Source organism: Macaca nemestrina, unplaced genomic scaffold (assembly GCF_043159975.1).
Source record: "Macaca nemestrina isolate mMacNem1 unplaced genomic scaffold, mMacNem.hap1 Scaffold_101, whole genome shotgun sequence".
NCBI lineage: Eukaryota > Metazoa > Chordata > Mammalia > Primates > Cercopithecidae > Macaca > Macaca nemestrina.
Genome location: NW_027257584.1, coordinates 100,668 through 172,756, shown reverse-complemented (window position 1 = coordinate 172,756; position 72,089 = coordinate 100,668). Strand labels below are relative to the sequence as shown.

At 41.1% G+C, this 72,089-nt stretch overlaps 1 long non-coding RNA gene and 1 pseudogene across 5 annotated transcripts; both read left to right on the top strand.

Annotated features, from left to right (window-relative positions):
- The first annotated feature begins 13,258 nt into the window (after window positions 1-13,258).
- On the top strand, window positions 13,259-29,250 carry LOC139361205 (zinc finger protein 705A-like; annotated as a pseudogene).
- A 7,313-nt stretch (window positions 29,251-36,563) lies between these two features.
- LOC139361202 (uncharacterized) lies at window positions 36,564-71,436 on the top strand. 5 transcript variants are annotated; one of them, XR_011618767.1, is made up of 5 exons: window positions 38,856-38,921; window positions 52,012-52,110; window positions 52,265-52,330; window positions 58,134-58,367; window positions 71,230-71,436. It is a non-coding gene; the product is annotated as an uncharacterized lncRNA (long non-coding RNA). The 5 variants fall into 5 exon arrangements; XR_011618770.1 differs by having other exon boundaries at window positions 71,135-71,436; XR_011618771.1 differs by lacking the exons at window positions 38,856-38,921; window positions 52,012-52,110 and adding an exon at window positions 36,564-38,465.
- The last annotated feature ends 653 nt before the right edge of the window (window positions 71,437-72,089 follow it).

The window sequence follows — 72,089 nt, the reverse complement described above, 5'->3', positions numbered from 1 at the left end:
TGGTGGACACTGCCGGTTGGAGGACCCAGCTGGCCCTCCCAGCTGCCTTCTCCCTAGTCAGGTTCCATTATAGAGAACAGAATAGTTTCTTGCCTTTCTGGAGTCCCTCTTAGTGGGGATTGGCCAAGTGACATTGTCCTGCCCCAGGACACATAAGTGGAAGTTGGCTGAAAGGTTTCTAGCCATGGTGTGCTGGGGCGATTTGAACCAGGACATGAGAGCTGACCATCCATTGTTCGAGAATTCTGCAAGTTGGTTGTTCAACACATTCAATACTTCAAAATATCAAATAATATAAACTCGCAAATTAAAAAATGCATTAGACCAGATGCAGTGGCCCACATCTAACATATTGGAAGCCTGAGGCAGGAAGATCACTTGAGCTCAGGAGTTCAAGACCAGCTTAGGCAAAAAAGGAAGACCCTGTCTCCACAAAAAATTTTAAAATTAGCTACGCATGGTGGTGTGTGCATGCAATCCTAGCCACTCAGGAGGCTGAGGTGGGAGGATCTCTTGAGCCATCTGTTCAAGGCTCCAATGAGCTATGATAGTGCCACTGCACTCCAGCCTGGGTGACAGAGCCAGACACTATCTCAGAAATAAACATATTTCATATATCAATAAATTTATAATAAATGTATATTTTTATATACATTTATGTATTACAATAGACGTAAATATATATTTCTTGTTTTATTTATTCATTTATTTTGAGACGGAGTTTAACCCTTGTCACCCAGGCTGGAGTGCAATGACGCAATCTGGGCTCACCACAACCTCCACCTTCCGGGTTCAAGTGATTTTCCTGCCTCAGTCTCCTGACTAGCTGGGATTACAGGCACACACCACCATGCCTGGGTAATTTTTGTATCTTTAGTAGAGATGGGGTTTCTCCATGTTGGTCAGGCTAGTCTCGAACTCCTGACCTCAAGTGATCTGCCCACCTCGGCCTCCCAAATTGCTGGGATTACAGGTGTAAGCCACTGTGCCCAGCCTATATGATATATTTATATATTATAATTATGTATATTAATTTTATATAATTATATATAAATATAAATATAAAAACTTTCCTTGCCTTCTCTTGTTTCTACCTACAGTCAGTCCCATAACTTCAAATACTATCTACATGTAATACTTTTAAATGTATATTTATATATATATATATATATATATATTTTTTTTTTTTTGAGACGGAGTCTCGCCCTGTAGCCAGGCTGGAGTGCAATGACGCAGTCTCAGATCACTGCAACCTCTAACTCCCGGGTTCAAGCGATTCTCCTGCCTCAGCTTCCCAAGTAGCTGGGCTTATAGGCTTCCACCACCACGTCCAACTAATTTTTGTATTTTTAGTAGAGACAGGGTTTTGCCATGTTGGCTAGGTGGGTTTCGAACTCCTGACTTTAATTTATCTCCCACCTCGGCCTCACAAAGTGCTGGGAATACAGGCACGAACCACCTTGGTCAAAATATTTTTCTGTTTCCAAGCACTTTACAGGAGAGGAAAGCGGAGAATAAATCATCTGACACTCTGCTGTAGAAAAAAAATCTTTGTGCCTCTCTTCTTTTCATCTTTCCTAAGTGTACATATTACCAAAATGTCTTTAGGTTGAGGTCCCCCTGTGAAAACTTTACAGGGGGCTGTGTTCTCAGCCACCCTCCTGTCTTTTCCTAGTCCTGGAATTTTAGAACTGTCTGGGGATGACCCAGGATACCCACAGTGGCCATGTCTATTGGAGGGTCTAGTGAGTATCAGCCCTGGGGTCATCTCATCGCCAAGGACAGCCTGAGGTAGGGGGTAGAGTCTCTCAGGGGAGTAGCTGGATGCTCTTGGCCTTAGAGGAATCTCCTGGTATAATTTCATCTAAAATGGTGACCCCTTAGGGTTATTAAAATTTTAGGACATTAAAATTAATGGACAATACAACGTAATGTCATTAAAGCTAGGTCATTAAAACTGTTCCTCCAGCCAGAGTTTTTATTCCTTGGAGACACATTGATGGTCTGCCAGTGGGATGCTGATATTGAGAGGAAAAGGCAGAAATGATTTCTGCTCTCTAGATTGTCTCAGACTTGTGAAGAGAGAAAAACTGTCCCAAAGGACAAGGAAAACCCACAACAGAGAGGATGTGCAACAACCTGAACATGAAAATGCACTGAAGGCACACAGGAGGACAAAGAGCAGTGCCAGTGCCTCCTAGGTGGTCACTGAGTACTTTACTGAACAGGATGGGTGTCCCGAGGGATAGAATGGCTGCCGTGACACTTACAAAGGTCTGTGTTGGAGTCAGCACTGCCTCTCCCTGAATTTGTTACCTTGAAAAGGCTTGTCCACTGATTTGAGTTTCAGTTTTTCATTGACTGTAAGATACATTTTACTTGTACAGTTTGAAAGATAAACATACTATTTCCAAAGAGGCAAAGTAAAATGATGCATTTTATTTGCTAAAAATTCGTATTTATTTCTTCCCCGGAGTGAGTGTAGTAAGTTTTAAAGGTCTGTTCTTTTCAAGGGTGATTTCAAATGGAATTGTAGGGCTTAGCTCTGTCAATGCTACCAGTGAAATAAAAGTGTGATAGATAAATTGATGATTTACAAAGATTCACCAAAATGTCAGTTTCCCTCTTGTAGTATGGTGAAGAATTAATGACAGTGGACACATCTGTATCCTCTTCTCTGGATATCTGAGGGTTTTTTTTTTTTTTTTTTTTTTTTTTTTTTTTTTTTTTTTTTTTTTTGGAGACACTGTCTTGCTCTGTAGCCCAACTGGAGTGCAACGGCGCCATCTCTGCTTACTGCAACCTCCGCCTCCCAGGTTCAAGTGATTCTCCTGTGTCAGCCTCCCGATTAACTGGGATTTTAGGCACCCACCACCACACCCAGCTAATTTTTGTATTTTTAGTAAACACGGGGTATTAGGCCTGGCACAGTGGCTCAGGTCTGTAATCCCAGCACTTTGGGAGGCCAAGGTGGGCCGATCATGAGGTCAGGAGTTCCACAGCAGCCTGACCAACATGATGAAACCCTGTCTCTATTAAAAATACAAAAAAATTAGCTGAACCTGGTGGCAGGCACCTGTAATCCCAGCTACTCGGGAGGCTGAGGCAAGAGAATTGCTTGAACCCGGGAGGTGGAGGTTGCAGTGAGCCAAGATGTTGCCACTGCACCCCAGCCCAAGCGACAATGTGAGACTCCGTCTCAAAAAACAAACAAACGAACAAACAACAAAATGACAGGGTTTTGATATGTTGGTCAGGCTGGTCTCAAACTCCTGACCGCAGGTGATCGCCCTCCTCAGCCTCCCAAGCTGCTGGGATTACAGGGGTGAGCCACAATGCCCTGCCCACTCTATTTTCTTTTTATTCCCTAAATTTTAATATGTTTAAGTTTGTCTGTTCCTTTATCACTGTTTTCTTACATAAAAGAAATTCTGCCTAATCCTTCGTAAAAAAAAAAAAATCTTCCTGTGACTTCTGAAAGTGTTCTGGTTTTATCTTTCATATTTGAATATATAATAAGTTGATTATGGTTCATGGAATAGAGAAGAATGCAACGCATTTTCCCAAGTAGATGCCAGCCTGGTTTGTCTCATATTTTAAAACGCATGTGATTTCTTTTTCTCTTCTATAGTGCCCACTCTATCATTCATCAACTTTCCATATGAATGCTGGGTCATTAACACTTTTTTTTCCCTTTGATCTGCTTGTTCATCTCTCTGCTAATACTGTGCTGTCCTGAATATTTTCGTTTGAAAATCTTAGAAGTATGTTAGACAAGCCATCACTCTTTTTTTAGATGACTAAAAATCATTAGACATTTGTCATTTTTACTACGTAAGAAAAAGTAGTTTTTCTTGCCTAAAAACAACCTGAGTTGGGAATTTATGTGATTTCATAGGAATAACATCTGGAAGTGGTGATATAAATGTCATTTTAAAAAACATGTGTCACATTTCCTCTTATTCTTTTCTACCTTGATATTGTGCAATGGAAATTTTTAAAATTGTGGCATTAGTATTACCAAATATCAATTATTGGTTTAATTTACTACTCAGTTAAATTTAGTGAGCCTACTCTGTCTTGGTGTAATCACATGGAATGGGCTCAATTCCTCAGTTAACAAGTGACAGCACGTGTAAAATATTGTCTACCAGGGAAACTCATTGAACACTTAGTGTTCAGACTGTGTTTTGGTGTCTGGTTCCCTAAGCACCACTGCAGTGACACAATATAATGGACCTTCAGCAGAAAAAGTTTTGGCAAATATATTGCATAAGCCATTTAGATGCAGTGAGTCATTCTTATTACTTGGGTTGGTGGAATCCCTTTCAAAATGTAAGTTACTAATACAAACAAAGATGAAACTTTGTGAGCAGGCGTTTTTAAGAATAAGTAGTCTCAGGACTGATAATATTAACTCCGTTATGCACATCAGGTAGGACTTTATTATGACAGATACTAGAAATGTACAAAGGGAAGTTAAAAGGTAACTCCCAGCAGCACATCTTACTCCCTGGATTCTCTAATAAGATGGGTGTTTCTACTTTGCTGTTGCCTTTTTGAATAGTTAGATTCTAGCATTAGTACTGCTGTGTGGGAGGGAGTATGTGTGAACAGAGTAAGAGTTGTGACAATCAAGTCACAGAATAAATGCTTGGAAATTTTAGAATCATGTAAACAGCTTATGGACTGACTATAGATTCCCAGTGCTGTCAGTCCCACCCATCCTTCTATCCACATGTGTGGGATGTTCTAGGACTCCGTGGCTTTTGAGGATGTGGCTGTGAACTTTACCCAGGAGGAATGGGCTTTGCTAGATTCTTCTCAGAAGATTCTCTGCAGAGAAGTGATGCAGGAAACTTGCAGGAACCTGGTTTCTGTAGGTGAGAATGACAACACATTTCACTTAATTACAGAATTATTTCCCTATCATCAGTGCTATTTGTGATTTGGAATGTGGCAAGGGAATGATTTGGTGAAGAAATCAGGCATGGGCACTATGTACAATGAACATTAAATCTAGTAATGTTTCTATAGTTTGTAATAATTTGTGATAATTTTGTGGGTCTGTATTTTAGGAAGCAAATGGAAAGGCCAGAATATTGAAGATCACTTTGAAAAATCTGGGAAAGAGATAAGATAATTTGCACTGAGAAGAGGAAATAAAGTCCTCTGAAGGAATCTTAGCTTGTCATGAACTTAAAAACAAGCGATCAAAGCAAATAAGAGTCACTTGAAATTTATTTCTTTTTAGAAAAATTTCACCCAAAATGTAATGTACTTCAGCGTAGCAGTCAGTGTTTGGAAAACAGTTTACTTGAAAATAGTACTACAAAATTGTGTACATGAATGTTACTAATTTGGTCATAGCCATGCAGGTGGTAGCTGTGTTTTCAGTAGTAACCCATTTACTTTCAAATAATTCAGTCATGGCAACAACAAAAAAAAAGCATTTTCCTTGGTATTGGTAGCAGTGTAAGTCAAAGACCTATTAATAAATAGAAAGTTATTAAACCAAGCAATAATAATGTGCTTGTCATTTTTTTTTACAGAAATCATATGATACAGAGACTGTGTGAAAGCAAAGACGGTAGTCAGTATGGACAGTTGTCAGCCAAATTCCAATGCTTGATCTGAATGAGAGCATTTCTGCTGGATTAAAACAATGTGAATGAAGTATTTGTGGAAAAGTCTTTGTGCGTCATTCCCTCCTTAATAGGCACATCCCAGCTCACTCCGGATACAAACCATATGGAGAGAAGCAATATAAATGTGAACAGTGTGGCAAATTCTTGGTTTCTGTTCCAGGTGTTAGAAGACACATGATAACGGACAGTGGAAATCCAGTTATACATGTATGATATGTGGAAAAGCTTTTTATTTTCTCAATTCATTTGAAAGACATCAGAGAACTCACACAGGAGAAAAACCCTATAAATGTAAACAATGTGGTAAAGCGTTCACTGTTTCCGGTTGTTGTCTAATACATGAACGAACTCACACTAGAGAGAAACCCCACGAATGTAAGGAATGTAGAAAAACATTCGGATTTTCTTGTTCCTTTAAGACGCATGAAAGGACTCACACTGGAGAAAGACCCTATACATGTACCAAATGTGATAAAGCCTTCAGCTGTTCCACTTCCCTTCGTGACCATGGAAGCATTCATACTGGAGAGATACCCTATGAATGTAAACAACGTGGCAAAGCCTTTAGTCCTTTGAGTTCCCTTTGTAACCATGGAAGTACTCATACTGGAGAGAAAGCCTATGAATGTAAATCATGTGACCAAGCCTTCAGTCGCCTCAGTTCCCTTCACCTCCATGAAATAATTCATACTGAAGAAAAACTCTATGAATGTCAGAGATGCGGTAAAGCCTACATTCGTTCCAGTCACCTTACTCGCCATGACAGAAGTCATGATATAGAGGCTGGGTGTAGTGACTCAGCCTATAATCCCAGCACTTTGGGAGGCCAAGGAGTGTGTATTGCTTGAGTCCAGGAGTTTATAACCAGCTTGGATTAAAACAATGTGAAACAACCTGAGCATCATGGTGAAACCCTGTCTCTACAAAAAATAAAATAATGCCAGGCGCGGTGGCTCACGCCAGCTACTCGAGAGGCTGAGGCAGGAGAATGGCGTAAACCCAGGAGGCGGAGCTTGCAGTGAGCCGAGATCGCACCAGTGCACTCCAGCCTGGGCGACACAGCGAGACTCTGTCTCAAAACAAATAAATAAATAAATAAATAAATAAATAAAAATAATTAGCTGGGCATGGTGGCACATTTCAGTGGTCTTAGTTCTTTTTCAAGGACATAAAAAGCAACAGGGGGTTGGGGGAAAGCCCTGTGCATGCGGATCACCAGGTCAGGAGATCGAGACCATCCTGGCCAACATGGTGAAACCTCGTCTCTACTAAAAATACAAAAAGTAGCTGGGGGTGGTAGCATATGGTTGTAATCCCAGCTACTCAGGAGGCTGAGGCAGGAGAATCACTTGAACCCAGGAGGCGGAGGTTTCACTGAGCCGAGACTGTGCCACTGCACTCCAGCCTGGTGACAGAGTGAGACTCCATCTCTAAATAAATAAATCAATAAACAAACAAATAAATAAATAAAGCCCCTTGAATGTAAGAAATGTGGTAAAACATTTACTCTTTCCCATTCTCTCATAAACATGAAAAGGCTCACACTGCAGAGAAACCTTAAGAATGTAGGAAATGTGGTCAAGCCTTCAGATTTTCCTGTTTTTGAAGATTTGGGAGGACTCAGAGTGGAGAAAAGCCTTTTGAATTTAAATTTGTGGTAAGGCCTTCAGTTGTGTTAGTTCCATTTGAAGACATCAGCTCATTCCTGAGAAAAACCCTATGAATGTCCAGAATGTGGGAATGTTTCATTTCTCTCATCCCCACTCAAGGACATATGAAAATGCACACTGTAGCTGGCTGGACCTTGTAAATACAGGAACGTACACAGGATTAAAACTCTAATAGTTTAGAAACTGTAAGAATATTTTCAGTTTTCACATTTACTTGAAAAGTCATGTGAAAACTCCCATGGGAAAGAAGCTCTATAAGTGAAGCTTTTCTAATTTGGAAAGCCTGATGCAAATTAATTATCGTGCAGTGTTTGAAAAAAGTATATGAAATGTTACACAAGTTACAAGTATATTGTTTTTATCAGTGACTCATTCTTAAAGATTCTTGAGTATGCATTTCACGTTGTTTTGCAGGGAAACCTTGAGGTGAGAGTTCTGTAGATGCTCTTTAAGCAGTAGTACTTGAGTTTCATAGATAATGATATTAAGTTTGTTGGTAGAATTTTTGTCTATTCATTTGATAATTTGCTGGATTCATGGTTGAAGTTTGATGTTTTTCTAATATGTAGGTAAGTTCAATTTTTTTATTTCATTATTATCTTTTTTTGAGATGGAGTCTCACTCTGTTGCCCAGGCTGGAGTGCAGTGGTGCAATCTCGGCTCACTGCAACCTCTACCTCCTAGGTTTAAGCGATTCTCCTGCCTCAGCCTCCTGAGTACTTGAGACTACAAGCGCCCGCCACTACATCCAGCTAATTCTCTGTCTTTTTAGTAGAGACAGGGTGTCGCCATGTTAGCTAGGCTGGTCTTGAACTCCTGACCTCATGATTTGCCTGCCTCGGCCTCCTAATGTGCTGGGATTACAGACATGAGCCACCGTGCCCGGCCAGGTAAGTTTCATTTGTATGTATTGCCCTGTGATTAATGGACCAGTGAATAATGATTATGAATTGTTAAGATAGTCTTACTAGCCTCATTTGGTAAACTTTGATTATACCTTGTTCATTATACACATTCCACCTTTCTTTATTAAAGGAAAAATTACTCTAGATGTAAAGATGTTTATTTTTTGCTAATACTGAGTTGGTATTAATTCCTAAGTACATAAAGTTTATCATGGAGTATCATCTCGTGAGTTCTTTGCATCTGTTGCCCTTTATTCTTTATTATTTCTGTCTGTTATTTGGATCGTTCACTTTGAATGAAGGAGAGAGGACTGTCATAGGACGATACGTTGTAACCAATCTGAGGGAGGAAGCATTCAGTCTCTCAGTCACATATGATAGCGTTGGGCTTTTCATCGATGTCTTTGGTATTGTAGTGGATCGTATTACACCATTATGGTATGGTAGTTTATATATTGTATTTTAGAGTATTACAGTCTTACCAGTCAGTGTCACATGATTCAGTTCCCTACCAACCAACAGACAAACCAATCACGTACTCCTGTAGGAACAAAGGAACATCCTCGGCCGGGCACAGTGACTCACGCCTGTAATCCCACCACTTAGGGAGGTCGAGGCGGGCGGATCACGAGGTCAGGAGATTGAGACCATCCTGGCTAACACGGTGAAACCCCGTCTCTACTAAAACTACAAAAAATCAGCCACGCATGGTGGTGGGCACCTGTAGTCCCAGCTTCTAGGGAGGCTGAGGCAGGAGAATGGCATGAACATGGGAGACGGAGCTTGCAGTGAGCCGAGATCACACCACTGCACCCCAGCAAGAGTGATAGAGCGAGATTCTGTCTCAAAAAAAAGGAAAAAAAAAAAAGGAACATCCTCACTTTTTTAATGTGATACCACTCCCTGCTCCCAAGTTAATCCCTGTTTGGGCCTGTGGGAGCTTATGCCATCTTTCTGTATGTAATTAATAACTGATGTCTGGCTTGTCTGTTTAGTAATAGATATTATGTGTTTAACGGTGCCAGTAAACTTAGGGTGTCATTCCTTCCTCACCAGTGGGGTTCATGAGACGCTATTGAAACAATTGGCAATGCAACACGAGTGGAATGGACCAGCCCTCATGCAGGACACCTGCTCAACTTGACCTACCTGCTGTCGGCTGATGGTTCCGTAACACATCAGCAGTCACCTGAGTCAGAACCATGAGCTGACGATGGGCCTTCCCTTTGTTCTGCACAGTGTTTTGTGGTCTTCAGGTGTTGTCATCTTCTCCCACACTAAAATGCTCTCATCTCCTAGACATGAATGTTTAATTGTACCCCAGCATGACATTTGGCCTGTGCTTAACAGGCAGTTTTGAGGCCCTGGATTATTAATGCACAGAAGCACAGCACATAAACCGACACTTAAGTCCTAATTAGCAAAAATCAGGCTGTATCTCTGTAGTCCCTGCATCTACTCTGGTCACCATCTCTGTATGCTTAGGGCAGCCATGTGAACATTATTAACTACTGTACACTCCAAGACAATAGTAATAATGTAGGCAGAAGTAGTGGCCTTGTTTGTTTCTTGTGCTGCTGCTCCCCTTGCCGCTGTCCCCTACACCCTCCTGATGAGGTGTACATCCATGGTGCCTCATGGTTCAAGAGAGCTAGTAGATGGCTCACAAGAACACTCTGTCGCTACTGTCTGTGCCTCTGTCACAACAAATATCCTGATCCTTCAGTTTGAAGGGTGCAGGGCCATTTTCCTCCCTTTCTTACTGGTAGTTCTCAAGATAACTGTATGATATGCTGGGAAGGCAATATCCTGATAATCTGGTGACATTGGTCAGAACAGCCCAGGCTCTGTTAGAGTCCCTGCTCAAAACAGAGTGGCCTTTAACGTTTGTGTCCAGCAAACCACATCGTGGGAGAAAACCCAAGGTGGGCTGCTTTCTGGGGTCCCTCAGTTGTAGTGCAAGTGAAGCATTTACAGTCAAAACTCCATCCATCTGCTCTGGATAGCCTTCCTGATCTTGTGGTAGCGGTTCATATTGAATCCTAGGCTTCTGTTGTCTTTTGTTTGCTATTTGTAAGTAATAAATTCACTTTATGGAATTTATGTATGAATGTGTTTGGTCTCATTGTACTCAGAAAAGTTGGTAGCCATTACACAGTGAACTCGCTTCATAATTGGTGAAAACACCTATCGCCCCCCTTGTGCCACAGCAAGGAGGTTAATTCAGCCAAACATAAACTTCATGTTCGTAAAACCCTGTAGCACAATTATTACCATGTGGGAGGCCTTTAACAATGGTGATGCTGATTTGAAGAACTCTGAAGGAAGAAATTTACACAAATGGGTTGGGTACACAGGAGTCCCTCCTAACTTAAAGCAAACCTTACTCCTCTCTGCCTAAAAAGAGTGGAGAGGGCAGGCACGGTGGCTCAGGCCTGTAATCCGAGCACTTTGGGAGGCCGAGGTGGGCAGATCACAAGATCCGGGGTTCAAGACCAGCCTGACCAACATGAGGAAGCCACATCTCTACTAAAAATACAAAAATTAGCCGGGCGTGGTGGTGGGCACCTGTAATCCCAGCTACTTGGGAGGCTGAGGCAGGAGAATTGCTTGAACCTGGGAGGTGGAGGTTGAAGTGAGTCAAGACCATGACACTGCACTCCAGTCTGGGTGAGAGGGCAAGACTCCGTCTCAGGGAAAAAAAAAAAAAAGTGGATAAGAACTGAAACAGGTTTAAAATTTCACCTAATTGGAAATGCAAAGTTTACAAAAATAATATTTCAAATAAAATGCTAAATGAGTGCTCATTGAATTTTATGCCTCCACAAAGTAGATTGTGAATTAACTTCCACATCTGTTGAAAGCCACAAAAGTTGGGAAGCCTGCATGTCTGAAATTCACATGTGGCTCAAATAAGAATTATACCTGGGGATACCCCAAAGTTTAAATATGGTATCCCCTGTGATATTATGAGGAATTATTGTACATAAAACAAGTTGCCTTCCTTTAACTCTGAAAATCATATTATCTTGCCTAAATTCTCCAAAACGCATCGCTCTGCAGTATCCTATAGTGGACATAGGTTTCCTGACCAATGAGCAGTAAAAGTAAGTGTGTGCGACTCACCTATGTTCTTATCAAAATGGAAATCCCCGAATCCCACCAGTTAGAACAACATGACAGAATGTCAGGATTTTGGAATATATAGGTTTTCTGTAAGGTTATTAGGTATTGATTCCATTTTTAAAGTAGAAATCAATATTTTTAGATTACCTATTTCTCCTATATTTTAGTATTAATAGATTGTGCCTTTTAATTCATCCAGTTGGTCTAATTTACCAAGTTTGTGGGTTATGGAGATTGTAATATTCTTTATTATTTTATCATCCATGGGCTCTCTAATATAAAGGCCTCTTTTAATTCTTCTATTATTAGGTTGGTGCCAAAGTAATTGTGGTTTTGGACCGTGAATTTTAAATTTTTATAACTAGGCTGCAACACATGTTTATTAATCAAAATAGAACCCATTACAATGGACTGGGCACAGTGGCTTACACCTGTAATCCCAGCACTTTGGGAGACTGCGTCAGGTGAATCAGGAGGTCAGGAGTTTGAGACCAGCCTGACCAACGTGGTGAAATCCCGTCTCTACTAAAAATACAAAAAGTAGCCAGTGTGGGCCGGGCGCGGTGGCTCAAGCCTGTAATCCCAGCACTTTGGGAGGCCGAGACGGGTGGATCATGAAGTCAGGAGATCGAGACCATCCTGGCTAATACGGCGAAACCTCGTCTCTACTAAAAAATACAAAAAACTAGCCGGGCGAAGTGGCGGGTGCCTGTAGTCCCAGCTACTCGGGAGGCTGAGGCAGGAGAATGGCGTGAACCCGAGAGGAGGAGCTTGCAGTGAGCTGAGATCCAGCCACTGCACTCCAGCCTGGGTGACAGAGCCAGACTCCGTCTCAAAAAAAAAAAAAAAAAAAAAAAGTAGCCAGTGTGGTGGCAAGTGCCTGTAATCCCAGCTACTCAAGAGGCTGAGGCAGGAGAATCTCTTGAACCCAGGAGGCAAATGTTGCAGTGAGCCAAGATTGCACCTTTGCACTCTGGCCTGGGCGACAGAGTGAGACTAGGTCTTAAAAAAAAAAAAGAAACCATTACATTGAACACATTTTTGCCAATGAGAAATAAACTTGTTTATTCCGTGCTTTCAGGGTTCGATGAACTCTTGGAAAGCATTTTCTGCACCCTGCTGGTTGTGTAAGTGTTTTCCCTGCAAAAAGTTGTCAAGATGCTTAAAGAAGTGGTAGTTGGTTGGCGAGGGTTCAGGTGAATATGGCAGATGAGACAAAACTTCATAGCCCAGTTTATTCAACTTTTGAAGTCCTGGTTGTATGACAGGTGGTCACGCATTGTGGAGAACTGGGCCCTTCATGTTGACCAGTGCCAGCTCCAGGTGCTGCAGTTTTCCATGCATCTCATCGATTAACTTGGCATACTTCTCAGATGTAATGATTTCACCAGGATTCAAAAAGTGTAGTGGATCAGAAGACCGGCAGCTGACCACCAAACCGTGACCATGACCTTTTTTTGGTACAAGTTTGACTTTGGGAAGTGGTTTGGAGCTTCTTCTCAGTCCAACCAGTGAGCTGGCTGTTGGATGAAATCCACTTTTCATGGCATGTCACAATCTGATCAAGAAATGGTTCATTGTTGTTTCATAGAATAAGAGAAGATGACAGTTCAAAAGGATGATTTTTAAAATATTTGATCAGCTCATGAGGCACCCACTTATCAAGATTTTTCAGCTTTCCAATTGGTTTCAAATGCTGGATGACCATAGAATGGTCGACATTCAGTTTTTCGCCAACTTCTTGTGTATCTGCAAGAGGATTGAATTCAGTGGTTGCTCTCAATTGGTCGTTATCAACTTGTGACCCAGAGCCTGGAGCTGAGGCTGCCATGACCACCCTGTTCTCTTCCTTCTGGGGTCCCCAGGAAGCTCCCAGGCCTGAATGATCCCCACAAATACAGTGGCCAGGATGGGAGGGCTGGAAGTCAACTACCCCTCACCCCTGCCACCACAACCAAGAGGCCCCCATGGAGGTTGGCCCCGAGATGTGGGTCCCTGTGGGATGCAGGCTCCCACGGATACTTCAGGGGATGAGCACGGGTCCTCCTGGCTGACAGGACCTGGTGGGCACTGGGTGTGCGGGGCCTGTACAGGTGGGTTGGACAGAATTGGGCCTAACCAGGGAGCCGGAGACTGGTGTGTCTTCCAGATTTCCTATGAGATCCCCTATCTGGTCATAGATGATGGTGATTGCTCTGAATCCCCGTAAGGTGTTAGGTGCTCCATTCTTACCAAGTTTATTTTGTTACCTGGTAGAACTTGGCTCATAAAGAAGAAAATGGTGAAGAGGAGGACAGGAATCCTCATGGCTGAAGAAAGAAGAAAGTTTGGCTTCATTTCCAGGAGGCAGAGAAAACTTCCGTCCATGGCTCTCTAGCACCAGTGGAATGTCTCTGTTTGGACAAGAAGAGCCTTTCTGTACCTCATTGGGGATATTCATAGATAGAGGTGTTCTATGCATGCAAAATTGCTTTGATGGGAGGACTGATGTGGATGCACAATTTTGGCCAGAAAACCTTGTTAAATGGGAACATAAGCTACAAACATTTTGGCAAAAGATGAAAGTTTATGAACAAACAACCATTTATATTGTTACAATAAATTAGACTGTGTTGAGAAACCAGTTGCTTTCGTTAATGACCAGACATTTTGTTAGTGAACACTTCCCAGACTTTTCTAGCCCTGCTAAGAATTAATCACCCCACTTGCTCCTGATCTGAAACCCCAAAGTGCTTTGTTGATGTTACAGTGCTTACTGCCTTGTATGTTAGATTAGTGAATGTATATTTGCCTCTTCCACTACTGTATGAGCTTCTTGCTTGCTAGGACAAGGCTATATTCCTCAGAGCAGAGGAGGGAGTTGAATCATGTGGCCATTTATTCTCAAATCCTCTTCACCAAGTGGAACAAAACAGAACAGCGAAAGACCACTGCACATGGAAGCAGGAGGTCTGGATTTGGGTTCTAGATCTCTAGATCTATTACTAACTGGAGGTATGGATATAGTCAGGAAAATTGTCTTCCTTAGGTGCTTCCTTGATAGCACCTATAAAGGTTGAGATATGTTGGATCTAGATCAGGGGATTCTCAATCATTATTATGCATAAAATCAACTGGGACACTTGCTTTGTAATACAGATGCTTAGTTCCATCTCATGATATTTTTACTGTTTTTTAAAATTGATCTAGTATTTTTCATTAAATAATGTAAACTTTCTTAGTCTACATCAAATAAAACTCCCACCGGCATACAAATACATTGAATGATATTAGCAGCAGAATATTTAAATAAAGTAACCATATACAACTATTAAGCCACTTTTTTTCATTACTTATTATTTCATGCTGTTTGTCATCATTGTCATCATAATCAGCATCATCCTACATTGCGGAATACCCATTACGAACCATATGGCATAAACATTTTTCCTACTCATAAGGAGCATATATTCTCTATATGCATATGAAATTAATGTCTGAACAAAGTGGCTTAAACAAGGCAGAAGTTTATTTCTTTCTCACTTAAATCTATAGTTACACCTATCACGGCTGGTACAGATGCTTGCCAAATTCATTAGGGACGCAGGCCCCTTCCAGCTGTCTGCTCTGCTGTACTTTAGAAGAGGCTCCAGTTTGGCTGCTAAATGCCCACCTATCATTTTTTAATTCCAGGCACCAGGAAAGAAAATAGCCAAGAGAGAAAAACAAGGGAACATCTACTCCTCCTTTTAAATTTTTTAACCAACCCCCTCTTTTTATTTTTTTAACCCAATTTGTTGAGCTATGATTACATTTAAAAAGCTGTACATGTTTAAGGTATGCATCTCAGTGAGTCTGGGGTAAGTATACATCATGAACACCACTACCCTTAAGATTATAGACATATCCTTCACCTCCTAAAGCCCCCCCCCATTATTATTATTATTACTGGTAAGAAATTTTGGTAAGAACACAGAATCCACCCTTTTAGCAAATTTTAAGTGTGCAATACAGTATTCTTAGCTCTAAGCACTATGCTGTAAATGAGACCTCCAGAACTTACTTCTATGGTATATCTGAAACTTTGTGCTCTAACCACATCTACCCATTTCCCCTGCACCAGGGCCCCTGGCAACCACCATTCTCCTCTCTGCTTTTGTGAGTTTGTCTATTTTAGATTTCAAATGCAAGTGAAATCATATAGTAATTGTCATTCTGTGGCTGGCCTATTTCATATAACATAATGCCCTTGAAGTCCACCCATGTTGTCACAAATGACATGATTTCATTATTATGTAACACTGAATAATATTCCAATGCATATATGTATTACCCATTTATCCTGATACTCTCCCTCCACCTGCCTCCCAACAGGCCCCAATGTGTGTTGTTCCCCTCTCAGTATTCATATGTTCTCATTGTTCTGCTTCCACTTGTAAGTGAGAACATGCAGTGTTTGATTTTCTGTTCCCGGGTTAGTTTGCTGAGGATAATGGCTTCCAGCTCCATCTATGTCCCTGCAAAGGACATGATCTCATTCCCTTTTATGGCTGCATAGTATTTCATGGTGTATATGTACCACATTTTCTTTATCCAGTCTATCATTGATGGACCTTTGGGTTGATTTCATGTCTTTGCTATTGTGACTAGTGCTGCAGTGAATATGTGTGTACACGTATCTTTATAACAGAATGATTTATATTCCTTTGGGTTGATACACAGTAATGAGATTGCTGGGTCAAGTGATATTTCTGGTTCTAGGTCTTTCAGGAATCACCATACTGTCTTCCACAATGGTTGAACTAATTTACATTCCACCAACAGTGTAAAAGTGTTCCTATATCTCAACAGCCTCATCAGCAGGTAGTTTTATTTAAAAATTTTTTGAGAAACCTTCATACTATTATCCAAAATGGCCATAGTAGTTTGCATTTCCACCACAAGTATACAAGGGTTATCTTTTGTCCACATCCTCACTAATACTTGCTATTTATCTTTTCGATAACAGCTATTCTAAGAGGTGTCAGGTGACATTTCATGGTGGTTTTTGTATGCATCCCCCTGACAATTAGAGATGGTAAGAATTTTGTCATATATTTGTTGGCCATTTGTATCTCTTCTTCTGGGAAACGTCTATTCAGATCTTCACCTATTTAAAAAAAATTTCAACTATTATTTTAGATTCAGTGAATGCATGTGCAGGGTTTTACATTGGCACATTGTGTGATGCTGAGGCTTGGAGTATGAATGATCTTGTAACCCAGGTAGAAAACATAGTATTTCATGGTGTATATGTTTTTCAGGTCTTGGTCCCCACCTTCCCTTCCCCTTCTTGTAGTCCCCAGTATCCGTTGTTGCCATCTTTACATCCATGTGTAATCAGCGCTTTGTTCTTACTTATAACTAAGAACGTATGGTATTTGGTTTTTTCTTCCTGCATTATTTTAGAATAATGGTCTCTAGCTGCATCCATGTTGGTGCAAAGGACATAATTTTTTAATGGTTGCATAGTATTCCATGGTGTACATATACTACATTTTCTCTATCCAATAATAGAGAAAATATTCATGTCTTTGCTATTGCAAATAATGCTATGATAAATATATGAGTGCACATGTCTTTATGGTAGAACAATTATTTTCTTTTGGATACAAGGGTCAGTCCCCATGGCTGCTGTCAAGGGCTAGCGTTGAGTGCCTGCAGCTTTTCCAGGCTCAGGGTGCAAGCTGTCAGTGGATCTATCATTCTGGGGTCTGGAGGATGGTGGCCGTCTTCTCAGAGCTCCACTAGGCAGTGCCCCAGTGGGGACTCTGTGGGGGCTCCTACCCCATATTCTCCCTCTGCACTGCTATAGTAGACATTTGCCATGAGGTCTCCACCCCAGCAGGCTTCTACTGGACATACAGGCTTTTCCATACATCTTTTGAAATCCAGGTGAAGGCTTCTGATACGGTTTGGCTCTGTGTCCCCCCACAAATCTCACCTCAAATTGTACTCCCACAATTCCCACATGTTGTGAGGGTTCCCAGTGGGAAATAATTGAATCATGGGGGCAGTTTCTCCCATATCGTTCTCGTGGTAGTGAATAAGTCTTACCAGTTCTGATGGTTTGATGAGGTGAAACCAGTTTTGCTTGGCTCTCATTCTCTCACTCGCCTGCTGTGATGTAAGAAATTCCTTTCGCCTTCTGCCTCCCCCCAGCCATATGGAACTGTAAGTCCAATGAAACTTCTTTCTTTTGTAAATTGCCCAGTCTCGGATGTGTCTTTATCAGCAGTGCACTCCTGTACTTTGTGCAACTGCAGGTCTAATATCCCATGGAAATTTCCAAGGCTTATGGCTTGCACCCTCAAAGCAGTGATCCAAACTGTGTCTGGGGCCTTTTTAGCCTTGGCTGGAGCTGGAGTGGTTGGGAGGTAGAATGCTGTGAGCACTGTCCTGCGCTTGCCCTGGGTGGTGCAGCCCTAGGCCCAGCCCACAAAACCAGTCTTCCCTTATAGGCCTCCAGACCTTTGAAGGGAGGGGCTGCCACCAGCCAAGGTCTCTGAAATGTCTTTCAGGCTCTTTCTTCATTGTCTTCTATTAGCATCTGCTTTCCTTTTAGTTATGCAAATGTATTCAGCCTGCTTGAATTTCAGAGGATACCAATGGCCTTAAAAGTACCATATGCCCCCTAACACTTCCTGACTTCATTTCTGCAATATATTTTATTTTTTTACATCATCATGAATATTGAAACTTTTTAGATCTATTCACTTCCCATTTGTTTTCAAGTCCAGTTTACTTCCAAATAATTTTAGAATATAGAGTCTCCATAAGACTCGAGTTTGTCTGGTTTCTTGCTGTACCCCATGACTGAGAAAGCTTTCTAGTACATATAATACACTCAAAAGTACTTATAAGGCCGGATGCGGTGGCCCACGCCTGTAATCTCAGCACTTTGGGAGGCCGAGGTGGGCGGATCACGAGGTCAGGAGATCGAGACCACCCCGGCTAACACGGGTGAAACTCCGTCTCTACTAAAAAAAATACAAAAAAATAGCCAGACGTGGTGTCGGGCGCCTGTAGTCCCAGCTACTCGGGAGGCTGAGGCAGGAGAATGGCATGAACCCCGGAGGCGGAGCTTGCAGAGAGCCGAGATCGCACCACTGCTCTCTAGCCTGGGCGACAGAGCAAGACTGCATCTCAAAAAAAAATAAAATAAAATAAAAAAGTACTTATGAATGAAAAAAGGAATGAGTCTTCCTATTTTTCCTTCAAAATAGCCTTAACTCTTTGGTTTCCAAGTTGATGTGGGGTTTTTAGTAGTTGTCTCAAAAATCCAATCAAATTGAACCGGATGTGTCTCCAGAATGAAGTTTTGATGAGGTTCAGTATCTGTGCAATCAGGGCATGTCTCTTGGAATGTAGTGCTGATTAGGTTTATTAATTGTTTTTTCCTATATAAGGGGAAGCCAATCAGAGGATGCGTTTTCCCAGAGAAGGAGATCAGAAGAGTTTAAGACCTTGGGGGAAGAGAGTCTTGCTTCTTGCTTGTGGGACTTGCCTTGGAAGGTAGATAAGTTCACAGCATCCTCCAATTTTTTATTTTTGGTGAGTTCTCTGAGCACTGAGATGTGAACTGGTCTCATTCCCTTACAATGATACTGTTTCCAGTAGAAGAGATTCGAGTTACTGGCAGCATATCTGCATGGGTCCATAAGCAACTTCAGTCCTTGCCTCCTCAGAAGAAAGTATTTGACTGAGGGGCATACAGCGGAAAAAGAGGCTAAGTTTCAGAGCAGGAGTGGAAGTTTATTTAAAAAGGCTTTAGAACAGAAAGGAAAGGAAAATTCTCTTGGAAGAGACCCAAGTGGATGCCTGAAGGTCCAAGAGAGAAAAGAGAAGGGCCTTTAACCTTGATCCTGGGATGGGCTTGCCTCTTTCCCACGATTCTGCCTTTAGGGAGAGTTTCCGGCGTGCACAGTGCTTTCCTTACCCTTTGGAATTGAGCATGCACGGTGCGTTTAGGGAGTTATGTGCATGTCCATCTGAAGTTTTCTTTCCTTTTCCAGTGGAGTGTGTCCCCAGAAGATTATGCTTTGCCATTTTTGTCTCTTAACATAAATGCCCAAGAAGTTGCTTCTTCCTGGGGTCTGCATTTAGTTAACATTTTTGATGTTAACAGGTGTAGACCACCATGAAATGGCCTCTCTCTGGTGCTGCCTAATTGTCATTTTTAGAGAGGCAAAGTGATCATTAACAGACCATCACCTGACATTTCTAGTGGGTAGGGGAAGAGCCCTCTCCTGCCCTGCTCCTGCTCTTCTACCTGTAACAAGACAAGCCTTGAATATCATTAGACATGTGTCCCATCAAGGCAGCACCTCATTATTAAACTTTACTGTGTGAATTGTTACTTCACATTCTCATATTCTGTGTTCACTATTTGTGCACCTTTTCCATTTTTGTTTTGACCATATCTCATTATTTTAACTGCCTTCTCCAAGATTCTAGATCTGCATTGACCAATAGAGTAACTACTAGTCACATGTGGCTATAAACTGTCAATTAATTATAATTAAATAACTAAATGGCATATCCTTAGTAGTAATAGCCAAATTTGTGGCCAAAGTAGAAATTTTGTGACTACATATGTGTGGTAGTTACTGCATTGGACAATGTAGATACAGAGAATTTCTTTCATCACAGAAAATCATGTTGGGCATGTTGGCTGCCACTTATTTTTATTTTATTTTTATTTTTTATTTCTTTGAGACAGAGTTTTGCTCTTGTTGCCCAGGCTGGAGTGCAATGGCATGATCTCAGCTCAATGCAACCTCTGCCTCCCAGGTTCAAGCGATTCTCCTGCCTAAGCTTCCCTAGTAGCTGGGATTACAGGCATGTGCCACCACGCCCGCCAGTTTTTTTTTTTTTTTTTTCTATTTTTAGTAGAGACGGGGTTTCTCCATGTTGGTCAGGCTGGTCTCAAACTCCTGACCTCAGGTGATCCGCCTGCCTCCACCTCCCAAAGTGCTGGGATTACAGGTATGAGCCACTGCACGCGGCCTCATTTTTAAATTCTATTTGTGTGCTTTATAGTTAAATTATATTCTGCTTCTCTATATTCATTTCCTTTCACAGATTTTTCTCAGGCAATTTTTAAATTTCATTCATTTACCTTCTTCAGGAAAGGACTTAGATCATTTTTTAAAAGTAATCTACAGCAAATAATTTTTCCACGGATATTGTTTTAGCTTTATTGTGTTGGTACTTTTACATACTATATTCAGGTATTATTATTTTTCATAACTTACTTTAAAAATTGTGCCAAGTTTATTTAAAAGAGATTTCTCCCTTGATTTTCAGAGGTCAGATTGTGTCTTTCATTGTTGTTATTTTAGTTTAATTTTATTTTATTATATGTAAATATGTTGCATATTCCTTTTTAAAAAATGTGAGATTTTTTTCTCTCTCTTGTTACACAAACTTTGTATGCAGTGTTCATTATGCACTTTAAAAATAAATATTTTGTTTCAAGGCATGGTGCTTTCACACATGCAACCTTAGAATAATTTTAAATTCCATTCCACTTTCACCATTCCTGAACTGCTTTGAATATATTGGATGTTGGAAGTCATGAGAGGTTTTGACTTGCAATCCAGTCAAGATAATAGGATTTTCCATTTGTAGTGTAATCTGATATATATTCGTTTTGGTTTCATAGTTTTAAAAAATCTATTCTCTTTTACTCTGTGGTGATCTTTGCTTTTCTATTTGTGCATTGCTAGAATGTCGGCTGCTGTTTCCCTAGCACCTGAGATGTTACTCAACACTGTATAGTGCTGGTGTTGAGAATTGAGAGAACCTACTAAATAATAGCACTTTTCAAGACCGCAGTTCTGAATTAAAAGGAAGGGAAAGGACAGGCAAAAGAATATAGACATCAGCTATTTTTACTGAAGATCTGTTGGAGAACATGGTTTTGGTGTCCAGGAACTTGAGACCTAATACTGCATTCCTAATACTTCACTAAGGTGTGCCTAAATAGCCCTGAAAGGGCTAGGAAGTCACAAGTCTGCCTCTTAGTTGTTATGAGTGTCCTTAAAATATTAAGGGAATATTGAGGATGCAGAATGGCTCCTTCCTCATGACTTTTTAAGAGATCTGGGCTGGGCGCTGTGGCTCACGCCTGTAATCCCAGCACTTTGAGAGGCTGAGGCGGGTGGATTACCTGAGGTCAGGAATTCCAGACCAGCCTGACCAAAATGGAGAAACCCCGTCTCGACTGAAAATACAAAGTTATCCAAGCGAGGTGGCGCATGCCTGTCATCCCAGCTACTTGGAAGGCTGAGGCAGGAAAATAGCTTGAACCTGGGAGGTGGAGGTTGCAGTGAGCTGAGATTTCACCATTGCACTCCAGCCTGGGCAACAAAAGCGAAACTCTGTCAAAAAACAAAAAAGGAGAGAGAGAGAGAGAGAGAGAGAGAGAGAGAGAGAGAGAGAGAGAGATCTGGAGGGAGATACTAAGCTGTGCAGGCTCTTATCTTGAAGTCACCAAATACGTAAGTTGTTATTCCTGCTCTGGTGAGAAGTTTGTCAATACATTTTTTCCATGAATTAATGAAAATTTTAGACTCATAACATAAGTTTTAAAAAATTTCTCCTAAAGATTGCTTGTGTATGTATGTGTTTTGAAATATATTTAATCTCTATATCTTGAAATAGTTTTTATAGATTCCACACAAGAGTCCTTTAGGAAATAAGTGTGCTTTAATTTTCTTATAATATTTGTCCTTTTTTGTCCCTGGCACAGTCTGTATATGACCATTTAAATTACTTTTAGTTCATGTTTGGGTTATAATCACACACAGATATTCTCTAAAGTCCAAATCTTATTTTGATATTCGAGGAAGAGTTTACATGGTAATAGTATTAAGGGTTACAGCTGGTTTCACTGAAGCTTTGTAGGCATTCTCTAATACCTTACTGTTTTGAAGGAATATCTGTTCTGCTTGAATTATAGACTACATAATACATGTACTGTCAGGTACATTCATGGAAGGGACAGGCAGATGGAGTCATATGTTACTGGAGTCTTGATGAACAGATGTAGGAAATAGTCCAAGAAATAAGAAAAAAGTTGATATTGAAAAGTGCTTGTTGAAGTCTGTAAATGTGCATTAAAATGTGGCAGTAAAAATAAACACAGTGAAGTTTGGGAACTGGGGTCTAAATCCTGGAGTCCCCAGAATCATAGAGAACCTTGGTTAGGGGAGTAATTTTGTAAAAAAGCAAGAAGAGGCAGTGACAAGGCAGAATATAATTAAAAGTATTGCTGTGTCATTTTCTAGTTTTGTAATTTTGTCATATTTGTCAAACTCTGTTGATCATTTATTAAACTGGTAAGTAAACTATAATCAGCAGGGTTATTATAAGGGTTAAATAAGGAAATTTGTGTATATCTGTAAGCACAATGTCACAATTAATACAAAGCTACCCTTTTTATTTTTCCTGGATTTCATGTACAAATAGGTCAGTTAATTTTTTGTTTATGACACATAATTATCATTTGTACATAAAATATATTTAATTATTTTTATATTTTTAGCAGGGAAATAATACATGCATGTTTTCCCCCGTCTCAAACACATGCGTTCATATAAACATATCCATCTATATACCTACATATCTACGTATGAATATACACATGAACATCAGTATTTCTCAGCAAATATGTATCATGGTAATCAGAGATATTGCAACTAACAAAGACTAATATAAACCATGATTGCAAGAATTTTAGATACCACCTTAGTAAAATATCAGATTGAGCCGCTAAATTTCTCTCAGCCCTAAGTCATTTTGTATTTTCTGAGCATCCTAGAGGATTGTGACTGTATACACAGGACAAAAACACCATGACGCAGGGTACTGCTGCGAATTTCTGATGCGGGGGATTTTAAGGGCTAGATCAGCAGGATGGGAGTGTTGACCCTCCAAGTGAAATAAATTCCTGAGTTGATTATCCCCATCCTAAAACAGATTTTGTGTGTGTGTATGTGTGTGTGTGTGTGTGTGTGTGTGTGTGTGTGTGTGTGTGATACAGAGTCTTGCTCTGTTGCCCTGGCTGGAGTGCAGTGTTAGGATCTCGGCTCACTGTAATTGCCTCCTGGGTTCAAGCAATTCTCCTGCTTCAGCCTCCTGAGTAGCTGGGATTACAGGCAAACACCACCATGCCCAGCTAATTTGTGTATTTTTAGTAGAAATGGAGTTTCACCATTTTGGCCAGGCTGGTCTCGAACTCCTGACCTCAGGTGATCCACCTGCCTTGGCCTCCCAAAGTGCTGGGATTACAGGCGAGAGCAACCGCACTTGTCCCTAAAACAGATTCTTACTTGATTGATTTCTGAGTTCCAAAGGGAAATACAAAAGTCAAAATTGAGAGAAAGTAAAAGTGGAGTAAGGTTTCAGAAGGCTGTGATTGGTGTTGGAGAAACATTGCTAGGGCATAAAGCTGGGATAATAAAATCTGAGAAATCCCACAGTGTTTATCTACAGGTGGAAATCATATTCCACATGTAGGCGGAGTCAGGGATCCCTGTGTTTTAAAATCAGTGAGGGAATTGAATATCTGGACTTGTGTCAATTCACATACAAAACCCAGTGCTTTGATGCTCTCATTCATAAGATATCTGTGTTCCTTCTTTGTCAGAAACCATAGTCATAGGCTTCCTAATTTTGACCATGGGAAAAGAGGAGAGGCCTCTGTGTGTTTGTGTCTGTTGGTCAGGCTGTGGTGCAGGTGGTGTCACCCTTCAGTGAAGGTCTGGCTTTTCATCACAGGTTGGTCTGAAAATTATGTACAAGGCTGGTGTCTCACGTGTTCTTTCTCCAACCTCAGCTTTTCTTAGTGCCTGAAGCGTCTGCAAGTGGAAATCCAGAAGAAGACAGAGAGAAACTGAGTTCTTGACAATACATTCACTAGTGAGTGGGGGATGGCTCTTTCTACTGAAATTATACCCATATTGCTGGCAAATGGGCAGTTTTCTCCAGTTTGCATGGGTGTTTCATTTTTATTCTTTTTTTGTTTGTTTTTATGATGCAAAATCCACCCAGCCTGGGTGTTCCAAATGCAATCAGGAGACTTTCAGGTATCTGGCCTACAATTAAGTTTTCTCAGGACTCTAGGTTGGGTATCATGTGTCAATGATTCCTAAATTATCAATATAATTTCTAATATTACACTACTTTATTCCAGCCCCTATGCAGGCTATTTACAAGAAAAGACATGGAGGTCTCATTTATGTATTTCTTTTTCTTCTATCCATCCTATAACCTCATAGGGAAATAATTGACCCATTAACTGTCCCGTTGGCTGACATAGACTTAGGATTGTGATGAATGCAGGCAATAGAGATGCGTGAAGAGCAGAAGATCACAGCCCAATAATGAGGCTGATGTTCTAGCAGCTGAGTTCAATAAATCCCGTGTGATAGGCCTTGGGCAAGAGCTGCACAGTGTTGAGGAAAAAGGAGAGTTTGATAAAATATATTTATGCTTTTAAAAACTTTGCAAAAGGACAACTAAAGAAGTCATTATTATTCTTATCCCCATTCGTTTTGCCTTTTGATAATTAACCTTTTTGCCTTCTGGTAACTGAAAGTAACATATAAGAAATACAATTACTTAATTATGGTTGCACACTCAGGAGAAGGAATATAGTAGATATAGTACAATTTAGGTTTCTGTGGAAATGCTCCATAAGGGCTGGTTAGAAAAAAACAAAACAGTAAAGAGGCCTTTTTATCCTTGAACAAGCCAAGTGACAAGGTAAAGTTAAAAGAGAGGCAGTGATAACTGATGTTTGGGTTGATCAGAGAAAGTTGAGAACAGGAGGCTTCATATCACAGGAATCATCAGACTAAGACTTCCTCAGTATAGCAGCCTCAGCGGTCTTGTCTTGTGCGGCTGGACTGTCTTTAAGCCTTGTCATGAACACCTGAATTACATAACATTAGAGTGACTATATGTATGAATTGAATCCTATATTCTGTGTAAAACTTGTTCAGTTCTGAAGAATGCTGGAGTCTGGTTCATCACTTTCTAACTTTTTAATGAATAAGGGACCAATGACCTGTATTTAATAAATATTTGCTAGATAGGAAACATGTTTTCTATTACTTCTTTAGATTATTCAAAACACACAATAGGTCTTTTAACCATTTGATTGGTGAGAAACCTGTGTTTTATCTAGAGAAATAATTCATTTAATCACGGTCGTGTTTAAAAAGTAGTAAATCATGGTTATTTGCCTTGTGACAAATCTGTAATTTACTTGAAATTCATGGTAAATTTGTTTTATTTATGAAGGTTCAAGTGAAAATTTTATAATCAGTTATGTACAGGTGATTAACACATTACTAAAAAATATCTGGGCTATATTATGCCACATCTCATGCTATATTTCTTCATAGGAAAGTTTAATGGAGTAAGAGTGGGTATGTCTCTGTGAGTGAATTTGAAAGGCAGATACCAGCTTAGTATTGAGAATGAACTGGCTGGAACCTAAAACACTGAGTGTTCTGCATACCCAGCTCCTACCTATGTCATTTCAGCCTTCCTCCTCTGGACATTAAAAGGGATTCTCTGTCTAAACTAAAATGTCTGTGATGTTTTAGAACAAAGCGACTTTTGAAGATGTAGCTATTGACTTCACCCAGGAAGAGTGGGCCATGATGGACACATCCAAGAGAAAGCTGTACAGAGATGTAATGCTGGAAAACGTGTGTCACCTGGTGTCCCTCGGTGAGTCCCTCAACATTCACATATGTATGTAGACACACATTGACTCATCCATTCAATAAGTGTTGGAACATCTTCCCCATATCTCACTCTAATCTCTTCTCTGATTCTCTCACAGATCTTATCTGAAAAAAGTTTGAGCTCTCTAAATCTGTCTAAAGAAATATCTTTATTTTATTTTATTTTATTTTATTTTGTTTTATTTAGTGTGTCACGCAATTAGAATGTAATCTTGACAGGGATTTCATGGTTTCCTTGGTACTAAGTCTCTAATACTCAGAACAGACCTAGGAACTTAATGAATATTTTCAATGTATTAAATTAACTATTTTCTAAATAACTCTTCTGCTTCAGTCGCTATGCTTAGGCTGAGACCAATTAGTGAAAACAATAGCAATATCTTTTCTGTATAGAACACCAATTATTTTTGTAAATCGAATGTTTTTTTTTGTTCTGCATGAGAATAATAATAAACATACTGTGCAGAGGTTTAATTAATCTCTTTCTGAAAAGACTGTGTATTATGCATTGTGTCTTGGAACTTAGGCATGGACTCAGCATTCATAGGTCCTGACTGTTTTGAATTTCCTTTTCCTGATGGACCTTTTGTTTGGATTTATTTTCTAGTCTCACGTTGGGTCAGAAAAATCCTGGGGAGTTTTCTGTGTTCTATGTCTTGTGGCCTGAGCTGACCTTCACTGTTTTTATTCTTCCTCGGTAGCCTGCCTTACAGTTGGTGATAATGCGCATTTATTGACAGTGAACTCAAAACACATGTACTGTTTCCACTAACAGGGTACAGATAAGCAAATCCTATATAACTTTGCAGCTGGAGCAAGGAAAAGAGCTCTGGCGGGAAGGAAGAGAATTTCTCCAAGGCCAGAATCTGTGTAAGGAACAAGGTCCTGTGCTTTAACAGGAGGAAGTGCTTTGTCAATGAATAATATCAGTCAAATATTAATTAGCAGTTTTATTAAATGAGTGGTAATTTCTAAAATGTAGGTTAAGCTACTGGAGCAGAATTCCTTAGATGTTATTTTCATTTTGTTCATATGTCAGATGGCACTCTTGTGTCCTCTTGCCTTTTCTTTTACTTTCGGGAAAAGGATAATTCATGTACCTGTTGGGATTAAACTGTCACATGCTGACTCTTTTCCCGATACCCCTGTGAAGACTATCCCTCTATTTACCTGCATGATATCTCATCTCCATTTTATCTCTTTTCACATTTTAATTTTAAAGCACTTTTCTAATTGCTGACGCTGTACAATCTGTTTCTTCTATTGAAGTATTTTCTTCATTTGACACATTTGCCACATCTAAGTGTCAATTTTTGAAAAAAAGTAAAAGGGCCTTGGGGTTTTTCAAACAATTTTGTTACCATAATACCAAGGTAACAATTTATTTTTCAATTATTTCAGACAAGGAAAGTGCCCTTAAGAAAAAACACACGATATTCATGCATCCTATCAGAAAAGCCGCATCCACCGGTATGACAATGGTGAGTTTTATAGCTGTGTACACCAGTCATCTAAGTTAAAGACCTGGTAATGGGTTAAGTTAGTAATGACGCACAGTCACCTGAACGTAATTAGGCTGGCATTAAGTGCTTTCTAAGCAAAAAAAAATTGATAGTTTGAATTCAGTGAATAAAGTGACCTGTGTTCTAAACCATAACATGAGATCTTTAAAATAGAACAAGTGCATATACATTGCTCATGTTCAGACTTTGAAAGATATTGATATCATCACAATCAATAGAATAACTCTGCAGTTGGGATCTTACAAAAGAGAAAATATCTGTGTCTGCAGGAGACAATGTGTACGCAAGTGTCAAACGAGAAAAATGACGAGACAAGTCTCAATCATTTTAGGAGATTTATTTGCCAGAGTTAAGGACATGTACCTGGGAGACAGGTGTATACCTTTCTCCAAAGATGATTTTCTCTAAATTTAAAGGGGGAAAGGGTGGGATATTGAGAAGTACACAATTTTCATGTAAAAGGTGCATAGAAAAAAAATAGTCATTCATGCATTTTTCTGGCTCACTGAATCTGGATTTTTTTACATAAGATGACATAAACAAATGAGGCAGAGGAATAATGAAGGAGAGCTGCATTTTATATAAGACAACATAGGCAAAATGGGGCAGGGAAACAATCGGATATGCATTTGTGTCTGGTGAACTGGGGATGACTGCGCCTATAAAGACAAGCTATCAGTTTGCATTGCCATGGTGTAACTTTAACAGCTCATGAGGAATTTCCTTGTGGGCAAAATATGGGGGAGGCATGTAGCTTTTCATCTTGTAGCCATACTATTTAGGAACCAGAAGGAGGAGGCAGGTTTGTGTGACCCTGTTCCCAGCTCGATTTTTCCCTTTGGTTCAATGAGTTTGGGGTGCCAAAATTTAATTTCCTTTCACACAAGTAACATTGGAAAGATTTCAACTGGGCTCTACCACTGAATAGTTGGTCTAGAATTCAAAGGTGGTGAAATGAATGTATAGATGTATGTTGGTAAATCATTAAGAGCTTTTAATCTTTGTCCCTAAAGGAGAACTCTCTCATTCTGGAGGATCCCTTTGAATGTAATGATTTGGGAGAAGATTGCACTCACAGTTCCACAATGACTCAGCGTTTGTTAACTCAGAGTGGAAAGAAACCCTACATCAGCAAACAGTGTGGAAAATCCCTTAGTAATCAGTTGTTCCCTAAACCACATAAACAAATTCATACTAAAGGTAAATCATATCAATGTAATATATGTGAAAAGGCCTATACTAATTACTTTCACCTTAGATGGCACATGACTCACACTGGAGAGAGGCCATATGCATGTCATCTATGTGGAAAATCCTTCACTCAGTGTTCTCACCTTAGAAGACATGAGAAAACTCACAGGGGAGAGAGACCGTATAAGTGTCATCAGTGTGGGAAAGGCTTTATTCAAACCTTTAATCTTCAAAGACATGAGAGAACTCACCTTGGATAAAAGCGTTATGAATGTGATAAAAGTGGGAAGGTCTTTAGTCAAACCTCTGGCTTTAGAGGACACACAAGAATTCACACTGAAGAGAAACCACATGCTTGTCTTCTATGTGGGAAAGCCTTCAGTCTATCTTCTGACCTTAGATGATATGAGAGAACACGCACTGGAGAAAAGCCATATGAATGCCATTTATGTGGGAAAGCCTTCAGTCAGTGTACTAATCTTAAATAACATCAAAAAATTCACCCTGGAGAGAAAATGATACATGTCTTCAGAACATATTCTGACTTTAGATGACATGGTGTTAGGAATGACGAATGTAAGGAATATGGAAGAGACTTCAGCTGCAGTTGTAACATCTAAACATGCCAAAGGACTCACATTTTGAAGAATTACTATAACCAACATGGACGTTACTTCAGTTACCTTTATTCTTCAGTCCACATCAATAAATTCATCTGGAAGAGAAATTGTACGACATATATGTACCAAAGGCTTGTTAGTGATCTGATCATAGATGACACGAGAGAGCTGAAACTGTCAACATAATAAACTAAAAGTCTTCAGCAACAGTTTTAATAACTTAAAACGTGTGGGACTTTCAGGTAGAGAATCTCTAGCTCTGCTTTCAGTGTGAAAATGTTTTTATGTGCAATTTGTTGTCAAATAACGTAAGAAAACTTTACTTGGATGAACCCTTTATTTGTATTTTCTGAGAATAAACATTCAGCCAAGCACTAGGCTTGATGTTCACAAGAAAACACAGTGATAAAATGCTGCTAAAATGGAAAATAAGAGAGGAAATCCTTTATAAGCTAAATAAGAAGGGAAAGTCTTTCCAAGGGCAATGAATTCTCTTGGAATACCAAACACTTCTTACTGGAGAAGTTATGCCTTGAAAAATCAAGAGAAATCCTTTCTTCACAGAGTAACGCTTGTGGCACATGTGAGATTTCACACTGGACAAAACACGGTTAGCATCTTGAAAGGAGAAGATTCTTTAGGGGTAATTCATTTCTTAGTTAACATTAAGTTTCTCACATTGAGGAGCTATTAAAATTGAAAATCACTATGGAGAAACCTGATAGGTTTCTCATCAGAAAAGTGAGTCAACAAGGTGGACCTCTAGAAAAAACTCTTAACATATAGTTTGGCAAAATAATTCAGAAATTTGAGAAAATGTCTATTCATAAAAATGCAGCACATAAACGTATAATAGCAAAGTGACTTGGGCATAAATTGAATGCAGAATTATATATGAAATCTCATTAAACATTTCCAAAATATCAATACTTACAAATATTCAAAGAATACAATCGGTTGTTGGAAAAACTTAGTGTGTTGGTAAAGTCCTTCTTTCATTTATGCAGCCCTAACAAATTGATTTGCATCTGCACTCCTCGGATTATGGGTCGAGATTCTACCCCAACTTCTGAGTCTCCCCAGTCTTCAACGGCTCTTTCCTCACAGCTCACCTCCCTTTACTTCCATGTCCACTAAAACCACTTGTTTCCATCCAACCCTGGAACTGACACATCAGGGATCTTCAGCCCCACTCGCCAGATTTCTCAGTGTGTCATTGCATAGATTTAGCAAGGAAACGGAGGCTGGATCAAAGACACCTAGTATATGCATTTGGGTGTCCCCAGCCTTTGCCTCTGTCTCTGAGTAGTTACCTGGGATCAGAGAATAAGGCAGCCCTGCTCTTCTATCCCTCAGAAATCTCTTGAAATTTTGTCCCTGAAGCCTCTCTAAGTGGAGGTAGCAGTTCATCTCATGACACCCCAGAGTTTACTCAGGTAAGTCCTGAGTTATTACACAGAGACAGACACAGCTGTGTTCCTTTTACTTCTGTCCAGAAGGTAAAACACCAGCATGCTAAAACAGCCGAACCTGTCAGCCACCATGCAAGCCTTTCCTATATTTGATTCAATGTACTTTTCCAGAAGCAAAATGAAAGTTCTCACAGACGGGGCCTCCTCTGCCTTGTCCTCAGAATTGGAAAATGTATTGTCCATCAAGGAGCCTCAGTACTGAACCTAAAACTCAAGAGAAAACGTTTCCTGAATAATAAGTGGGATGATGACTTGAAATCTTGCAAAACAGGCACAATCTTAATACGATAGGCCTTACTAAGGCTAAATGGCCTTATCCATGGTTGAAATTGACACATCATTATATTAAAAAATCTCCACAAGTGATTGATTTTACTCAGCAGCCAGGGTTTATGTCAAGTGTGAGGATAACGAGCAAGAAATTCGAGCCCTTGGCAAACTGGTTTGAGAGGCAAGGATTGTGTCCAGGTAGAGCTCATAACATTATTTATTGTTTAATCTATTTAATTAAATATGTAATTTACCCTCAAACTGTGGCTGACATTCTATGTAGTCCTGAGCCACATTAGGATGTACTATTTGTGCTGTGAAATTCTACGGGATTTGACAAATGCATGGTGGCAGATCTCCAGCATTAAAGCATAACACAGAATGCTTCTCTTATTCAAGCTCTTCTTCCCTTCACGTAGAGGGAATCAATCGACTTTTGCATACTAACTTTCGAATTTGTTTCTTTATTCCCATCTTCTTTAATTAAAGCACAAGATATCGTACTCAATTTCCATTTGATCTTCCAAAAGAAAGGTACTGATCCATACCTGAATTTCATTGATTCAGACTCAGGTCCACCGCTAAGCAGTAAAGGCCAAACGTCCTGTGCTGCCACCTCATGGCCGGCAAAGGGCAATGAAACCCATCGGTCCGGCCATGCAGGGCGCATGCGCGGTCTGCTTGCCGCGGCGAGCCGGGTCTCCAGGGAGGACCTGAGTTTTCTTTACCCAGCGTGAGGAAGGCGTCGCCGCCCTGGCTTTGGGGCTGGGGCCTCTGGGGAGGTTCCGGGTGGGGGCGTTGAAGAGGCAGCTCTTTTTGCAAGGCCCAAGATGGCGGGCCCTGCACAGGCCGCGCTGTTCCGCGCCCTCAGGGCGTCAGTATCCCGTTGGGGCAGGATGCCCCCGCTGGGCCCGGAGCATCCTTGGCGCTGCCCTCGCAGAGCCGCGCTGAGGTTGAGGTGGCGCGGGGGGCCCGGGCTCCGCGAGGAGCGGCGGCAGCGAGGGCTGGAGGACCCGGGCTCCGGGGCTCCGAGGCGTCTGGCCTGGGTGGGACTGAGCCCATCCAGGGACTGGGACTCCCGAGTTCTGGTGCGGGTGGATCCTGGGCAGGCTCAGGACCAAGTCCCTCTCCTTCCACCAAGGAGCGCCCAGAGGCCGGCGGGAGCTCCAGGTTCACCTCCTCTTCCTTCAGGTGTTTACTTTTCCTTTATTTCTGGAAGGCCAGAAATTGGCGCCATCCTTCACATCGGTGAATCGGGACCCTAACACCCATTACCTCAGGTTTATTGTTATTGCCATTAACAGTGTTGGTGGTGGCCGGGCGCGGTGGCTCAAGCCTGTAATCCCAGCACTTTGGGAGGCCGAGGCGGGCGGATCACAAGGTCAGGAGATCGAGACCACAGTGAAACCCCGTCTCTACTAAAAATACAAAAAATTAGCCGGGCGGGGTGGCGGGCGCCTGTAGTCCCAGCTACTCAGGAGGCTGAGGCAGGAGAATGGCGGGAACCCGGGAGGCGGAGCTTGCAGTGAGCCGAGATCGCGCCACTGCACTCCAGCCTGGGCAACAGCGTGAGACTCTGTCTCAAAAAAACAAAAAAAACAAAAAAACAGTGTTGGTGGCATTATCACTAAGATCATCATTGTTGTTATTGTCATTCATGATTATTAGCAGGTGTGTTCATCATTTTGTCTCACTATGCATTTTTTTTCTTTTTTTTTTTTTGTGATTGGTTTTGTATGACGTTGAATTGAACTTCTCTAATCTTGACTAGTGTTGTCAGATTCCTGAAGAGCATTCCGGAGGACAACCCCTGCCTTTAGTGCAGCCACAGAATTTCATGGGCACAGGAGAGCACCTAGAATATTCCCCTTTCATTGCACAGCAGCTTTGGGAAATGGTGGCAGCCTGGCTCTGAGATGAGGTGGAAAAGACCGGATACTGGGGCAAGTGATATCACCTCCACTGGTGTTTTTATGAAGCCAAGTGCACTGTCTCCCACGTAGACTTAGAATAAAATCTGATGGCTCTAAAAGGCCATGTTTGCCCTTCCTGGACTTCCTGGGAGCCTTTAAATCTTGTGTGGTTCCTAGAGTGGCTAGGTTGCCATATCTGTGCCTCGTATGGCAGCACCAGTCTTTTCTGGGCCAACAAGGGCACTTAGAATGTTTCCAGAAGCTCAGGCATGCTGTCTCTGTTCCACCCTTCTGTTCAATGGCAATTCACTGGGTCCCTGGCTGACACAGAACATCCTGCAGAGGGATGGGCTTGGGTGACTTCCTGGCCAGCCTTTCCAGGCAGTTATCTTTGAAAAACTTGAAGAGAGTCACAGAAGCCATTCACTGGTATTTCATGACTGCAAGTGGGGTTTCTGGTTCCTTGAGTTTACTTAGAATATTTGAATGGCTCTGAATGGCCAAGAAACCCTCTCTGGTCTTGGAAGCTGCCAAAAGCTATTACTGGGCCTTGGAAGAGTCTTTAAAATTTTTCCAGGTACAGCTGAGAATAGGAAACTTTTCCAGGTCTAGCCCAATCAGCTCAGGTCGAGTCCTGAAAAACTGGTGGGTATTGGGGGAGCTCATCTTATGAAAGAGCAATTGGTGGCAAAGCTGGGTCTCCAGCACAGCTGTGTGTGTATATGTCTGCAGAGCATGCCTTGTAGTCATCTTTAGTAACTGAACACCATTTGTGAATGGATAAACTATATTCCTTGCTCTACAATAATGAAAAATCCATACTAACAATGGTACTAATAAAAATATTGATGAATATTAACAGGAATGATGATCATCATGATACTAGTACTAGTGGTTATAATACTGATAATAATACTAACCCTATGGACTTGGGACATACAAGTTTTCCCTAAGTGGATAATAGGCATAAATATTTGGTGGTATAGGGTTATTTCAAGTCCCAGAAAGCAAGGATGAACATCTAGAACGAGAAGAAAAACAATCTGGAGGTTGGCATGTGCACACCTGGGGACTCCTGTGTTAACTTCTGCTGTTTCAGCCTAAGAGGGAATGTTAATATAACCCTGGTCCTGCAACACCATGCTGACCAACACCTACAAGCTTTCAGGAGATAAGATAGCTGGCTGATGGGGCAGGGATCCAGAGAAGATACGTGTCCAGACCCATACATTTGCCCAGCGGCAGAGTTCATGACAAGCAAAAAACCCCAGGACAATGTCATTCCCAGCCACCTGACTGTCATCTGCTCTTTCATGGTCCCTCTCTACTGGTACCTCTAGGCACTGGCATGTCCTCCAGAGGCGTAGGAGGACATCATACTCTGTACTCTCCCACCTGCAGGAGGCAAGAAAGATGGAAAGAGCTAAATACCACGGCTTCTGGGTTCTTTTTGGTGGGCATGGCATATTTTGCATTTGCTTTACTAATGGTGGAACCCAGTCAGTGGTTTGCAATACAGCTCTGGATGACTCTGGACACCTGTAGAGATTTTGACAATTTCCAGAAGGTCACAAGTTCTTGGAGGACTTTTTCACGAGTTCTTTGACTGAAAAAGTGGCTCAAAGAACTACTGTACTGACTTAGAAAATGTTGCAGAGGCTGGGCGTGGTGGCTCATGCCTGTAATACCAGCACTTTGGGAGGCCGAGGCGGGCAGATTTCGAGGTCAGGAGTTTGAGACCAGCCTGAAACCCCGTCTGTACTAAAAATTCAAAAATTAGGCAGGCGTGGTGGCATGCACCTGTAACCCAGCTACTCAGGAGGCTGAGGCGGGAGAATCGCTTGAACCTGGGAGTCGGAGGTTGCAGTGAGCCAAGATTGTGCCACTGGACTCCAGCCTGGGTGTCAGTGTGAGACTCTATTGCAAAAAAAAAAAAAAAAAAAAAAGAAGAAAAAGAAAATGTTGCAGAGACTCTGGTGAACAGGTAGTCCTTCTCCTGCCACTCCAGGTGAAAGTTTCTTGGCCACAAACCTGATTTAACGGTATCCCTTCATCTTAGGTGAGTAACAGAAAGCCATTCATGACCTATCCAAGCATGGAGGGGGAATTTGACTTAGAAAACTTTTAGGTGGACTAGTTGGTGAAAGAAAGTGCATTCTAGGGCTCACAGGCCTACACATAGAATTCCTAGCACATAAAGCATATGTATGAATGCTTTCTGAGCCCATGGCAAGACCAGGGTGCACTTCATCCATCTCCTATGCTGGTATGAATAGGTACTTGCCCGAAAAAGAAAAGTATAAGTCAGGAAGCCCATTCTTCTACAGGACACCAGCTGGTACAGTAGGAGTCTTGGGGTTGCTGTGGTATGTATGTTTTCAGGTTGTCTTTTAATCATCTTCAGCAAATTCAACAGTCTTCAGAACATAAACAAAATTATTCAACATTGCCTAATAACTACCACAAATGTATCCATGATAAAGAACTGTACCCACATAATAATAACATTAATAGCAATCACAATGGTGTGATATAAATGTCATTTTAATGAAGAGAATAATAAAAAAGCAGATATTTAAGAGCATATTCCTGTAAGCCTGTGACATTGTTCCCATATGAGCCCTCATGTTATTGATTACAGGGAGAGGCTTGGGGCTGCATCTTGAAATATCTTCTGTGGTGGCAAAGAAGAGTGGCAGTAGGGAGAATAATTCTGAGCCATACGAGGGCTTGGGCAAAAGTGGAGATGCCTGTGCCACGTGGAAATACATTACAAATGGACTATGGAAAAGGGTCTGGCCAGAGTCCTGCCTGACACAGGTCATACAAAACTTTCAGTAGTTCGCCCCAAGAAATGGCTGGTCCAGGCTGTAGATGAGAAGCACTGGGCAGACAGATCCACACCCGCTTCCTGAGTCTCAGAAGTCTGGTGTGCATCGAACATTAAGCCCCCAAGCCTACTGAGACTTCACCTCCTGGCTGATCTTCTACCATCTGATTCTTGAGCCCCATCACGTAAGTGCCATCTCCATACTGGAATTGCTGACAATGTCTGATGGAGGGTTTCACCCTGGGTACTCAGTACCAGCAATGGATGAAATACCAGAAGGGAGGCTCCAGGGCTTCCGTAGAAGACACATTCTAAAGTTGCTCGGGTGATCAAATGATCATCTCATAGATTTTCAGCAGAACTGCAGCATTTTGTGAATACCTGAGTGAATGCAGAAAGTATCCAGACGCATGGGCGTTCTAGGAAGCTCCCTGTGTAAATCAAATACAAGGAATATCTACTTCTGGGCTCAAAAGCTAACTTAGACAATAAAAAAAGTGAGATGCTGGCAGAAGGCAAATAACTCCACTTCAGTTCCTGAGAGAAAAATGGTTCTGTAACCTCTGAGTTTATTTAGAAAAATTTGGAGCCTCAGGAAGACCAAGTATATCATTCCTGATGTTTCCAGGGCAGATTGGACTGCTTAGGCCTCTGGGACTATTCTAAGTCCTCTCAGGTTTCCATGGGAAACCGTAACTCTACTCCTAGAGCTCACACCACCCCCGAGCAAGCTCATTGTTTTCTAAATATTCCAAGGAAGTCCATCCAGGGTATGCCTGTATTGGTGAGTTTCACCTTGGACTGGCAGGAGAACTCTGAGAATGATACATCCTGACTTCACTTGATAAAGGTAGGGGAGCCAAGAAGTCCAGATCTGGAGAGCACCTGAAACACCAGATGGCAGAAGGACAGTAAGGAGGTGAAGTCAGCTATGGAGTTGGAGCTTCATGTTTACTGCATGTAGGATTCTGAGTTCCAGGACTGATGGGCTGGTGAGGATCAGATACATGTCTTCTTTGCAGGGAGCCAGGCCAAACCAGCCATCTGGTTGCACTACCGAAAGCTTTTGTGTGCCCAGTGGTAGGCAAGACACAAGCCAAACTCTCTTCACCTCTGGCTGGTAGTCCTTGACTAGAGAGGTTTGCACACAAGTGGTCCTATTAGCCCATGCTCTCCTGTGGCTTGCTTTCCTTTCACCTGTTTCTCATGTTTGCCGTCATGGAACACATTTCATAGTGAAATTCTTTGACTCTGACTCCGAATTACACAAGGAGGACCCAATTTGTGAACTTTTCATATATTTAGGAGAATCTCCACATTGATTTTTGTATCCTTATGTTCATATTGTCACCAGTATTAAAATTCTTACTATTTAGGTCATTGCGTTCACTATCATAATTATTAAATATTTTTCATTTATCATTTATTTTTATTGGTTAATTTTTGTGGCAGCTGTTATAGAACAATCACTAGAGTTTCTCTATTCATGAAAGATGTCCACGTTAATGGAGGTAACTAGGAGTGTTACTTTACAGGTATGTAAACACAGATAATCTTGGCTGAACTGTGGCTATATTGTCTGGTGTCCCTTTGAAGGTGAAGCCTCTTGTGTTATTCTAAGTGACCTCTGGAGACAGAAACTGTCTCATAATTGCAGGGACGACTTGAGAAGGCATCCTGAGCCTATGCAGAAATGCAGAAGCACTTCCATGATCTAAGCAACCTATGTGAAGGCCTGAAAGCCAAAGCAAAGCTGTCCAACAAAAAGTTTTCCTAGTAACACTGGAGGTCCATCAGTCACTCCTCCTGGTCTGGAAATGCCAGAAATGTCCTCCATGGTTCTTGTGAGGGTCCAGATCTTTTCAAAATCACCTCAGGAGCCACAAAACCACTCCATCCTACCTGAAATTGCAGAATGACTCTTCTTTTGACCAGAGTCTCAAAAATATATTCATTGATGGTTTTGATTCCTGGGAGCCGCCATTGCTTGCAAAAGATGTGCCAGAGACTAGACATTTTCTGTCTCCTCACTTGTCCGGGGAAGACTGAAGTTTTTCTGAAACACAGAAATGGGAATCTGACCCTCTGAGCAGCCCCAGGATTTTCTAAGTCTTCCAAGCAGAGTGGAAGTTCTGGTGAGGACCCATTGTACCCCCGATGGTCTGGAATCACATAGGATGATGCGTTTAAACAACTCTATGTGGAGATATATTTTCTGAGATATTCCAAGGAGGAGGGACACAGCTGGACCAGATGTTAAAAGGGCAGCTGAGCATTAAGTGCCTATGTAGTGTTTGCAGCTTAATGTCCCATGCAGAAGGGGACTCTGGGCTCTTGTGTTAGAATTCAGTGTAATTCTGGGGTCCTGCTTTTCTTCCAGGAAATCCCACTTCCATCTGGATGTCTGGATGAACTACTGAAAGCCACTGAATGTCCTGCAGCAGGTGAACTGTGGCCAGAGCCCAAGGATGAAGGGGGCTCCTTCCGTCTGTGACTGTGAAGAGGAAGCCTGAGGTATAGCAGACCTAGGCCCCAGAAGGATGGAAAAAATGAGGTAGGGAGTGAGGGGACCTCAGAGGAAGACTGAGGTCTGCAGAATCCCAGGGTCAAGGAGACAGTGCGGTGTCGTGGTGGTGTCCTTGATACTCGAAGAGGGGCGATAATCCATCTCCTGAGTAAAAGCTTCACAGGGGGTGAGGAGGGGAGAAGTAAACAGAGAGGAAGCAGGGAAGGCCAAGACAGCGACCAGCCTTAGAGCAATTTTAACCAGAAATGGACACAGACCCTGGACCCCATCGCGGGGTTGCAGGCCAAGGACCGTCTCTAGGCGATGCATAGCTCCCTTGTGGGGTTAGTGGGAGTAGGCATTGTGACGTCTGCAGGGGTGTGGAAGGCTGGGCGATGGGAGCAGCTTACTGGGCTGGACCAGAAATACTGAACTTCTTTTCCATCAGTGAAATCCACTTCTGGGTCAGAAAAAACTGCAAGTTCTGGAGGGGCAGGGCCTAGGAGGAGGTCAGGGCCTGAGCCTTCCTGGTTTGACCCCCCTACCCCCCGTGTTTCTGGGTCTGTCCTCACTTCCACCCAGCGGATCTTGAGTATCCTCCTTTGAGTCCCCACGAGTGTGTTGTGTGCAGTGGGGCCAGGCTGCTTCATCCACTGCACGTTAAATGTTTCCAATACTTTCTGGCCAAAGTTTAGAGTTGCCAGACCACTGACTTTGAATGTTGACCTGGTTCCTTTTGAACAGAGTAAAATCTATTGAATTTTAAAGTCACCTCTTTTCATGGATGGTGAAGAGGCAGGCTGTTCAGGCGCAACTGCCTTCAGGTCTGGAGGGCGGCGGAGGTCACTGTGGGTGGTGGGTGAATCCGGAACCTCTGTGGCTCTAGACTTTCAAATATTTCATTTTTTCTTTTGTAGTTTTTGTTTGTTGCTTGCTTTTTTTACAATGGGAACTGGAATGTAAGATGCAAAACTAGCCTGTGGGGGACATGGATTTTCACAACAGTAACCACAGAGTATAGTTTCCATTTCTATTCCCTGTTCATGTTTGGAGGCAGAGAAGGAAATCAGGTGCTCAGTTCTAGGGACATCACAGGACTAGGACATGTACAGTGAGGGTGGAAGGCAGAGGCATTGCTTTAGGAGAATAAAATTACTGCATGCACACAGATATGTATGTATATGGATGTATGTACACAAATATGCATATTTATAGATTCTGTTCTCCCTCTCTATATATAATTTTCTTTATTTCACACCTGATATGATTTTTTTTTATTATACTTTGTGTTCTAGGGCACATGTGCACAATGTGTAGGTTTGTTACATATGTATACATGTGCCATGTTGGTGTGATGCACCCATTAACTCGGCATTTACATTAGGTATACCTCCTAATGCTATACCTTCCCCCTCCCCCCACCCTACATCAGGCCCCAGTGTGTGATGTTCCCCTTACTGTGTCCAAGTGATCTCATTGTTCAGTTACCATCTATGAGTGAGAACATGCAGTGTTTGGTTTTTTGTTCTTGTGATAGTTTGCTGAGAATGATGGTTTCCAGCTACATCCATGTCCCTACAAAGGACTCAAATTCATCCTTTTTTATGGCTGCATAGTATTCCATGGTGTATATGTGCCACATTTTCTTAATCCAGTCTGTCATTATGAACATTTGGGTTGGTTCCAAGTCTTTGCTATTGTGAATAGTGCTGCAGTAAACATACATGAGCATGTGTCTTTATAGCAGCATGATTTATAATCCTTTGGGGATATACCCAGTAATAGGATGGCTAGGTCAAATGGTATTTCAAGTTCTACATCCTTGAGGAATCGCCACACTGTCTTCCACAGTGGTTGAACTAGTTTACAGTCCCACCAACAGTGTAAAAGTGTTCCTATTTCTCCACATCCTCTCCAGCACCTGTTGTTTCCTGACTTTTTAATGACTGCCATTCTAACTGGTGTGAGGTGGTATCTTATTGTGGTTTTGATTTGCATTTCTCTGATGGCTAGTGATGATGAGCATTTTTTCATGTGTCTTTTGGCTGCATAAATGTCTTCTTTTGAGAAGTGTCCATTCTTATCCTTTGCCCACTTTTGGATGGGGTTGTTTTTTTTTTCTTGTAAATTTGTTTGAGTTCTTTGTAGGTTCTGGATATTAGCCCTTTGTCAGATGAGTAGATTGCAAAAATTTTCTCCCATTCTGTAGGTTGCCTGTTCACTCTGATGGTAGTTTCTTTTCCTGTGCAGAAGCTCTTTAGTTTAATTAGATCCCATTTGTCTATTTTGGCTTTTGTTGCCATTGCTTTTGGTGTTGTAGACATGAAGTCCTTGCCCATGCCTATGTTCTGAATGGTATTGCCTAGGTTTTCTTCTAGGGTTTTTATGGTTTTAGGTCTAACATTTAAGTCTCTAATCCCTCTTGAATTAATTTTTGTGTAAGGAGTAAGGAAGGGATCCAGTTTCAGCTTTTTATTTATGGCTAGCCAGTTTTCCCAGCAGCATTTATTAAATAGGGAATACTTTCCCCATTTCTCATTTTTGTCAGGTTTGTCAAAGATCAGATGGTTGTAGAAGTGTGGTATTATTTCTGAGGGCTCTGTTCTGTTCCATTGGTCTATAGCTCTGTTTTGGTACCAGTACCATGCTGTTTTGGTTACTGTAGCCTTGCTGTATAGTTTTAAGTCAGGTAGTGTGATGCCTCCAGCTTTGTTCTTTTGACTTAGGATTGTCTTGACAATGCGGGCTCTTTTTTGGTTCCATATGAACTTTAAAGTGGTTTTTTTCCAATTCTGTAAAGGAAGTCATTGGTAGCTTAATGGGGATGGCATTGAATCTATAAATTACCTTGGGCAGTATGGCCATTTTCACAATATTGATTCTTCTTGTTCATGAGCATGGAATGTTCTTCCATTTGTTTGTGTCCTCCTTTATTTCATTGAGCAGTGGTTTGTAGTTCTCCTTGAAGAGGTCCTTCACTTCTGTTGTAAGTTGGATTCCTGGGTATTTTATTCTCTTTGAAGCAATTGTTAATGGGAGTTCATTCATGATTTGGCTCTCTGTTTGTCTGTTATTGGTGTATAAGAATGCTTGTGATTTTTGTACATTAATTTTGTGTCCTGAGACTTTGCTAAAGTTGCTTATCAGTTTGAGGAGATTTTGGGCTGAGATGATGAGGTTTTCTAAATAGAGAAGCATGTTATCTGCAAACAGGGACAGTTTGACTTCTTCTTTTCCTAATCAAATACCCTTTATTTCTTTCTCTTGCCTGATTGCCATGGCCAGAACTTCCAACACTATGTTGAATAGGAGTGGTGAGAGAGGGCATCCCTGTCTTGTGCCAGTTTTTAAGGGGAATGCTTCCAGTTTTTGCCCATTCAGTATGATACTGGCTGTGGGTTTGTCATGAATAGCTCTTATTATTTTGAGATACGTTCCATCAATACTGAATTTATTGAGAGTTTTTAGCATGAAGTGTTGTTGAATTTTGTCAAAGGCCTTTTCTGCATCTATTGAGATAATCATGTGGTTTTTGTCTTTGGTTCTGTTTATATGTTGTATTACGTTTATTGATTCGAGTATGTTGTACCAGCCTTGCATCCCAGGGATGAAGCCCACTTGATCATGGTGGATAAGCTTTTTGATGTGCTGCTGGATTCGGTTAGCCAGTATTTTATTGAGGATTTTTGTGTCAATGTTCATCAGGCATATTGGTCTAAAATTCTCTTGCTTTGGTGTGTCTCTGCCAGGCTTTGGTATCAGGATGATACTGGCCTCATAAAATGAGTTAGAGAGGATTCCTTCTTTTTCTATTGATCGGAATAGTTTCAGAAGGAATGGTACCAGCTCCTCTTTGTACCTCTGGTAGGTTTCAGCTATGAATCTTTCTGGTCCTGGACTTTTTTTGGTTAGTAGGCTATTAATTATTACCTCAATTTCAGAGCCTGCTATTGGTCTCTTCAGGGATTCAACTTCTTCCTGGTTTAGTCTTGGCAGAGTGTATGTGTCCAGGAATGTATCCATTTCTTCTAAGTTTTCTAGTTTATTTGCGTAGAGGTTTTTATAGTATTCTCTGATGGTAGTTTGTGTTTCTGTGGGGTCGGTGGTGATATCCCCTTGATCATTTTTTATTGCATCTATTTGATTCTTCTCTCTTTTCTTCTTTATTAGTCTTGCTAGCTGCCTATCAATTTTGTTGATCTTTTCAAAAAACTAGCTTCTGGATTCATTGATTTTTTGAAGGGTTTTTTTGTGTCTCTGTCTCCTTCAGTTCTGCTCTGATCTTAGTTATTTCTTGCCTTCTGCTAGCTTTTGAATGTGTTTGCTCTTGCTTCTCTAGTTCTTTTAATTGTGATGTTAGGGCGTCAATTTTAGATCTTTCCTGCTTTCTCTTGTGAGAATTTAGTGCTATAAATTTCCCTCTACACACTGCTTTAAATGTGTCCCAGAGGTTCTGGTATGCTGTATCTTTGTTCTCATTGGTTTCAGAGAACATCTTTATTTCTGCCTTTATTTCGTTATGTACCCAGTAGTCATTCAAGAGCAAGTTGTTCAGTTTCCATGTAGTTGAGTGGTTTTGATTGAGTTTCTTAATCCTGAATTCTTGTTTGATTGCACTGTGGTCTGAGAGACAGTTTGTTATAATTTCTGTTCTTTTACACTTGCTGAATGGTGCTTTACTTTGAACTATGTGGTCAATTTTGGAATAAGTACAATGTGGTGCTGAGAAGAATGTGTATTCTGTTGATTTGGGGTGGAGAGTTCTGTAGAAGTCTATTAGGTCCGCTTGGTGCAGAGTTGAGTTCAATTCCTGGATATCCTTATTAACTTTCTGTCTCGTTGATCTGTCCAATGTTGACAGTGGGGTGTTAAATTCTCCCACTATTATTGTGTGGGAGTCTAACTCTCTTTGTAAGTCTCTAAGGCCTTGTTTTATGAATCTGGATGCTCGTGTATTGGGTGCATATATATTTAGGATAGTTAACTCTTCTTGTTGAATTGATCCTTTTATCATTATGTAATGACCTTCTTTGTCTCTTTTGATCTTTTTGGTTTATTGTCTGTATTATCAGAGACTAGGATTGTAACCCCTGCCATTTTTTTTTTGTTTTCCATTTGCTTGGTAGATCTTCTTCCATCCCTTTATTTTGAGCCTATGTGTGTCTCTGCACGTGAGATGGGTCTCCTGAATACAGCAAACTGATGGGTCTTGACTCTTTATACAACTTGCCAGTCTGTGTCTTTTAATTGGAGCATTTAACCCATTTATCTTTAGATTTAAAGATAAATTATCTAAAGATTTAACCCATCAAATCTTTTTTCAAGGTTTTAGTTTCTTTGTGCTGGGTTCATAGTTCCTCCTTTAGTTCTGAGAAATTTGATCAACTGAAGCCTTCCTCTCTCAACTTGTCAAAGTCATTCTCCATCCAGCTTTTTAAAATTTAAAGTTAATATTGTTATGTGTGAACTTGATCCTGTCATTATGATGTTAGTTGGTTATTTTGCTCATTAGTTGATGCAGTTTCTTCCTAGCATCGATGGTCTTTACATGTTGGCATCTTTTTGCAATGGCTACTACTGTTTGTTCCTTTCCATGTTTAGTACTTCCTTCAGGAACCCTTGTAGGGCAGGCCTGGTGGTGTCAGAATCTCTCAGCATTTGCTTGTCTGTAAAGGATTTTATTTCTCCTTCACTTATGAAACTTAGTTGACTGGATATGAAATTCTGGTTTGAAAATTCTTTAAGAATGTTGACAATCAGCCCCCACTCTCTTCTGGCTTGTAGAGTTTCTGCCAAGATATCTGCTGTTAGTCTGATGGGTTTCCCTTTGTGGGTAATGTAACCTTTCTCTCTGGCTGCCCTTAACATTTTTTCCTTCTTTTCAACTTTGGTGAATCTGACAATTATGTGTTTTGGAGTTGCTCTTCTTGAGGAGTATCTTTGTGGCATCCTCTGTATTTCCCGAATTTGAATGTTGGCCTGCCTTGCTGGGTTAGGGAAGTTCTCCTGGATGATATCCTGCAGAGTATTTTCCAACCTGGTTCCATTCTCCCCATCACTTTCAGGTACACCAATCAGATGTAGATTTGGTCTTTTCACATAATCCCATATTTCTTGGAGGCTTTGTTCATTTCTTTTTACTCTTTCTTCTTTAAATTTCTCTTCTTGCTTCATTTGATTCATTTGATCTTCAATCTCTGATACGCTTTCTTCCAGTTGATCAAGTCGGTTGCTGAAGCTTGTGCATTTGTCATGTAGTTCCTGTGTCATGGTTTTCATCTCTATCACGTCGTTTATGGACTTCTCTGCATTGGTTATTCTAGTTACCCTTTCGTCAAATCTTTTTTCAAGGTTTTTAGTTTCTTTGTGCTGGGTTCATAGTTCCTCCTTTAGTTCTGAGAAGTTTGATCAACTGAAGCCTTCCTCTCTCAACTTGTCAAAGTCATTCTCCATCCAGCTTTGTTCTGTTTCTGGTGAGGAGCTGCGTTCCTTTGGATGGGGAGAAGTGCTCTGATTTTTTGAATTTTGAGCTTTTCTGCACTGCTTTTTCCCCCTCTTTGTGGTTTTATCTACCTTTGGTCTTTGATGATGTTGATGTATGGATGAGGTTTTGGTGTTGATGTCCTTTCTGTTTGTTAGTTTTCCTTCTAACAGTCAGGACCCTCAGCTTCAGGTCTGTTGGAGTTTGCTTGAGGTCCACTCCAGGTAGGCTACTCCCAGTTAGGCTCTCCAGTTAGGCTACTCGGGGGTCAGGGACCCACTTGAGCAGGTAGTCTGTCAGTTCTTAGATCCCAACCTCCATGCTGGGAGAATCACTACTCTCTTCGAAGCTGTCAGACAGGGACATTTACATCTGCAGAGGTTTCTGCTGCTTTTTGTTTAGCTATGCCCTGGCCCCAGAGGTGGAGTCTACAGAGACAGGCAGGCCTCCTTGAGCTGCAGTGGGCTTCACCCAGTTCGAGCTTCCTGGCTGCTTTGTTTACCTACTTAAGCCTCAGCAATGGTGGGCACCCCTCCCCCAGCCTCACTGCCACCTTGCAGTTAGATCTCAGACTGCTGTGCTAGCAATGACAGAGGCTCTGTGGGCTTGGGACCCTCCGAGCCAGGCATGGGATATAATCTCCTGGTGTGTTGTTTGCTAAGACCCTTGGTAAAGCACAGTATTGGGTGGGAGTGACCCAATTTTCCAGTGTTCTGTGTCACAGTTTCCCTTCACTAGGAAAAGGAATTCCCTTCCCCCTTGCACTTCCTAGGTGACGTGATGCCTTGCCCTGCTTCGGCTCTCACTCGTTGGGCTGTGCCCACTGTCCTGCACCAACTGTCCAACATGCCCCAGTGAGATGAACCCGGTACCTCAATTGGAAATGCAGAAATCACCCATCTTCTGTGTTGTTCACGCTGGCAGCTGGTGGCTGGAGCTGTTCCTATTCGGCCATTGTGGCACCAACCTCACTTGATATGATTTCTAAATTTAAATACCTTTGAGACAAACGTGAATTGTGAAGGGATTTAAAAATGTCAGTGAAAATGGAATTAAAAATAAAAATATAAATATCAACTTTATTTCTCAATATAATCTCTACTGAGGTCAAGACACTGCATTAAGGGATGATCCCAACCATTCAGTCCATTGCTAAAGAACTGAGGGTCATGGGAATTTAACCATGTCAATGCAGTCTTCTACTATTAACTAAAGAAAAATGGGTGCCCTTTACAGTTATTTCAAGATTAGGAAAAATAAGGTCAGAAGAAACCAAATCAGGACTGTAATGTTGATGCCTAATAATTTCCCATGAAAACTCTTTGAAAATTACTGGTGTTTGTCGAGAGGAAGGAACAGAAGTGTTGTTGTGGTGCAGAGGGACTCTCTAGTGAAGCTTTACAGGGCACTTTTCTGCAAAAGTATTTGCTAATTTTCTCTAAGAACTCTCCTACTAAGCAAATATTATGGTGCTTTGATCCTACAGAACGTCAACAAGCAAAATGCCTTGAGCATCCCCAAAACCTCTATGGCTTTTGCTTTTGAGAAGTTTGCTTTTGCTTTGACTGGAGCACTTCTACCTCTTGGTAGCCATTGTTTTAATTGTGCTTTGCCTTCAGGATCCTATTGATAAAGTCAATTTCACTCCCTGTTATAATTCTTCAAAATAATGCTTCAGGATCTTGATTCTGCTTGTTCAAAATAGTCACTAATAGCTCTGCTTTTGTCCATAGCTGATCTAGGCACAAGGGTATTCGGGACTCATCAAATGTAAAGTTTCTCAACTTTCACGTTATAGTCAGTGTTCTGTAAGGTGAACCAATTGAGATGTCTGTGGTGTTGGCTATAATATCTCTCGTTAATTGTCAGTTCTCCTCAATTAGGGCATAGAAACAATTTTTTTTCTCTCAAAAATTGGAATGGGTGCCCCTCCTCTGTGGGCTTCATCTTCAACATTGTCTTACCTCTTCTTAGAATCAGGTATCCGTTTGTAAACGACTGATCCTTCAGGTCATTTTTCCCATAGACTTTTCATAAAGAATAATTTATTTCACCGTTTTTTGTACCCCAGCTTCACCATAAATTTGATGTTTGTTCTTATTTCAGGTTTGGCAGGATTCAAGTTCGGCAGAATTCATGTGGCTCTTTTCAGATTGATGTTTTAAATCCTGTTCATATATGTTAAAACAGGTCCCGGCATGGTGGCTCACGCCTGTAATCCCTGCACTTTGGGAGGTTGGCCAACATGGCAAAACCCTGCCTCAACAGAAAATACAAAAATTAGCCTCTACAAAAAATACAAAAATTAACCAGACAAGGTCCCAACTACTTGGAAGGCTGAGGCAGGAGAATCGCTTCAACTTGGGAAGCAGAGGTTACTTTGAGCCAAGATTGCTCCACTGCACTGCAACCTCGGTGAGAGGAGTGAAACCCTGTCTCAAAAATAAAAGAAAAGTTAAAATAAACTAGCATATGTGTGTTTGGAAGCAAAAGCTAAAAGTTCATGCATAGTTTTTTCATAATTGTTATTTTGCATGAACTTATTGAAGCCCCCTATTATTTGCCATAATTTTCTCATCTTATTAATTTCTATGTACATACAGAATTTCCAATTTGTGTAAACCTTTCTTCCCAGTTACTGAACAATTATTTTAAATTTGAAAAATAGGAGCTATTTTAATCTATATATTTTTTTCTACTTCTGAATATTTTAGAGAAAATATGGATAATGAAACTTGTAAAATGGAGATGTTTGGAAGTTTCTGTTACCAATGACAAATTAATTTTTAAATAATTTCAGGAAAATTTAGGTGAATGTCTGTACTTTCATATGAACATTCATAGTAAAACAGATTTTTGAATTTCTACCCTTGATAAACTTTAATGTAAAATATGTGAGTAAATGTGTACTTTTCCGTTCCTCATGAACATTCTCAAGTTTATACTATCTGGATTTTCTCAGGACGAATTACAAGCTGTATATGCTGCTGAAGTGTCTCAAAGATTAAGTCCCAAAGATTAAGTCCCAAAGAGAGTGCCCTACTGTTTTTCCAATATTAATTTCTAAGTTCTACCAAGTTACAAGTTTTTTTTTTCATAAAATATAAAATGTTTTGCCTCCAGCAGAAATACATTTTGGAACATAACTTTCCTGTACGTAAGGGGTATAAAGGAAGCTTGGATTTGTTCTGAGAAAGGGAGAGGGTACTTCTGCCCATTGCCAAGCACATCTGATTTTAGAGCTGAATGCCTTTCTGAGCTTGGCTCACTCCTCTCAAACTTGCTGGTAAATGGACACAAATTAAAGAGAAATAATTGTACACCATTTGGGATCAAGGAATCCAGATATCTGAACCATTGTTTATTATTTGCCCCTCCCACCCTCTCACCCTTCCAGATCTCTAGTGTCTATCATTCCACTTCTATGTCCAGGTGTACAATTATTTAAATCACACTTACAAATGAGAACTTCATGTGTTCATTTGTACAGATTCTCTTCCACCTAGCTACCTCTGAGACTGCAAGAACAATCACTCCTCCCCCTCCTCCTTCTCAGCCTACTCAAACAGAAGACCAGGAACATTATCTGTCTGTCTATCTATCTATCTATCTATCTATCTATCTATCTATCTATCTCTCTATCTATCTATCTGCACGTACACATATATATACACACACAAATATATATACACACATATGTGTACATATACACACACTCATAAAGAATTTGCATTTTAAAGAATGGCAGACCCATAGTTGTTCAAAAATCAACTATATAATTCTATATATGATAAATGTCTACTAGAAAGTTCACATTGAAAATTGCAAACACGACTTAGAAAAAATAAAGTTTTTAAAAATTTTATTTTATTTCATTTTAAGTTCCAGGATACATGTGCAGGACGTGCAGGTTTGTTACATAGGTAAGTGTGTGCCATGGTGGTTCGCTGTACCTATCAACCCATAACCTAGGTATTCAGCCCCACATGGATTAGCTATTTATTCTGACGCACTCCCTCCTCACTCACCCCCAGACAGGCTCCAGTGTATGTTGTTTCCCTCCCTGTGTCTATGTTTTCTCATTGTTCATCTGCCACTTATAAGTGAGAACATGTGTATTTGGTTTTCTGTTCCTGCATTAGTTTGCTGAGAATAATGGCTCCCAGCTTCATCCATGTCCTTGCAAAGGACATGATCTCATTCCTTTTTATGGCTGCATAGTATTCCATGGTGTATATGTATCACATTTTCTGTATCCAGTCTGTCACTGATGGGCATTTGGGTTGATTCCATGTCTTTGCTATTGTGAATAGTGTGGCAATGAACATATGCATGCAAGTATCTTTATAATACAAGAATTTATATTCCTTTGGGTATATACCCAGTAATGGCATTGCTGGGTCAAATGGTATTTCTGATTCTAGGTCTTTGAAAAATCACCACACTGTCTTCCACAGCGTTTGAATTTATATTCGCTCCAACAGTGTAAATGTGTTCCTGTTTCCCCACAGTCTCACCAGCATCTGTTGTTTCTTGACTTTTTAATAATCGCCATTCTGACTGGCATGAGATGGCATCTCACTGTGGTTTTGATTTGTATTTCTCTAATGATCAGTAACGTTGGGCTTTTTTTTTCATATGTTTGTTGGCTGCATAAGTGTCTGTTCATATCCTTTGCCCACTTTTTAAAATATTTTTATTTTTGCTTTTTAAGACAGAGTCTTGCTGTGTCACCCAGGGTGGAGTTCAGTGGCACAATCTCGGGTCACTGCAACCTCTACCTCCCAGATTCAGGTGGTTCTTCTGTCTCAGCCTCCTGAGTAGTTGGGATTACAGGCACCTGCCAGCACATCTGGCTAATTTATTGTATTTTGAGTAGAGACTGAGTTTCACCAGGTTGGCCAGGCTGATCTTGAACTCCTGGCCTGAAGTTATCTGCCCACCTCACCTTCCCAAACTTCTGGGATTACAGGCATGAGCTACTGCACCCAGTTTTTGCCCACTTTTATATGGGGTTGGATTTTTATAGTTTTGGGTTTTACATTTAAATCTTTAATCCATTTTCAGTTCAGTTTTGTATAAGGTATAAGGAAGGGTCCAGTTTTAGTTTTCTGCATATGTCTAGATAGTTTTTCCAGCACCATTTATTATTAAATAGGGAATCCTTTCCCCATTGTTTGTTTTCATCCAAAATAAAATGGTTGTAGATGTGCAGGCTTATTTCTGATATCTCTATTCCATTCCATTGGTCTATGTGTCTGTTTTGTACCACTACCATGCTGTTTGGGTTACTGTAGCCTTGTAATATGGTTTGAAGTCAGGTAGCAGGATGCCTCCAGCTTTGTTATTTTTACTTAGGATTGTCCTGGGTATATGGGCTCTTTTTTCATTTCATATGAATTCTGAAGTAGTTTTTTCTAATTTTGTAAAGAATGTCCATGGTAGTTTATGGGAATAGCACTGAATCTATGAATTACTTTGGGAAGTATGGCCATTTTCATGATATTGATTCTTCTTACCCATGAGCATGGAATGTTTTTCCATCTGTTTGTGTCCTCTCTTATTTCGTTGAGTAGTGGTTTGTAGTTCTCCTTGAAGAGGTCCTTCACTTGCCTTGTTAGCTGTATTCCTAGGTAGGTATTTTATACTCTTTGTAGCAATTGTAAATGTGAATTCATTTGTGATTTGGCTCTCTTCTTGTCTATTGTTGGTGTATAAGAATGCTTGAGATTTTTGCATACTGATTTTGTATCTTGAGACTTTGCTGAAGTTGCTTGTAGCTTAAGAATCTTTTGGGCTGAGGTGATGAGATTTTATAGATATAGGATCATGCCATCTGCAAGAAAAGAAAGTCCAACTTCCTCTCTTCCTGTTTGAATATGCTTTATTCTTTCTCTTGCCTGATTGCCTTGGCCAGAACTTCCAACACTATATTGAATAGGAGTGGTGAGAGGGCATCCTTGCCTTGTGCCAAATTTCAAATGGAATACTTCCAGCTTTTGCCTGTTCAATATGATAATGACTGTGGGTTTGTCATAAATGGCGCTTATTATTTTGAGGCATGCTCCATCAATACCTAGTTTCATGAGAGTTTTTAGCATAAAGGAACGTTGAATTTTATCAAAGACCTTTTCTGAGTCAACTGAAATAATCATGGGGTTTTTGTCTTTAGTTCTGTTTATGAGGCGAATTACATTTATTGATTTGCATATGTTGAACCAGCCTTGCACCCAAGGGATGAGGCCGATTTGATCTTGGTGAATAAGCTTTTTGATGTATTGCTGGATTTGGTTTGCCACTATTATATTGAGAATTTTGCAACAAAGTTTATCAGAAATATTAAGCTAATGTGTAGTAAATACATTGAAAATAACAGACTGATTAAAAGACTAAATAACATGAATCCTAAGTGTTTTCACAACTGATTTATAGAGTAAAAGCATTGCCAAACTAAATGAGCTTGATCAAAAACTGTACAGGGTCTGAGATGTTGTCTCAACTTCCATTACTCATTGTGAGGTGGACCTGCAGTAACTATATTTGATGCAAAATTTCATGTTGATGGAAGCTGAGATGTCCTGCAGTCTCAGAGGGACAGAATTCTGGTGTGTCTCCCTTTGCCCTGTCAGGAATAAAGATCTAGACTCTACAGGTTTTGTCAAAATTTACAAGATGTAGGAAATGGGGCAGGATTTAGGCTGTGAGGCAAAGCCTAGAGATATAAAGAAACAGCTCCTGACCCAAGGCTCATGAAGTCAGGATAGTTTCAGAGGGGATGGTGGAGTGAGCATAGTACAGTCTTTGGAACCATTCCTTCCCCTTATTTGTTCATAGGCCAGATGTGCTCAACCAGGGGGCATCTCAGGTCTGATGAACAGAGTCCTGGAGAGACAAAGGGGCAATCCTGAGGAAGAGGCTCAACAGGGAGGAAGGAGTCACCATTTTCTCTCCTGAGAAAAATCCTTCTCCCTAGGAAACCATAGGATTTTCCTTGGTCCCAGTGAGACTTTTCCTGAGTGAAGAGAGCAGAGAGAGCAAGGGACTGATGTGTTATCTGTTTCCACCTCCTGCAGTGATTCTGAAACCATGGGGGACAGAATTATCTTCAGAATCATGAGCAATCCAGATGCCATGGTTTCACACAAGACATTGGAAGTTCTTATCTCTAAGGGGTAGGCACTGGTCATTGATACTCTTTAAAGCTCATTCGCTGATTACTAAGTGAGCCAAATTAATAATCTACTGGAAGTTTTACTAAACTCCGTTTACTTGACACACAATTCACACAGACACATTGTTAATATACACATTTTGATGCTTGGACAGGGTTGGACCCAAGATTCTGTACTTCTATGGAGCCCTGTGTTCTGCCCAGGTGTCATTTACTCTCAGGTAAGTAAACTGATCACCATAACTAACAAGAGATTGATCTGTGATGATTAGAAATGAGAAGATCTGTTGGTTATGTTTTATTGGGATGGATTCTATTAACTTTTAAATACAGTTTAAAAACACAGATTTACAATGAAAAGTAACAAGCAAATATAAAAAGTGAAGGGGCTATTCCCCAAAGTAGTTTCCACTGAAATACCACCAGAGAAAAACAACTCTCAGGACAGGGATACTGCTTCAAAGACACAGATTTCACAGCTAGATGGTTGATCTCGAATTTCTGAAAATTCCATCCCTTACTCATGAAATGCAGTTTATTTAAGAACTTTCTAATTTGACTGTAGTTTCATACTCACACACTTCAGTGTGTTGTGTATTATTCCATTGATGATAAGTATAACTTATTTGAAAATGAATTACATACTGGTGAGAAAATTTTCCCTTTAAATTAAACTTAAACTCATACCATAAAATTGGCAGCATCTGTTTGTCTGTTCCAAGAATTACCTAGGTTCTACCCAGGGCACCTGAGATCAGTTGGAAACAAATGCAAAAAAAGTTGGAATAAAAAGTAAGAACACCCTTCCAATGTTACAAATGCATCCCAGTCTCAATTATTCACATTCACGAGAATGATTCACCTATATCCCACTTTAGCAAAATTTCACCTACTCTCGCCTACCAATTGACTAATCAAAACAAACCAAGACAGAACAATAAATTCAAATTCATCCAGTAACCTGAGGGGAAAACCTACACCTCAAAATGTAGTCTACAGATATTCACACAGGATGTCATCTACCGTGAAAACACATGCACAGAGACAGTCCCTTCACATGATCAGAATACTCACAACTCCACAACAACATATTAGATATGGGATCATCTTGAAATGTGGCCATCACTAACCAGTTGTCCCTTTTACATAGACAAAAACCTGAGGACCACATTATGTTATGTAGAAATGACTGTACACCTGTGTGCGTGTGTGTGTGTAGGGATCCGGGGAATCCAATAGACATTCCAGCCTCTTGATTTTTTCCATGTTCAGGCTCTTGATTCTATATCCGAGTGAAATGACTTGCCAGTGGGGAACAAGATAAGTCTTTGCAGGAAGGGCTCTGGTGGGAGCTAGATACTCAAATAATAAAGCATCGAGTGTTGGAAACATGCACTGAAGTTAGACGAAATACTCAATGCACAGTTTAGACGGTGAAAGACTTTCAGGTAATCATGCAATCACCGACCGGCTGATTGATGACATTCCCCGAATTTATGATTGCAAGAAGAGACAAATACTCATGACATTCTATTTCCGGTGGTTGGGGACATACGATGGCAACATACTGTCTGCCAGTCATGCTCATCACACTGTACTTTGCACACACGTCACACAGAGACACTGTTAATACGCACATTTGTGTGCTTGAGCAGGGTTGCACCCAAGATTCTGTGGTTGTACGGAGCCCTGAGTTATGCCCTCGACATCTTTACTCTCGGGTTGGTCAACTTGGATCACTGTACCGAACGAGAAACGGAGCCTGAAATCCAATCAGCGAATACACAAAAGGAAGGGGCCATTTCCCACAATCATTTCCACTGCAACACCACCTCGGATGAACAAGTCTCATTGCAGCTCAGGGACTGTGCTTCAGAGATGCACCTTTCGCAGCTGGACGATTGACCCGGAATCTCCCAAATGCCATTTTGATACACACCAAATGAGATTTATTTCAGTACTTGCTGATTTTATTTTAGTTGAATACACACACGCTCCTGTGTTTGATTTCCTTTATTATCAATACGACTTACTTCCAAATGACTCACATACCAGTGGGATGATTTTCTGCTTCAATTCATTGGAAATGGACAGCATTCAATAGGCAAGTGTGTCTGTCTGTCTGTCTCCAGCATTCTGTGGGTTCCACCAAGGGCACAAGTCCTAGGGCGCCTGAGGTCCATTCAACAAGCAATGTAAAAACTGCGAGGCAGGTTCAAAAGAAGAACACCCTTCCTCTCTTCAAATGCGTCCCAGTTTCCACTACTCAAGGTAGGGAGAAGGATCCACAGAAGTCCCACGTTCACAAAATTTCAACTTCTGGTGCTCACCAACAACTGACGAATGAAACACACCCAAGAGAAAATAGTCAACCCCGTCCCCTGCAATAACCTCACGCGCAATCCTACACCGCAATATGTCATATTCAGAAATTCACACTGAATGTCATCTACCATGAACACAAACACACAGACACTGCCTCCACAGGTTCAGAAGACTCACGACTGCAAAACTCGATGTTTCCCGTGTCTGGGCTCATCCTGAAACGCAGCCATCACTATCCAGTTGTCCCTGTTGTGTAGACAGAAACCTGGGCTCCTCATTACTTTATGTCGGATTGACTGTGTATGTGATGTGATGGTGTGTGTGTGTGCGTGCGTGAACCCCCTCGTGGGGGTGTGTGTGTGTACGTGTATGTGTGTGTGTGTCAGTGTGTGTGCGCATGCACTCCTGCGTTTGGGTGGAGACTTTTCCTGAGATCACTGGCACACAAACAGAGCCCTCTTGCTGTGTTTGTTCCTCCCTTTGGATCTCCTGGTCCTCCCTTGTAGAGAAGTGAGTGTGTCAGTGTTCATGGACTCCTGAGGTGTCAGGTTCCTTGAAGAGAGGTTCAGCAGGGAGCTTTGCTGTTCAGGATGACGGTTGTTCATCCCACTCTTGTATTTTGATGGATGAATCACAAGCACGTTGGGAGGCAGGGTACATTCAACTTTTCTGACGTTGAAGTCAGGCTTGGTTTTGTTTTGCTCTTGGAGGAACTTCCAGTGGTCTAAGGTGCTTTCCTGAGTGGCTCTTTCCACCAAGTGCTCCTCCAAGTCGGGTACCTGGAGGCAGGGTTCTCTCTGGAGCTCTCCTTGCGTTGCTCGCCTGTCTTTGTGTTCAGCGCCAAGGGCTCCTGGTTCCCTGCCTATTGACACACTCTCACTGCATCTTTCCAGTTCACTCTTCTGGATGTAAAAGAGGACATAGGCCTGTTGACTCAGGACAGAAGCGATGCTACAGGCAGTGACCTCGGCGTCATCCATTTTATACCACTGGCCTCCTGGAGCTTTGACATAAGAGAGGTAATGTCCGTTGTGACAACTCCACCCAGCGTGGACCAGCACAGCATAGAGGACATAGACTAGAGGTCCTGTGTTCTGCTGAGACATGTATGGCTGCATGTCAAGGCACTCAGGGTATTGCACATTCTTGGCAAGTTTGTTGCCTTTGACATCGGAGAATCTCTTCAATACAAGGATGAGGACCTTGGCAGAAGTGTGTAGAGTGAACGTCTTTGAGGCAGGCGCCTTCTGGAGACAAAGACCACAATGATAGGCATTCTCTCCATTGAGTTCTTCGGGCTTCACCACCTGTTCCAAAGCTTGATTCACACTCTGAGCTGCCTGGATATCCAGGGCAATGTCCAGGTAAGGGTCAAAGGTGTCCGAAACGCCCTGGCAGTGGAGACACTTGATTTGAGATCTCCAGCAGCCTCCAAATATCTGGTGGATGAGGGTGGTGTCCTCAGAGTCATGATCTACCTGCTTGTGCCCGGGAAGGCATGCCTTTTTCATGGCATCCACAATGAACATCAGAAACTCATGGGCATCTTCCTGCTTGCCTCGATGGAAGCCAGCAGCCAATGGCTGTGAGGGCTGGATGACGTGGCCAGGACAGTGGAGGGCCCATGTAATGTGAGCTTCCATCGTACACAGCATGCAGCACTTGTGACGCTGACAAAGTTGAGAGTGCTCCTGGGACAGCATGTAGTTGGCAAGGGGCGGCGTGTATGTCAGGCACTGCAGGGAAGCATTCAAGTAGCAAGTATTTCCCATATTCTGGAGCCCAGCCCCCACCGCAGCAGGTCTCCTGCTACTGAGAGGAAGCTTCTTTCTGGGGGCAGGCTGTCTTGCCACAGGAGCCAAATCATCACAGAGGTTGACTTGGGTCTCAGATGACAGTGGTGACTTCTCAGGTAGAGAAGTCCGCTGAATTTCAGCAAAAGCTGCATCTGGCCGAGAAGATATGGGTTTTGAAAAGTGGTTGAACTGCCACTCACCTCCCAAGTGGAGTGAATCGGCCTCCATGTCGCCAGGAGCAAGGATCACAAGCTTTTTCTGCTGGGACCACACGTTGCAGAAAGACGCTATCTCTTCCGAGAGAGTCTTCAAATGACGCGCCACCTGGCTGCATCAGCCCTTATATAACTCACCCCCGCCTACCGTGAACACCCCACCCACCCATCAGGTACGCGGTCCACCAATCCAATATCAGCACTCAGTTAAAGAATGAGTCCTAGGGTATGTCCCCTTGTATTCCCCAGGGAGTTCACTTAAAACTCCTGGGGAATGCGTTAGTTTACTTAAAACAGTGGTAGGGAATAATTCTGTCCTTACAAAACAATGTGTGTGTTTGTGTGTATGTGTTTGCTTGCGTGAACTTGTGGGCATGCGGAATCATGCCCATGTGAGTGTTTCTTTGTTTTTGTTTATATGTCTGGGTGTGTGTGTGTTTGAGCTGCGATGTGCTTCTAACTATGTGCTTTTGGCAGTTACGATCATCCTTTCAGGCATTGAAGGACAGGAAGTCAGACCTGTACTTTCTGACTTGAGAATCATCAATGAAGTACAGTTAATAACATAGTGTATTTGTTTCCTTAATATCAAAGAAGAAATCCGTGCAGTCTAATAAGTATTCTAGCGATAACCTTTCCATGTTCAGCCTATTGATTCTGTGTTCGAGTGAAATGACTTACCAGTGGGGACCAAGACATGTCTTTGCAGGAAATGCTCTTGTGGAAGCTATATACCGAAATCATAAAGCATCAAGTGTTGGAAACATGCACTGAACTTAGACGAAATACTCAGTGCCCAAATTAGACTGTGAAAGACTTTCAGGAAATCATGCAATCACCGACATACCAATTGATGACATTCCCCGTATTTATGATTGCAAGTAAAGAGAAATACTCATGACATTCTATTTCCAGTGATTGAGGTCATACGACCGCAATTTAAGAAATCATGAAATCAGAAAACTTGACTAATCACAATTTAATCCAACTAAAACCTTTGGTTCATTTAAGAAAGGATGAATATAAAAACAACATATCACACAGCATGGGAGATAATATTTTAATACGTATGTGATAATGGATCAACATTTGAGAGAGATGAAATAAATAGTTGTAAATTTGAGAATAGCATATAACCAGAATTAAACACTGTAAATGCCTGGGTGATGGGAGTGAGTCCATGTCTCAGGAGGAAACATAGAGATTTAAAAGCAGGGCGTCTAAAAGAGATTTGCATACCATTGTTAAAACTGGCAGTTGTTTTAGTAAGAAAGGGAAAAATAAACCATTTGTCTTAGGGATTGTTGCATGTATTTTTCATCGTCTGAGATGTTGCTTCCAATTCCAGTTAAGCATTTTGTGGTGGACTTGCAGTTACCACATTTGGTGGAAAATGTCATGCTGATGAAGGTAGACTTGTTTCCCAAACTAAGAGGGACAGAATTTGGGTGTTTCTTTGGGACTTTTGGCTTACTAGGAATAAAGATCCTGGCTCTAGGGATTTTCTTAAAAATTTTCAGATAATGAGAAAGAGAATAGAATTTAGGCCAGGTGGCAAGGCCTCGAGGTGTACAGAAGCATGCCCGGTCTCAGGGCCCATGAAATCAGGATGATTTTAGGGAGGATGGTGGAATGGGGAGAGTGTGACCTTTGGCCTCCTTTCTTTCCCTTTTCTTTTCATGGGTCAGGTGTGCTCTATCAGAAGGCTTCCCCTTTCTGTTGGACAGAGTCCTGGAAGAAGAAATGAGCGCTGCTGACAAAGATGCTCCACAAGGAGGAAGGAGTCACTATTTTCAGGAGCATGATCCCCGGAAGCATGAGAAATCCAGATGCCGTGGCTTTACACAGGATGCTGGAGTTTCTTTCCTCTGGATCCGGGAACTTGGCATCAGTGTTCTGTAATGCCCATAACTGATTTTGAGGTGAGTCCACTTGATAACCTGTCTGCGTGTCATGCTCATTACACTGCAATTCACACACATGTCACACCGAAACACTCTGAATGAGCATATTTATGTGCTTGAACAGTGTTGCATCCAAGATTCTGTGATTCTACAGAGTCCTGAGTTCTGTCCTGGACATCTCTACTCTTGGGTAGGTCAACTTTGATCACTATACCTAATGATAAATGTACCATTAAATCTAATCAGCAAATACACTAAAGGAAGGGGCCATTCTCCATAATTATTTCACTCTGGTAGGTCAACTTTAATAACTGTACCTAAGAAGAAAGGGATCTGTGATGATTCCACATCAAAGAACCTGTTGATTTTTTGTCATTTGAATGAATTATGTTAACATTTAAATAGAGTTTAAAACCCCAGATTTCCCATGAAATCTAATCAGCCATGAAATCTAATCAGCAGATACACAAAAGGAAGGGGCCATTCTCTAAAATCGTTTCCACTGAAACACCACCACCAATAAACAAGTCTCATTGCAGGAAAGGGATCCTGCTTCCAAGATCCAGTTTGCACAGTTGGACGATTGACCCAGAATCTCCCCTAATGCAATTTTTTAACACCCTAAGTGAGATTTATTTCCGGGTTTTCTAATATTATTTCAGCTGAATACACACACTCCTGTGTTTCAATTTCTTTCAAACACCTTTTAATAATGAAGTATCTTGCTGCTTCACCCCTTATATAACTAATGCCCACCCACCGGTTCCACTACATTTACCCATCAATTACCCAATTTAACAATGAAATATCAGCAGTCAATTAAGTTTTGTGTCTTAGGTTGTATCCTTTTGCATTCCTCAGGGAATTTAATGGACACAGCTTAAATTGTGATTATAGAACAGTTGAATCAGATTTACTAATCAGTGTTATGGGCAAATATGATAGGAGTGGAATGAGTTAGGACAGTGGCTACACATTTGCCTTATTTCATGTAAAACAATGCTAGTTAACAATTGTGTACGTATTAAACAGTTTGTGTCTGTGTGTGTATTTGTATCTTTGTGTCTGGATGTGAGAGTGTGTGTGTGTGTTGAGAAGCACTTCCAAGCATGTGCATCTGGGAGATAAGATCATTCTTTCCGCGATTGAACGACAAGAAGTTGGAACTACACTTTCTGATTTGAGAATGTGCAGCGATGTTATGTAATTAACACAGCATATTGTGTCTTAATTAAAATGGAGAGATCAATGGAGTCAAATAGACATTCCAGAGATAACCTTCCCATTTTTGACCAATTGATTCTATATCATGTTGCAATGATCTGGCTGTGGGGACATGACAAGTCTTTGCATGAAATGGTCTTGTGGAAGCAATATATGCAAATAATAAATCATCAAAAGGGACTATGCGTTCAATTTGTAGAAATATTCACTTAAGTTTGATGAAATTCTCAATGCCCAAAATAGTCTGCAGAACACTTTCAAGAAAACATGCTATAACCCAGAGATTAATTGATGACATCCACCGAAGTGATGACTGCAAGAAAAGAGAAATATTCATGGAATTTTATATCCAAGGGTTTCTTGTATATGACAGCATATTTTGAAAAGTCAAAATCAGAAAACTTGACAAACAGGAAGATATCTAAGCTAAAACCTTTTGTTCATTAAAGGAGCGATGAGAGGCAGTTCCAAGATGGCCGAATAGGAACAGATCCAGCCTCCAGCTCCCAGCGTGAGCAACACAGGAGACGGGTGATTTCTGCATTTCCAACTGAGGTACCGGGTTCATCTCACTGGGGCTTGTTGGACAGTGGGGGCAGGACAGTGAATGCAGCACACAGAGCAACAACCGAAGCAGGGCGAGGCATCACCTCACCCAGGAAGTGCAAGGGGGAAGGGAATTCCCTTTCCTAGCCAAGGGAAACCGTGATACGCAGCACCTGGAAAATTGGGTTACTCCCACGCTAACACTGTCCTTTATCAAGGGTCTCAGCAAATGTCACACCAGGAGATTATATCCCGCATCTGGCTTGGAGAGTCCCACGCCCACAGAGCCTCCCTCATTGCTAGCACAGTAGTCCAAGATCTAACTGCAAGGAGGCTGCAAGGCTGGAGGAGGGGTGCTTGCCATTGCTGAGGCTTGAGTAGGTAAACAAAGTGGTGGGGAAGCTCAAACTGGGTGGAGCCCACCACAGCTCAAAGAGGCCTGCCTGTCTCTGTAGACTCCACCTCTGGGGAGAGGGCATAGCCAAACAAAAGGCAGCAGAAACCTCTGCAGATTTAAATGTCCCTGTCTGACAGCTTTGAAGAGAGTAGTGGTTCTCCCAGCATGGTGTTTGAGATCTGAGAACAGACAGACTGTCTGCTCAAGTGGGTCCCTGACCCTGGAGTAGCCTAACTGGGAGACACCCCCACTAGGGTAAGATTGACACCTCACATCTCACACAACCGGGTACCCCTCTGAGACGAAGCTTCCAGAGGAATAATCAGGCAGAAACATTTGCTGTTCAGCAATATTCACTCTTCTGCAGCCTCCACTGCTGCCACCTAGGCAAACAGGGTCTGGAGTGGACCTTGAGCAAACTCCAACAGACCTGTAGCTGAGGGTCATGACTATTAGAAAGAAAGCTAACAAACAAACAGAAAGGACATCCACACCAAAACCCCATCTGTACATCAACATCATCAAAGACCAAAGGTAGATAAAACCACAAAGATGGGGAAAAAGAAGTGCAGAAAAACTGAAAATTCTAAAAATCTGAGCAACACTCCCCCTCCAAAGGAATGCAGCTCCTCTCCAGCAATGGAACAAAGCTGAACAGAGAATGACTTTGACAAGTTGACAGAAGAAGGCTTCAGACGATCAAACTTCTCCGAGCTAAAGGAGGAAGTTTGAACCCATAGCAAAGAAGCTAAAAACCTTGGAAAAAGATTTCCTGAATGGCTAACTAGAATAACCAATGTAAAGAAGTCCTTAAATGACCTGAGAGAGCTGAAAACCATGACACAAGAACTACATGACAAATGCGCAAGCTTCAGTAACCGACTCGGTCAACTGGAAGAAAGGGCATCAGTGATTGAAGATCAAATGAATAAAATGAAGTGAGAAGAGAAGTTTAGAGAAAAAAGAGTAAAAAGAAATGAACAAAGCCTCCAAGAAATATGGGAATATGGGAAAAGGAAAAATCTACGTCTGATTTGTGTACCTGAAAGTGAGGGGGAGAATGGAACCAAGTTGGAAAACATTCTGCAAGATATCATCCAGGAGAACTCCCCCAACCTAGCAAGGCAGGCTGACATTCAAATTCAGGAAATACAGAGAACGCCACAAAGATACTCCTCTAGAAGAGCAACTCCAAGACACATAATTGTCAGATTCACCAAAGTTGAAATGAAGGAAAAAATGTTAAGGGCAGCCAGAAAGAAAGGTCGGGTTACCCACAAAGGGAAGCCTATGGCCGGGCGCGGTGGCTCAAGCCTGTAATCCCAGCACTTTGGGAGGCCGAGACGGGTGGATCACGAGGTCAGGAGATCGAGACCATCCTGGATAACACGGTGAAACCCCGTCTCTACTAAGAAATACAAAAAACTAGCCGGGCGAGGTGGCGGGTGCCTGTAGTCCCAGCTACTCGGGAGGCTGAGGCCGGAGAATGGCGTGAACCCGGGAGGCGGAGCTTGCAGTGAGCTGAGATCCGGCCACTGCACTCCAGCCTGGGCTACAGAGCGAGACTCCGTCTCAAAAAAAAAAAAAAAAAAAAAAGGAAGCCCATTAGACTAACAGTGGATTTCTCGGCAGAAACTCTACAAGCCAGAAGGGAGGGGTGGGGCAATATTCAACATTCTTAAAGAAAAGAATTTTCAACCCAGAATTTCATATCCAGTCAAATTAAGTTTCATAAGTGAGGGAGAAATAAAATCCTTACAGACAAGCAAACGCTGAGAGATTTTGTCACCACCAGGCCTGCTCTACAAGAGCTCCTGAAGGAAGCACTAAACATGGAAATGAACAACCCATACCAGCCACTGCAAAAACATGCCAAAATGTAAAGACCATCGATGCTAGGAAGAAACTGCATCAACTAATGAGCAAAATAACCAGCCAACATCATAATGACAGGATCAAGTTCACATGTAACAATATTAACCTAAATGTAAATGGGCTAAATGTTCCAATTAAAAGACACAGACTGGCAAGTTGGATAAAGAGTCAGGAGCTCTTATAGGGCAGGCCTGGTGGTGACAAGACCCACCAGTTTGCTGTATTCAGGAGACCCATCTCACGTGCAGAGACACACATAGGCTCAAAATAAAGGGATGGAGGAAGATCTATCAAGCAAATGGAAAACAAAAAATGGCAGGGGTTGCAATCCTAGTCGCTGATAAAACAGAGTTTAAACCAAGAAAGATCAAAAGAGACAAAGAAGGCCATTACACAATCGTAAAGGGATCAATTCAACAGGAAGAGCTAACTATCCAAAATATATATACACCCAATTCAGGAGCACCCAGATTCATAAAGCAAGTCCTTAGAGACTTACAAAGAGACTTAGACTCCCACACAATGATAACGGGAGACTTTAATACCCCACTGTCAACATTAGACAGATCAACGAGACAGAAAGTTAAGGATATACAGGAATTGAACCCAGCTCTGCACCAAGCAGACCTAATAGACTTCTACAGAACTCTCCACCCCAAACCAACAGAATATACATTCTTCTCAACACCATATCGCACTTATTCCAAAATTGACCACATAGTTGGAAGTAAAGCACTCCTCAGGAAATATAAAAGAACAGAAACTATAACAAACTGTCTCTCAGACCACAGTGCAATCAAACAAGAACTCAGGATTAAGAAACTCAATCAAAACTGCTCAACTAAATGGAAACTAAACAACCTGCTCCTGAATGACTACTGGTTACATAACGAAATGAAGGCAGAAATAAAGATGTTCTTTGAAACCAATGAGAACAAAGATACATCATACCAGAATCTCTGAACACATTTAAAGCAGTGTGTAGAGGGAAATTTATAGCACTAAATTCTCACAAGAGAAAGCAGGAAAGATCTAAAATTGACATCCTAATATCACAACTAAAAGAACTAGAGAAGCAAGAGCAAACACATTCAAAAGCTAGCAGAAGGTAAGAAATAACTAAGATCAGAGCAGAACTGAAGGAGACGGAGACACAAAAAACCCTTCAAAAAGTCAATGAAACCAGAAGCTGATTTTTTGAAAAGATTAACAAAATTGATAGGTAGCTAGCAAGACTAATAAAGAAGAAAAGAGAGAAGAATCAAATAGATGCAATAAAAAATGATAAAGGGGATATCACCACTGACCCCACAGAAATACAAAGTACCATCAGAGAATATTAAAAACACCTCTACATAAATAAGCTAGAAAACCTAGAGTAAATGGATAAATTCCTGGACACATACATTCTCCCAAGACTAAACCAGGAAGAAGTTGAATCCCTGAATAGACCAATAACAGGCTCTGAAATTGAGGCAATAATTAATAGCCTACCAACAAAAAAGTCCAGGACCAGAAAGATTCATAGCCGAATTCTACCAGAGGTACAAGGAGGAGCTGGTACCATTCCTTCTGAAACTATTCTAATCAATAGAAAAAGAGGGAATCCTCCCTAACTCATTTTATAAGGCCAACACCATCCTGATACCAAAGCCTGGCAGAGACACAACAACAAAAAAGAGAATTTTAGACCAATATCCCTGATGAACATCCATGCAAAAATCCTCAATAAAATACTGGTAAACCAAATCCACAGCACTTCAAAAAGCTTATCCACAATGATCAAGTGGGATTCATCCCTGGGATGCAAGACTGGTTCAACATACACAAATCAATAAACGTAATCCAGCATATAAACAGAACCAAAGACAAAAACCACATTGTTATCTCAATGGATGCAGAAAAGGCCTTTGACAAAATTCAACAGCTCTTCATGCTAAAAACTTAATAAATTCAGAATTGATGGAACATATCTCAAAATAATAAGAGCTATTTATGACAAACCCACAGCCTATATCATATTGAATAGGCAAAAACTGGAAGCATTCCCCTTGAAAGCTAGCACAAGACAGGGATGCCCTCTTTCACCACTCCTATTCAACATAGTGTTGAACTTCTGGCCGGGGCAACCAGGCAAGAGAAAGAAATAAAGGGTATTCAATTAGGAAAAGAGGAAGTCAAATTGTCCCTGTTTGCAGATGACATGATTGTATATTTAGAAAACCTCATCCTCTCAGCCCAAAATCTCCTTAAGCTGATAAGCAACTTCAGCAAAGTCTCAGGATACAAAATCAATTTGCAAAAATCACAAGCATTCTTATACACCAATGACAGACAAACAGAGAACCAAATCATAAGTGAACTACCATTCACAATTGCTTCAAAGAGAATAAAATATCTAGGAATCTAACTTACAAGGGATGTGAAGGACCTCTTCAAGGAGAACTACAAACCACTGCTCAATGAAATAAAAGAGGACAGAAACAAATGGGAGAACATTCCATACATTCCATGCTCATGGATAGGAAGAATCAAGAATCAATATAGTGAAAATGGCCATACTGTGCAAGGTAATTTATAGATTCAATGCCATCCCCATTAAGCTACCAGTGACTTTCTTCACAGAATTGGAAAAAACTACTTTAAAGTTCATATGGAACCAAAAAAGAGCCCGCATTGCCAAGACAATCCTAAGTCAAAAGAACAAAGCTGGACTCATCACACTACCTGACTTCAAACTATACTACAAGGCTACAGTAACTAAAACAGCATGGTACTGGTACCAAAACAGAGCTATAGACCAATGGAACAGAACAGAGCCCTCAGAAATAATACCACACTTCTACAACTATCTGATCTTTGACAAACCTGACAAAAACAAGAAATGGAGAAAGGATTCCCTATTTAATAAATACTGCTGGGAAAAGTGGCTAGCCATAAGTAGAAAGATGAAACTGTATCCTTTCCTTACACCTTATACAAAAATTAATTCAAGATGCATTAGAGACTTAAATGTTAGACCTAAAACCATAAAAACCCTAGAAGAAAACCTAGGCAATACCATTCAGGACACAAGCATGGGCAAGGACTTCATGTCTACAACACCAAAAGCAATGGCAACAAAAGCCAAAATTGACAAATGGGATCTAATTAAACTAAAGAGCTTCTGCACAGCAGAAGAAACTACCATCAGAATAAACAGGCAACCTACAGAATGGGAGAAAATTTTTGCAATCTACTCATCTGACAAAGGGCTAATATCCAGAACCTACAAAGAACTCAAAGAAATTTACAAGAAAAAAAACAAAAACAAAAACAATCCCATCAAAAAGTGGGCAAAGGATATGAACAGACACTTCTCAAAAGAAGACATTTATGCAGTCAACAGACAGATGAAAAAATGCTCATCATCACTAGCCATCAAAGAAATGCAAATCAAGACCACAATGAGTTACCGTCTCACACCAGTTAGAATGGTGATCATTAAAAAGTCAGGAAACAACAGGTGCTGGAGAGGATGTGGGGAAATAGGAACACTTTTACACTGTTGGTAGAACTGTCAACTATCAACTAGTTCAACCATTGTGGAAAACAGCATGGCGATTCCTTAAGGATCTAGAACTAGAAATACCATTTGACCCAGACATCCCATTACTGGCTGTATCCCCAAAGGATTATAAATCATGCTGCTATAAAGACATGCACACATATGTTTATTGCATCACTATTCACAACAGGAAAGACTTGGAACCAACCCAAATGTTCATCAATGATAGACTGGATTAAGAAAATGTGGCGCATATACACCAGGGAGTACTATGCAGCCATAAAAGAGGATGAGTTCATGTCCTTTGTAGGGACATGAATGCAACTGGAAACCATCATTCTCAGCAAACTACTGCAAGAACAGAAAACCAAACACCACATGTTCTCACTCATGGATGGGAATTGAACAACGAGAACACCTGGACACAGGAAGGGGAATATCACACACCAGGGCCTGTTGTGGGGTGCGGGGAGGAGGGAAGGATAGCATTAGGAGATACGCCTAATGTATATGACGAGTTAATGGGTGCAGCACACCAACATGGCACGTGTATACATATGTAACAAACCTGCACTTTGTGCATATATTCCCTAGAATATAAACCATAATAAAATAAAATAATAAAATAAAAAAGGGACGATGAAAATAAATGAAATGTAACACACAGCATGTGAGATAATGTTTTAATACACATCTAAAAATGCCTTAAAATTCAATAGAAATTAAATAAAATCTTCTAAAACTTGACAAAAGGAAAGAACAAAAATTACAGACTGGAAAAGCCTGGCTGACTGGAGTGATGTCCTGTCTCAGGAAAGAACAAACAAACACACAAACAAGCAAAGGATTCTGAAAGCAGAGAATCAAACAGATATTTGTACACCGTTCTTCCTTCTTCCTACTAGCATTCTTCATAGTAGGAAAAGGCAAAAACAACCCAAATGTGTCACGAATTGCTTCATCAGTTTTTTTGGATCTGAAATACTGCCTCAATTTTCAGTTACTCATTGTGGGGTGGACCTGCAGTTACCACATTTGGTCCAAAATTTTTTGCTGATGAAGGTAGACCTGTCCTGCATTTTCAGAGGGACAGAATTCTGGTGTTTCTCCAGGTTCCTTGGCTTACCAGGAATGAAGATCCGGGAAGAATGTGTGTGTGTATGTATGTATGTATGTATGTATGTATGTACATAAGTATTTCCTGTTTTTAAATTTAAAAAATACGGGATACATGTGCAGAACGTACAGGTTTGTTATATAGGTATCCTTTGCCATGATGGTTTGTTGCACCTATTGACTCATCCTCTGAGTTCTCTTCCCTCACCCCCAGTCCCCAGTGGGCCGTATTGTGTGTTGTTCCCCTCACTGTGTCCTTGTTTTCTTAATGTTCAACTTTCACTTATTAGTGAGAACATGCCGTGTTTGATTTTTTTGTTACTGTGTTAGTTTGCTCAGTATGATGGCTTCATCCATGTGCCTGCAAAAGACATGATCTCATTCCTTTTTATGACTGCATAGTATTTTATGGTGTATAGGTACCACATTTTCTTTATCCAGTCTAGCACTGAAATGCATTTGGGTTGGTTTCATGTCTTTGCTATTGTATATAGTGCTGCAATAAACTTACATGTGCATGTGTCTTTATAGTGGAATGATTTATATTCCTTTGGGTATATAGCCACTAATGGGATTACTGGGTCAAATGGTGTTTCTGGTTCTAGATCCTTGAGGAATCACCATACTGTCTTCCACAATGGTTGAACTAATTTACAGTTTCCCCAACAGTGTAAAAGCGTTCCTCTTTCTTCTCTGCCTCACCAGCATCTATTGTTTCTTAACTTTTTAATAATCACCATTCTGATGGGTGTGAGATGGTATTTCATTGTAGTTTTCATTTTCACTTCTCTGATGATCAGTATTGTTGAGCTGTTAAAAAATATATTTGTTGGTTAGATAAATGTCTTCTTTTGATAAGTTTCTGTTCATATCCTTTGCTCACTTTTGATGGGGTTGTTTGTTTTTTTTGCTTGTAAATATGTTTAAGTTCCTTGTCAATTTTTGTTATTAGACCTTTGTCCGATGGGTAGGTTGCAATGATTTTCTCCCATCCTGTAGGTTGATTGCTCATGCTGATGATAGTTTCTTTGCTGTGCAGAAGGTCTTTAGTTTAATTAGATCCGATTTGCCAATTTTGGCTTTTGTTGCAATTGCTTTTGACATTTTTGTCATGAAATCTTTGTCCTTGCCTGTGTCCTGAATGATATTGCCTAGGTTTTCTTCTAGGGTTTTTATGGTTTTGGATTTTACATTTAAATCTTTAATCCAGCTTGAGTTAATTATTGTATAAGGTGTAAGGAAAGGGGTCAAGTTTTGGTTTTCTGTATATGGCAAGCCAGTTTTCCCAGCATCATTTACTGAATAGGAGATCCTTTCTCCCTTGCTTGTTTTTGTCAGGTTTGTCAAAGATCAGGTGGTCATAGATGTGTGGTGTTATTTCTGAGGTCTTTGCTCTGCTCCATTGGTCTATATGTCTGTTTTGGCAACAGTAGCCTGCTGTTTTGGTACCGTAGCCTTCTAGTACAGTTTGAAGTTAGCGTAATGCCTCCAGCTTTGTTATTTTTGTTTATGATTGTCTTGGCTATATGGGGTATTCTTTGATTCCATATGACATTTCAAATAGTTCTTTCTAATTCTGTGAAAAATGTCAACGGTATTTTGATGGGTATAGCATTGAATCTATAATGTTTGGGCAGTATGGCCATTTTCACAATATTGATTCTTCCTATTCATGAGGATGGAATGTTTTTCCATTCGTCTGTGTCCTCTCTTATTACCTTGAGCAGTGGTTTGCAGTTGTCCTTGAAGAGGTCCTTCACATCCGTTGTACTCCTAGTTGTATTCCTAGGTATTTTACTCTCTTTGTAGCAATTGTGAATGGGAGTTCATTGTTGATTTGGCTCTCTGCTTGACTATTGTTGGTGTAATGGAATGCTTGTGATTTTTGCACAATGATTTTGTATCTTGAGACCTTGGTGAAGTTGCTTATCAGTTCAAGAAGTTTTTCAGTTGAGATGATGGGGTTTTCTAAATAGGAAGTCATGTCATCTGCAAACAGAGACAAGTTGACTTTCTCTCTTCCTATTGGAATACCCTTTATTTCTTTCTATTGCCTGATTGGCCTGGCAAGAACTTCCAATACTATGTTGAATAGAAGTGGTTACAGAGGGCTTCCTTCTCTTGTACCGGTTTTCAACTGGAATGCTTCCAGCTTTTGCCTATTCTTTATGATATTGGCTGTATGAAATAGCTGTTATTATTTTAAGGTATGTTCCATCAATACGTAGTTTATTGAGAGTTTTTAACAGGAAGGGATGTTGAATTTTATCAGAGGCATTTTTGCGTGTATCAAAATAATTGTCTGGTGTTTGCCTTTGGTTCTGTTTATGTGATCAATTACATTTATTGATTTGTGTATGTTGAATCAGCCTTTCACCCCAAAGATGCAGCCCACTTGATCGTGGTGGATAAGCTTTTTGATGTGCTGCTGGATTCGGTTTGCCAGTATTTTATTGAGAATTTTTGCATCGATGTTCATCAGGGATAATGGCCTGAATTGAGCAGGTGTGTGTGTGTGTGTGTGTGTGTGTGTGTGTGTGTGTGTTTACCTCCGTTTGCCAGTAGGTTGATGTGTGTGTGAGAGAGAGAGAATGTGTGATAGAGAGCCAAATTAGGGCAGAGGAGGCTCCCCGGCCTGTCATGACATTGTATGTTCTGAATTCAAGATGCTCTAATGGACTGTGTCAGTTGGCCTTCAGCCAGGAGGTGGTGCTTGCAAAAGACTGCCAGCTGTGGTGGTAGTGGTGAGATTTGGACTTGCCTTATGTTACCCATGGGAGGTACTCTGGTGTCTCAGGGAACGGGTAGAGCCAAAGGGCTTCTAAAAGTTTCTTCTGTTATTTGTGTTAATCTACCAGGGTAGGTGGTTGAGCAAAACCAAGTGGGAACTAGGTCAGGTAAAGTGATGCTCTGGCTCTCTACGTGTGGGACAAGCAGTGGCTCCAGTGGGAATTGGAAGGCAGTTCTTAGGCCACTGGGGTAATTTTCCAGAGAGAAGTGAAGCTGCCTCTGCCTCTGTACACGGAGAGTCCATATGAAGAATGGGGAGTAGCAGCTTGGCAGTAAGCCCCATCCAGCTCCCACATCCTTGGCGAGGCAGGTCTCATACCCACAGCGTTCCACTGGGAGTAGTTAGCTAAGTTTCAAGAAGTCTAAACTCAGAGCTCAAAACTGACCCATACCATAAGCCTCTCCTATTGAGACAGTAACTGCAGCCTTCAGGCCAAACCCCTCCTGATCCACCTGCAGAGCAGGGCATCCAGCTCCTGTGCTTGCTGCTGCATCACACGTCCCACTCACCTCTCAGTTCTGGCCTGGGGAGTTTGTCCCCACAGAAAATTATACCAAACATTTCAGTTGGGAGGTTCTCTCAACCTGTGACCACCATTTGAGTTAGCTGGCAGACTTCTGGGAGGTCCTCTCTGAGGTAGAATCAGAAATGGCTTCCCTCCATCCTGCCAGAAACTGGGAACGTGCTGGAGACTCAAAGCACATCCCAATGCCACTCCTCATATACTCGTCACTCTTCACTGAATCAACTCCAGCCCTGAGTACGATTAAGGCCTTCCCCCATGGCCTAGATTGACAGGTTTCCCAATGGAAGTGTATATCTTACAGTCAGTTTATCCCCCTCTCACACCCTGGAAACTCAAAATTTTCTGCCTAGCTTATGGTGTAAGCTGCATCCTGCTGCTTCTTTCAAATGGTCTGTGGCTTATTTCAATTTTCCTGTTAAGTTCCTGTGTTGCTTCTTGAAAGAAAGTTCAGTGTGAATCTCTACACACCATTTTGTCTTTCCAAGTGCAAGAGGTAGGCTAACAATGCCTTCAATCCACCATCTTGGAAAACAAAAGTAACAGTTTTCTCATTTTTAAAGGTTTTGTTAAGATCTGTTAATGACTCACAAAGAAATAGTATTGGGTATATTTGAAATTAGTATTTATTCATTTATGTTGATAAGTGAAAACACAAGATGGTTATCAAGATGGAAGTACTTAATATGTATACTTCAATATTCTTAGATGCAAATAACTTCACTTTGATGTATTTTTATTTTACATCAGTTTCATTTCAACTTAGGTTTAAGGGGTTCTTGATAATCTGACATGATAAGTGGTGTTGGAATTGGCATTAAAATCCACCATGCTCTACAGCACTTCATCCTTCTTCGGCAGGCACCAATTTGATCTTCTACTACTTTGCAGACATCTCTTCTGCAAACACCAGACAAATTGAGACAATGACCTTCAGCAGCACCCAAACCACCTCTTACTGCAGGAAAGAAGATCCAGTGAGATAGTCCACAAATGGAATGTAAATCCATAAACACTCTTAAGTAACAGAATAAATTTAGTATGAGCATTTCTATGTGGGAGCTTTTGAAATGGTTGCTCCTCATATGTCAGAGAAGACACATGCAGATTAAGAAAGGTAGTAGTTCCGATCCTGGTTTGGCACAACAGTCACGGTATTTTTGGTGGGGGAAAAGGGATGTGGGAGGGGATGGTACATCTTCATCTTTTCCTCTGGATTTTCTCTCAGAAATGGCTGTTACTTACTGCAGGGCAAGAATGCCAGTGTCTTCTGCCAGAGAGGGTTACTGAGGGCCATAGTGGTTCCACCTTGTGGCTGATACTGATAGTCCCTTTCTGCTTTTTTCATTCCTAGCCAAAAAAGATGTTTCTGCTGTCTCAGGTATGCTGATTTCAGGAGTTGTTTTTTCTATATGGCTATTCGTTTTTGTTTTTTGTTTGTTTGTTTGTTTGTTTTTTCTTTCACTCTCTCTCTCTCTTTTTTTTTTTTTTTGGCTTCACTGTGTTGCTATAGTTTCTTAAGTGGTCCCTTGAACCCTGCCAGCACTATTTTGGTTTGTACATAGCTATCTATAAATTTTTTCTTGGGGGAAGTGTAGAGTTAAAGGCTGGTATATCCTGCTTTTGCTCCCCCGAGTGATTTTATTCCCCCAAGCTAATATTTCAGGCTTTCAATTTATTCATGCTTTCATCTGTTCAAACAAGTGGAAATTACTTTTTCT